General features: G+C 32.1%; 5 protein-coding genes, 1 long non-coding RNA gene and 2 pseudogenes across 6 annotated transcripts in view; 2 read left to right on the forward strand and 6 right to left on the reverse strand.

Annotated features, from left to right (window-relative positions):
• Positions 1-4052: 4052 nt before the first annotated feature.
• Positions 4053-12855, forward strand: LOC105761617 (protein FLUORESCENT IN BLUE LIGHT, chloroplastic-like; annotated as a pseudogene).
• Positions 12856-13298: 443 nt separating this feature from the next.
• Positions 13299-14626, reverse strand: LOC128042362 (uncharacterized). The gene is made up of 2 exons (XR_008197662.1): positions 14028-14626; positions 13299-13910 (listed from the first exon to the last, which is right to left on the reverse strand). It is a non-coding gene; the product is annotated as an uncharacterized LOC128042362 (long non-coding RNA).
• A 3777-nt stretch (positions 14627-18403) lies between these two features.
• On the forward strand, positions 18404-21238 carry LOC105789975 (tyrosine-protein phosphatase DSP1). Its single transcript, XM_012617339.2, has 5 exons — positions 18404-18950; positions 19064-19157; positions 20507-20564; positions 20643-20686; positions 20775-21238. Exons 1-5 carry the CDS (start codon positions 18691-18693, stop codon positions 20958-20960), a joined length of 642 nt encoding a protein of 213 aa, XP_012472793.1. The 5' UTR covers positions 18404-18690; the 3' UTR covers positions 20961-21238.
• Positions 21239-24200: 2962 nt separating this feature from the next.
• LOC105789967 (1-aminocyclopropane-1-carboxylate oxidase 3) lies at positions 24201-25458 on the reverse strand. The gene is made up of 2 exons (XM_012617329.2): positions 25255-25458; positions 24201-25169 (listed from the first exon to the last, which is right to left on the reverse strand). Exons 1-2 carry the CDS (start codon positions 25354-25356, stop codon positions 24330-24332), a joined length of 942 nt encoding a protein of 313 aa, XP_012472783.1. The 5' UTR covers positions 25357-25458; the 3' UTR covers positions 24201-24329.
• A 21022-nt stretch (positions 25459-46480) lies between these two features.
• Positions 46481-47824, reverse strand: LOC105789924 (1-aminocyclopropane-1-carboxylate oxidase 3). The gene is given in 5 exon segments (XM_012617248.2): positions 46481-46798; positions 46800-47013; positions 47015-47063; positions 47066-47525; positions 47611-47824. Coding segments are annotated over 5 exon segments (933 nt in total). The 5' UTR covers positions 47713-47824; the 3' UTR covers positions 46481-46690.
• Positions 47825-53877: 6053 nt separating this feature from the next.
• On the reverse strand, positions 53878-60047 carry LOC105789942 (1-aminocyclopropane-1-carboxylate oxidase 1-like; annotated as a pseudogene).
• Positions 60048-65431: 5384 nt separating this feature from the next.
• On the reverse strand, positions 65432-66889 carry LOC105789933 (40S ribosomal protein S27-2). Its single transcript, XM_012617272.2, has 4 exons — positions 66758-66889; positions 66521-66622; positions 66388-66416; positions 65432-65753 (listed from the first exon to the last, which is right to left on the reverse strand). The coding sequence occupies exons 1-4, from the start codon at positions 66758-66760 to the stop codon at positions 65627-65629; spliced, it is 261 nt and encodes an 86-aa protein (XP_012472726.1). The 5' UTR covers positions 66761-66889; the 3' UTR covers positions 65432-65626.
• A 2705-nt stretch (positions 66890-69594) lies between these two features.
• The window catches only part of LOC105789923 (lysM domain receptor-like kinase 3), a 4435-nt gene continuing 1940 nt past the window's right edge, over positions 69595-72089 (reverse strand). Inside the window, exons 4-12 of the mRNA XM_012617234.2 lie at positions 72051-72089; positions 71604-71794; positions 71200-71289; positions 70896-70989; positions 70664-70815; positions 70483-70574; positions 70271-70409; positions 70052-70150; positions 69595-69975 (exon numbers count right to left, since the gene is read on the reverse strand). The exon at positions 72051-72089 is cut by the window's right edge and continues 120 nt beyond it. Of these exons, the coding sequence (XP_012472688.1) occupies positions 69811-69975; positions 70052-70150; positions 70271-70409; positions 70483-70574; positions 70664-70815; positions 70896-70989; positions 71200-71289; positions 71604-71794; positions 72051-72089 (1061 nt within the window). The 3' untranslated portion in view covers positions 69595-69810. The remainder of the gene's footprint in view (positions 69976-70051; positions 70151-70270; positions 70410-70482; positions 70575-70663; positions 70816-70895; positions 70990-71199; positions 71290-71603; positions 71795-72050) is intronic.

The raw sequence follows: 72089 nt of genomic DNA on the forward strand, positions 1-72089 counted from the left end.
TCTGTTTTTCTTTTCCATTTCGCTATTTAAAGCCGTGAAAATTCTGTAAAGAAGGGATTTTCGGTAAAGGAATACACATAGAAACACAGAAAAATACAGAGAAAAAGAAAGAAAGATACAAACTTTTTTTGAATATAAAGGTGGTTTTTTTTTCTTCCGGCGTTCATTCTTTTTTTCATGTTTCTTGTTGATTTATAAAGAGAAGAGAGTGAAGAGGAGTTTACCTCTGTGTTCGGGCCGCCGTTTGCTACCATCTCTGCCGTAATCGGAGATCTGGTTCAAAAGGCCTACGACCGATGGCGCAGAAAGAAAATTTAAAAAAAAACCCTAGCAGAGCTTCAAAGTTTTCTCCTTTTAGCTTGTGTTTTCTGCAAATATTTTAAAAAACAACAAGGTAAAACTAATTTAAATAGTAAGGCTCAAACGGCACCGTTTTAGGGGGAATCCGCGCGTCGACCCGACCCGGTTCTAGGATCCGCGCGTTTTCCTTTAAATGGTCTATTTGCGCATTTGGTCCTTCAAATTTTAAATTGTTTTTAAATCAGTTTTTGTTTATTTTCTAATTTGGCCCGCATGTTTCTGCCTTTGTTCATTTCAGCCCATATCACTGCACATCGTTTTGGGGAGGCGGATTATTTCCGATTTGGCCCTCCATGTAATTTGCATGTCGCGATTTGGCACATTATTTTGCACAAATTTCATTTATTTCTAGTTATTTTAGTTTTTTAACTATTTGGTCTTTTTTTTTTGCAATTTGTTGTTTTTTTAAATTTATTTACTCCCATCATTTATTATTATTCTTATATTATTTATTACCATCATTATTATTATTATTATTATTTTATATTTGTACATACGCATAGTTTTTTATATAATATACATATGTTTTTTGTAGTATACGTATTTTATATATATATATATATATATATTATTCATATGTTTTTATTTCAATTTTATTCCTAATTTCTATATATATATATATATATGCTTCTATACTTTGGTTTCAATTTTTTTACTTTTATAAATATATATATACGTATGCTTTTATATCATTTTCATTTTCTTTACAAATATATGTACATATATATATGTATTTGAATATATACGTATGCAAATTTTCACGATTTACCTATGTATATATACTTATACATTTTATTTTTCTATTTTGTAAATATATATACATATGATTTAAATTAAAATAATGATTTCATGTTATGCATTAACATTTATCACACTTTCAAAAACACATATTTTGGTTTTGTCAAAATTTTTGTCTTAAACCACCATATTTTATAATTTTCAATATTTGGCATTCATAATTCTAGAAATATCGTATCCTAACTTATTGGATTGCGATTAATTTTTCGATGAATTTAGAAAGCCAAGTATCCATTCTGTAATAAATTCACAAATTTCAAATAAAAGCTTATTCTCGTGAATTCAAAATGTTGGGTCCTAACTTCTGGTCATGACATTTTATTATCTCGAAATAAGAATTTTCAAAATTAAAAGGCAATATTCTAGTATTTTGAAGATTTAAAAATATTGTGCCCTAACTCACTGGGTGTGGTGTTTTATTTCTTTGAAATAAGAATGTATTACTATTTTGATTCATTCATGAAATAAAAAGTTTTCTTTTAAAATCCTTTCAAATTTTTGACCTCAAGACATTAAATAATCAATTTGGTACCGATTTTGGGCGTTTCGAGGGTGCTAACCCTTCCTCGTGCGTAACTGACTCCTGAACCTGTTTTCTCAAATTTCGTAAACCAAAATTGTTTTTAAGGTGGGCCGATCACACCCCTATCAAGGATCGGTGGTGACTCCAATTTTTTATTTTTAAAAGTCGACAACTAAATTTTTGTTTTCAAAAAACGATTTTGACAGCTTGGCGACTCCACTGGGGACTTTGAGAGTCGAGCCATGAATTGATTATGCTTTGTCTTTTTTTCGAAATTCAGAAGTTTTTTAAAAAAATCATGAGTTCTCTTCGCATTCATTGATTTTTCATATTGGTATGTTGGCAACTTTGCATTTTGCATTGCATGGTCCGTTTTACCCCCCTAAGTGGGAGCGAGAAACTAGTCCTTCGTGAGGTTTTCACCTCCGTGCAGGGTAGTGGACCGCTTCTGGGATACATCCGTACCTATGTCTTCGTGAGATTTTCATCTCCGTACAGCCATAGGGAAATGTATCCCCCTGAACTAAACTCGATTCACATGAGCCTATAATGGGTGAGGATCGAGGAATCTGCTGGTTCGGGTACCCTTACTCTAGAAACTAAGCCTCATATAGTGAGCTTTAGGAACTTGCCCTAGGTAGAGCTATACCAAACCCTAGTGGATTCCTGAATAAATGTTCTTGCTATTTCATATTTGTGTTGGATTATATATTTTTGGTGTGATACTGACTTGGGTTTATTTTGTTTTGATTGCATGACATCATGATTGCATTGCATTTGCATTTTAGAAAAGAGATGTTGATTTGAGTTCGATTACTAGATTAGAAAGCTTGTTATAGAATACAGGTTTCTTGATAAGGTGGAAGATAATACGGTGGTCCGAAGAAAACATGGCACGAAAAGCCTAACAAGAGGAGTATACGACTTTGCTGCATGACCTGAGGATCCAAATTGTCAAATTTATTAAAAAGTCATCAAATGTTCCAATCTCATAAAGAAGCTAATGAACGTGAATGAGCAAGGATTTACGACCTAGATCGAACAAAAAGGAGCTCAAATTCGCAAGATGCATCTTAATATCCGAATGGTCGATGTCTTCACTTGGAGTACGAGGGTAAAGCCGTATATATATATCCGCTTTGTGTAAAGAGATTTGTTTTCTAGCGAAGTTTTTCTAGTAAAGAATTGAACCGGAATCAACGTCTCTTTTTTCATTCATTTCATGCATTTCCATTTCATTACATCATATGCATTAGACACCGTTTAATTGATCCTAATTAACTAAAATCATTGCTCAATTAACCTAGAAACCAACCAACCAACCCAACACCGATACGGCACTCGGGCAAAGACGAAAGATATGGATTAGAGATTGGAAAAACTCGAACAGTGTAAGAAGGAGATGCAAGACCGACTTCAGCTTCAGGTGCAGGAGCGGTTAGATAAGATGAAACAAGAGATGTCTGAGAAGATGCGAGAATCCCAAGAGGATATTATGGCAAAGTTAACCCAACTGATAACTAGGGGAAGTGATAAAGGAAAGGGCCCCATGGCAAATATCGATGAGGGAAATGATGATGAACATCTCTATCCTCCAGGTTTCACCCCTCCACATGTGCGAACTCAAGCTGAATACCCGCGCAAATCAACTGTCACCATCATGCCTCAGCAGTTTCGGGCTGGTATTTCAAACTTCCAAACTGGGCCGGGTTCTAATCCTAAAAATAATCCTGTTAACTCTGTCATTCCTGACTTTGATGAAGTGGTAGAGAAGGAAAGAATGAAGGAGGAGTTACCGAAACAGTTAAAGGAAAGGTGTAGGTGGCTCGAGGAGAAGTTCAAGGCGATGGAGGTCACTAAGGGTTATCAAGGTGTTGACGCAAAAGAGCTGAGTTTAGTTCCAGATTTGGTACTCCCTCACAAGTTCAAGATGCCAAAATTCGAGAAGTACAATGGGACGACTTGCCCAGAGGCTCATATCACCATGTTCTGCAGGTGAATGGCTGGATACGTTAACAATGACCAGCTATTAATACACTGTTTCCAAGATAGCCTACCAGGGGCAGCATCTAAGTGGTACAATCAGCTGAGCCGTACCACGATTGGTTCATGAAGGGACTTGGCACAAGCATTCATGAAACAGTATAGTCATGTAGAAGACATGGCTCCTGATAGAATCACCCTTCAAAACATGGAGAAGAAGCCGAACGAAAGCTTTAGGCAGTACGCGCAGAGATGGAGGGAAGTCGCAGTCCAAGTTCAGCCACCGCTCTTAGAAAAAGAAACGACCATGCTGTTTATTAACACACTGAAAGCCCCATTCATTACACATATGTTAGGAAATGCTACAAAAAGCTTTTCTGACATAATTATGAATGGTGAAATGATTGAAAATGCTATAAGAAGCGGGAAAATTGAGGCGAAAGAGAGTAACAAGCGGTCAGCCTCAAGGAGAAGAGAAAATAAGGTGAACAACACAGGTTTTTCTAAATCAGTTACTGTAAGTCATCCAGGAAAGGGGGTTGCTAGTCAACAAAGTTCAATGAGACAGGAATCTGGAGGTACTGAGAAGCTCCAGTTCACGCCAATTCCGATGTCGTACAAGGAGCTGTACAAAAGCTTATTTGATACGCACGTTGTTTCTCCTTCCTACTTAAAACCCCCACAACCTCCGTATCCCAAGTGGTATGATGCGAACGCACAATGTGACTACCATGAGGGAATTACAGGGCACTCAATCGAGAATTGCATTACCTTCAAAAAGCTAGTCGAAAACTCATCAACATGGGTGTTGTCAAGCTTGATGACTCATCTAGTTGAAAAAAATCCACTTCCTAATCAGGATTGACAATAGGGTGGATGCAGTATATGAGGAGGTGTTGGGAGGTGTTCACATCAGTGACCTATACAAGGAACAACTGAAGAAGGGACCTTGTCAGATATTCGCCCTTGTAAACCTGGGAGTGTTCTAAATAATTGGACTGCAGAAGAAACCCTGTAGTATTTAGAGTTTGTTAGAGTAATGTTCAGAACACACTTGTTGCTTTTAGCCTAGAAGCAATAAGAATTTCTTTGTGAAATAGGCTCAAGTCTGAATATTATTATTTTAATGAATACATTATTGTAATCATCTTTGAGCAAATGTTCTTTCAGTCTTTACGTTTTCGTCGTTCTTTTGGATTTTTCTGCCAAACCATTCATTCGTTCATTCATATTATTCATACATTCTTTTGTATATTCTTTGGTACCCATTATGGGTCCCCAAATATCAATGACATGAGTGACACTGTTACAGACCCAGAATCTCCTTTTGAGTGAGACATGTGCTTAGAGGGATCTCATAACTTTGAAGATGACATGGATTGTAGCTTATTTCTGGACTTATTAAGGATGGTAGAGCAGGAAGGAAATTTTACCTCATGAGACAATAGAGACTGTGACCTTGAGGGAACATGCATGACCAAAAAGTAAAGCAAGACGTTGTTGAGTTACTTCAAGCATTCAAAGATGCCTTCGCATGGTCATACCAGGATGTGCCCAGTTTAAGCGCTGTAATTGCAATCTGAACAACAGCACGATATCGGAAATTTGCAGTATGTTCAAGGTGAATATCATGAATGGAGCAATGAAAACTCTACAAGGTTAATGCCACTCTTTCCAGTTTATCACGTTTTTCATTGAAGTTAAAATTCTTTCTCTACGGGTATTGGTTGAACAAGTTGGATGAAGCAGAACAGATCCAATCGCAATGGATCAATTGAACTTGATAGAAGGAAAAAGACTAAAAGCTATTCATCTGGGTCAGATGTACCAAGAAATGAATGATACGAACCTACAGAAAAAAGTTTGTCCCAGAGAATTCCACGATGGCGACCTAATGCTGAAGAAGATCCTCAGTCTACAAAAAATATAACGGATGCCAAATTGGGAAGAACCCTATGTTATAGAGAAGGTCTTTTCCAAAGGAGCTTTGATTTTGAATGAGATGGGTGATAAACCTACAAAGTCCCATAAACTCAGATTCAGGCAGGAAATACTCCACTTAAAGAAAGAGAGGACCAAGGTAAAAACCCGCAAATGGCAGTTTGAGTCCAAAAAAAAAGTGATGTGAAAAATGAAAAGATAAAAATGAAAAATGAAAAAAGAAAATGGAGAGGCTAAGGTGAAAACCCGCAAATGGCGCCTTAGACCAAAGGGGATTTGAGTTGAAAACCCAAAAAGGGCGGCTCAAATGTTGACCAAAATGGCGTTTGAAATTTTCAGAGCAGCTCAAATACTGATCAGAGTGGGGCATGCAGTGGTCTTGCTATACCTGAATCAATAGGAAAGGGTAAGCGACATCTTGGGGCATCGACAAAGTATTGTAGATCTCCTAAACACATGTTAAACTCAAAATGGTCTTCAGAAAGTCTGTACAGAGAAGTTCAAGCTGCGATATCTGGGGCACCTAATCCTTATACCATTTTTGTTATTCTTGGAACACTTCATTCATTGCCAAGATATGCATTCCTAAATCATTTTCTTTGTTATCCATCTTTATTATCTTGGATAATCTATTCATCTTAGAGCCATGCTCTAAATCAATTCTATTCCTACCCATTATTATGATTTCTTGCAAGCATGTTGCATTAAAATAATAATTAATGGACTAATAAAACTTTCACAAGGGAAGTTTTGCATATTACTCTAGAAGTTTTTAAATAATACAGGAACCTGAAACAGAACTATTGTTTAGAACGCACCAGGTTGGAAATCTGACAAGGGAAAGTCTAAATTCAGACTATCCCTTTGAGTTTTTACTGTCTAAAACATCGATTGAACAATACGGCAAGATGTCATGTTTGTGACAAAGCTTCAATGAACAAGCAAGCAATGACCACCAAATAATAAGAAGAAGTTGTTCTTGGAGAAGATTTCTTCATTTGTGCTTGAGCATTTGGTATAACACCCTGGGAATGGTGTAAAAGACCAAAGAGTTTCACATCCTATATCCTTGAATTGTGATAGAAGAGGATTGAGAAATGGCCAAATCTTTTACATCTTGGTTTACAACGGGAGAAAGATGGTACAAATTTTTGCATCCCAGTGGATTAAACCTTAAAGGTTACAGTGGGGCAATCTGACTAAGTGTTTCTTTGGAGACGCCAACTGAGCAAGAAGGTGTTATAACACATTAGTGATGAAACCTTAATAAACTTGGAGTAATAATAACCCAAGCGTTAAAATATCATTTTCATGACATTCTGCATTCATTCAAATGTCATTCATACATGTCTAGTTAGGAGCATTTGATTCATTCTGATCATGACATCCTAATCACTAGGCATAATTAGGTTCATAAAGTTTATTATACAGGTCATGTTCCCCAGAGAACAGATCAGTGATGATAACAGATCTTGCCTTCCTGCATCGACAGTGAAGCAGATCGAAGACACCAACCTCGCCTCCCTCGGAGACAGTAGAGCAGGTTGAAGATAGCAGATCATGCCTTCCTGCATAGACAGCGGAGCAGATCAAAAATGGTGAATTTTACCTTCCTGTGGTTATAGTGGAGTACATTGAAGCCAGTAATTCTACTTCCCTGGGCAGCAGTAGAATAGATTAAAGATTGCAGATCTTGCCTTCCTGCATAGACAGCGAAGCAGATCGAAGAGGGCAGATTTTACCTCCTCGTGGTTACAGTGGAGTACATTGAAGCTAGTAATTCTATCTCCCTGGGCAACAGTGGAATAGATTGAATATTACAGATCTTATCTCCCTAAGCAGTAGTGGAGCATATCAAAGATGGCAGATTTTACCTCCCTGAGGTTGCAGTGGAGTATATTGAAGCCAGTAATTCTACTTCCCTAGGCAGCAGTGGAATAGATTGAAGATTGCAGATCTTGTCTCCCCAAGCAGTAGTGGAGCAGATCAAAGATGGTGAATTTTACCTCCATGTGGTTACAGTGGAGTACATTGAAGCCAGTAATTCTACTTCCCTGGGCAGCAGTGGAATAGATTGAAGATTGCAGATCTTGTCTCCCCAAGCAGTAGTGGAGCAGATCAAAGATGGTGAATTTTACCTCTTTGTGGTTACAGTGGAGTACATTGAAGCCAATAATTCTATTTCCCTCGGCAGCAATGGAATAGATTGAAGATTATAGATCTTATATCCCTAAGCAGTAGTGGAGCAAATCAAAGATGGCAGATTTTACCTCCCTGAAGTTACAGTGGAGTATATTGATGCAGTAATTCTATCTCCCTGGTCGGCAGTGGAATAAATCGAAGAAAGTAAATCTTGTCTTCATGTATTGGCGTGAAGTAGATCGAAGAAAATAGATCTTGTCTTCATGTATTGGCGTGAAGTAGATCGAAGAAAGCAGATATTGTCTTCATGTATTGGCGTGAAGTAGATCGAGGATAACAGATCTTGTCTTCCCATACTGGTGGCGAAGTAGATCGAAGAAAGCAGATCTTGTCTTCATGTATTGGCGTGAAGTAGATCGAAAAAACATATCTTGCCTTCATGTATTGGCGTGAAGTAGATCAAAAACAGCAGATCTCATCTCTCTGAAGTTGCAGTAGAGCAGATCGCATTAAGATTTATTTTTTAAGTTGTAGCAGAACAAGTTGAAGCTACAAGTCTTATCTCCCTGAAGTTGCAGTGAAGCAAATTAAGGATAGCAAATCTTGTTCTTTTGAGAAGCTACAATGTATGAATCCTATCTCCCCGACATTGCAGTGGAGTAGATTGAAACACTAGTTCCTATACCTCTGAAGATGCAGTAGGAAGGAACAAGGCTACTCGAAGAAGAGAAGTATTGAAAAAGTCGAGGCTTAGTAACACCGGGCACAATTGGGCATTTTAGTCTTTGCTCTGTTCCCATTACATGACAACGAGAAAAAAGGGGCAGCTGTAATACCCAATTTTTTCTGCCCGGGCCCATACAAAATAAAAAAACACAGCAGGCCCAATTACCCATTTACAAGCTTAGCCCAATAGTATTGACCCAAACTAAACGTAGCCCCAAAACAAAAAAACACAGAAACCCTAAAGAGCCTCCCTCTCCAGTCGCCGCAAGCTTCGGAGCCAGCCTCCTCCACGTGCGCCACTCCTCCACGAGCGCCATGCCTTGCGCGCCGCACCTGCACAACAAACACAAATAATACAACAAGGAAAAGGGAACAAAACAGGAGCAAAAATCGGAATAGATTTCTTTTGATTCTATTTTTCTTTTCCATTTCGGCTATTTAAAGCCGTGAAAATTCTGTAAAGAGGGGATTTTCGGTAAAGGAATACACATAGAAACACTAAAAAGTACAGAGAAAAAGAAAGAAAGATACAAACTTTTTTTGAATATAAAGGTGGTTTTTTTTCTTCCGGCGTTCATTCTTTTTTTCATGTTTATTGTTGATTTATAAAGAGAAGAGAGTGAAGAGGAGTTTACCTCTGTGTTCGGGCCGCCGTTTGCTACCATCTCCGCATCAATCGGAGATCCGGTTCAAAAGGCCTACGAACGACGACGCAGAAAGAAAATTTAAAAAAAAAACCCTAGCAGAGCTTCAAAGTTTTTTCCTTTTAGCTTGTGTTTTCTGCAAATTTTTTAAAAAACAACAAGGTAAAACTAATTTAAATAGTAAGGCTCAAACGGCGCCGTTTTAGGGGGAATCCGCGCGTCGACCCGACCCGGTTCTAGGATCCGCGCGTTTTCCTTTAAATGGTCTATTTGCGCATTTGGTCCTTCAAATTTTAAATTGTTTTTAAATCAATTTTTGTTTATTTTCTAATTTGGCCCGCATGTTTCTGCCTTTGTTCATTTCAGCCCATATCACTGCACACCGTTTTGGGGAGGCGGATTATTTCCGATTTGGCCCTCCATGTAATTCGCATGTCGCGATTTGGCACATTATTTTGCACAAATTTCATTTATTTCTAGTTATTTTAGTTTTTCTAACTATTTGGTCCTTTTTTTTTTTTGCAATTTGTTGTTTTTTTAAATTTATTTACTCCCATCATTTATTATTATTCTTATATTATTTATTACCATCATTATTATTATTATTATTATATTTGTACATACGCATAGTTTTTTATATAATATACATATGTTTTTTGTAGTATACGTATTTTATATTTATATATATATATTATTCATATGTTTTTATTTCAATTTTATTCCTAATTTCTATATATATATATGCTTCTATACTTTGGTTTCAATTTTTTTTTACTTTTATAAATATATATATACGTATGCTTTTATAGCATTTTTCATTTTCTTTACAAATATATGTACATATATATATGTATTTGAATATATACGTATGCTAATTTTCACGATTTACCTATGTATATATACTTATACATTTTATTTTTCTATTTTGTAAATATATATACATATGATTTAAATTAAAATAATGATTTCATGTTATGCATTAACATTTATCACACTTTCAAAAACACATATTTTGGTTTTGTCAAAATTTTTGTCTTAAACCACCATATTTTATAATTTTCAATATTTGGCATTCATAATTCTCGAGAAATATCGTATCCTAACTTACTGGATTGCGATTAATTTTTCGATGAATTTAGAAAGCCAAGTATTCATTCTGTAATAAATTCACAAATTTCAAATAAAAGTTTATTCTCGGGAATTCAAAATGTTGGGTCCTAACTTACTGGTCATGACATTTTATTATCTCGAAATAAGAATTTTCAAAATTAAAAGGCAATATTCGGGTATTTTGAAGATTTAAAAATATTGTGCCCTAACTCACTGGGTGTGGTGTTTTATTTCTTTGAAATAAAAATGTCTTACTATTTTGATTCATTCATGAAATAAAAAGTTTTCTTTTAAAATCCTTTCAAATTTTCGACCTCAAGACATTAAATAATCAATTTGGTACCGATTTTGGGCGTTTCGAGGGTGCTAACCCTTCCTCGTATGAATCGACTCCGGACTGTTTTCTCAAATTTCGTAGACCAAAATTGTTTTTAAGGTGGGCCGATCACACCCCAATCAAGGATCGGTGGCAACTCCAATTTTTTATTTTTAAAAGTCGACAACTAAATTTTTGTTTTCAAAAAACGGTTTCGACATATACTACAATGCTAGAATGGATTTTAGCAAAGATGGGTGATTTGTAGTCACCCTTAATTTTGTAAAATGGATGAAATCGCTAATTCTTTGTTTGGTAGGATTACTTATTTTTATCCTCTCATTTGCGTTTCTTGATTCATGATGAATAATGTTGTATGCGTTGCCTGATTGTATTTTGTTGATCTCCTATGTATGAAAAATAGACATGGAGGAGTTAATTCTTTATGTGCTCCTCTATGCAAAAAAAATAAGGAAGGGGAAACACTTATGGAATGCTTTTAAATCTGTTAGGACAAAAGAAAATTCAAGTAGGTTAAAAGGTTAAGATCATGGTTTGATTTTATAAGATAGATACTGATTTCACTTTGAGTTTGAGGTCTCCGTCTTTATCAGATTCCAACTCCAATATTTGGTCTTCAATTAGCAGAATCAAGAAATTGTGAAGCTGATAACTCCTTTTTCAACAGGCCTTTACTGCTATTTGTAGCCCTTATTGGTGCCATAGTTGGAGGTATCTTTTTACTTAGCCTCATCTTTAGTTCTGATCCATAATGGCATGCCACTTTGTGTGCTTTTCAAATGAACATACAGCAATTCAAATACAGCCAGCTATTGATATTTTTCGTTGTTCAAACTGTATTTGATGTGCTTGAAGAAATTGTTATCCTAAAATACCTATAACTAGATTTATCCCAACATATCCTGAAAAGAGATTCTAAATGGCCGATTTAAAATGTTAGAAAAATTGTCTCGTGCAGAAGCCTAGAAATAAGATAACTGTTTTCAGTTGGAATACCAATTTGAAATGGGTGACTGAAACGTCTAACTACACAATTTCCACTTTTAAACACATGAATCTATTTTGAGCAGTCTATATAACTAATGAAAATGAACTTTCAAAGCCTTATTTTACATTATGTTGGATTTTTTTTGTTTTTGATCATCCACAATTTGCACATTAGGATTGCTTGCACGGCAGAGGAAAGAGGAGCTGCAGCGAGTGAATGAGCAGCTGCGCCAAATCAATGTTACTCTAAGAAGGCAGGCTAAGATAGAGTCATATGCTCCCAGCCTGAGTTTGTTCCCATCGGTGGTAGAATATCAGAAAATGAAGTAATTGTCAATCCAAGAAAGGAAGAGTTGAGAACAGGAAGAACTTTTTAAGAAATCAAGAACTTGAGAAGGCTTTTCTAGAGTTTAAGACAGCACTGGAGCTTGCTAAGAGTCTAAAAGATCTTATCGAGGAGAAGAAAGCTGCCAGGGGTTTAGGTCTGTATCTTCTCCATTTATTTGCCTGTCTAGTCTCTATTCCTAATTTAGTATAGTAAAATGCTTATGGTTTAAGCCAATCCAAGTGGCCAAAGAGAGATAAGGATTATGATACCTTATGGAATTCCCTTGGATCTGTGTGTATCAATCTATTAGATACTCAGAGAAGTGACTTCATTATGAATCTTATATTTGGTTTCAAAGGAAATCCCATGTCGCTTTTTTGTACCAAGTGGCAGTGCTAAAGCATAAAACGATGAATCGTAAAGCCTTTAAAACTTGTACCAGCTAATTAATTTATGTGTTTCTTTCTGGGGAGTGATGCAAAAAACTTTTTTTCCTACAGCTGGGATCCCTTTCCATGAAGGGTAGCAGAAACTTTAACAGTTAAGTTTGATTGATTTCAGGTACCCCGTTGAAAAGGCAAGGCAAATATCAAGAAGCCATTGAATACCACTCAATGGTTTTAGTAATATCTGATCGAGAAGGAGAAGACTCTAGAAATACAGAAGCTTATGGAGCAATTGCTGACTACTACACCGAGCTAGGAGACCTTGAGAAAGCAAGGATTTTATATGACAAATATATTGCTAGGTTGGAAATAGACTAAGGAAGCTGCATAATCCACCAGTTCTACCACCTTTTAATGTATTTCTAAATAATTATAGAAACTATAGACAGCTTGCTGACATTCCCTTTTCTCCCATTTTAGCATTACTGTTGTTAGTTGCTAAGTGCAGTCTTTTAGACACTGAAATTGATTTTGTTGGATAATGCATTATAACTCATGTTTCTTCCAAAAAGAATACCCATTTCACTTTCCCCTTTTTGTTTCCTCCAATCTTCGGCATCCTTGTTTGCTCAGATTCTGAGATTCTGAATTTTTTAATGATTATTTAATTAAATCATGCATAAAGGGCATTACAACTGGAATGCTTCCTTTACTTAATGCAACAGAAAATGCCTGTCAATTTGTCAATCCCCGACCAGTTGGTGCCCCTTCAGCTCTAAAATGTTCGAGTGCAATTATGACATACAAGTCTCCTCACTCTGTGTGTATATCTTACATGGATTTTATCTTGTTCCTTGGAGATTTTAGTTCAACTTGTGTCTGGTTCTTCGTTCAATGTGTACTGTATTGATTAAATTTTGACTTTGGTTGTTTTCAATTTATGACAGTTAATATTCTAGCTTAATAATTGAGTATTATTATATATTTAATTTGATTTATTTATAAATAAATCATTGCAAAATTTATTAATATATGTAAAAACAGCTTTCCCGGAAAATATTTTCAGGAAATCTGCCAAATAAAAGAAAATATTTTACATAAATTCCCAGAAAATATTTTCAGTAAATCATTTTCCAGAAAAGTAAATCATTTTCTATAAATTATTTTCCGGAAAATATTTTACTGGCAAACAAACAGACCCTTAATCTCAATTAAAGCCCTTTAATAATCGGCCACTACCCTTTTAGTACATACCTCAATCGGTAACTTTTAAACTCACTAATGACCATTCGGCCATGTACCAATCAGCATGTATATTGGTTTAACATGCACAAAATATTATTTTTAATAATCAATTAAACACTCAATGGTAAGACCAACAGCTAATAAGCGTAGACCCGAAGTACTACTTAAATCCGCAGCTCTTAGGACTTAGATCCGACTAGAACTTGCTTAAATCTGAACACAACAGAAAATATTTATAAAAAATCATCCCCCCTAAAGCCCTTATAGGGTTCGACCAAGCCGCAAACCTTAAATTGAAACTTCAGATCCGAAGTGGAGATTCAACACTTACCTTAATTGACTTATAACGGCTTGCAAACAACTTCCCAACGCTATAGATCCATACGATTTGGATCTAGATCTTGAACATTTAAACACCAAGAAAATGATAATACATCAGATTCGGCCATATCAGAATATCGAATAAAATAAAAACTACTTAGACTTGATTAAATTAACCGAAAAATTCTGCACTTACTCAGATCCGCGATGACAGGAAAAACGAAGAGTAAAATAAAGTGACAATGGCAAAAATGTGGTGGTGTAATGGATGGCGGCAATGGAGGATAAAAAGGGCTGCTGATGTGCGGCAATAACAGTAAAACTAGCAAGGTTCGACTTTTAGGGGGAAGGAAAAATGAGCAGAAAAATAAAATCAAATGGGAGAGAAAAAATGAACAAAGGGGCGGCACAATGGAGGAGAAGAGAAAAAGAAAAGAGAACAGAGAGGGATGGCAAAAATGAAAAGAGAGAAAAGTGGAGAAATTTTTTCAATAAAATTAATTTAATCAATTTTTTTAAACTGATAACTTACCACATAATTCAGATAGTTTAGATTATCTCACCCTTTATGCTTATCAGATTTTATAGAATTTAAATCAGACTGAAATCTGACAAGTTGGGCTGCACAGGCTTAAAATAAAAAGAAGTTTTTTCTTTTCAAAGGGAATTCAACTTAGGATTTGAGGGTAAGCTAAAACTTTAGCACTAAATCAGCAAGTTATTCTTATTAAAAATTTACAATTTATCAATAGGAATTTCAGAACCTGACAAAGTATGAATATAATGTCGTGCGAAGTAATAATACTCACAAAAAAATAATAAGCTGAAAATTTTTTTTGAGAATCGGAGGTGCAACATTGAATTCCTTTCAGCGTTGGTTCTTCTATCCAGATCCTAGATTAGGCAAGTGGTTAGAAGACTTTTTATGGCCCTCGGATTGCAGGTTTGAAACCCTTGGCTCTTATTTCAAGCCCTTTTCTTTGCCTAGATCTTCTCAAGAAAATTTAAGAAGTCTCAAATCATTCAACATAAAAGAAACTTCTTAAAAATTTTGCACCTTGTTGCCTATGATTGTGAAAAATAAATTTAATCTTAGAGTAAATCTGATCAGATATAAATAAAATGTTTTTATAAATTTCATGGCACATATAATCTAAAAGTTGGAGTAGTTGAGTGGTTTGAAGCTAATGATTTCTCCATCTAGGTATAGGTTTGATTCTTACTACTGATAATTTTAACATTTTTCCTTCTCGGGCAGCTATTACTTGTATAAATTTCTTCACCAAATAGGAACAAAGAAATCGAGAGAGTAGAGAACATATGAGAAGTATACGTGACATAAAACTCTACTTCTAATAAATCTTAAAGTCTTAATGTATATCAAACTTATCTTGGTCTCGATGAACATCTACTCAATGATAAAATATTTTAGTATTTAAATTCCACTATGCATAATTATCACATGCAGATTCTCCCCATTTGCTTTGGATTTAAGTCCATCATATGTTATATTTCTTTAGATGTATGTATGATTTCAGTTCAATTGTACTTTGTATTGATTTAATTCTAGTCCTAGTTATTTGTGATTATACACGTACTTGTAAAAATTCCTTAAAACCAATTGTTTATTAACTCTTTTAAATTTTGACATATTTTAATTATGAATATGTTTCTGATTATAATTGATTAAAGCATTTCTTATGAATAAAAAGTTGAAGATGATGATTAGACTGAAATATTCCATTTAATGTTGAAGAATTTTAATTAAATGTCAAACATTTTGATACAAAGGGAAAAGAATCAACATTGCTATAAAATCCCCCCTTTTTCTTGGTTAAACTCCTCGTTCTTGAATTTGCACTTCTGACTAGTATTGGAAACGAATATAAAAGCTTATTGTAATGAAACCTAAACCACCCAAATTTATAGGTTCTTTGTAAAGTTTTACACGAAACCAAATTTTTGCCAACTCAAATTATACATTTTAAGTCAATTTAATCATAAAAATAATAATTTAGTGTAATAGTGAAGTTAGTATGTTGTTAGTTTCTGTATTTGTATATAATTTAGTATTTAGTCCACCTTTAACTTCTCTTATTTTTTTTCAATTTAAAATCTTAATTTATTTATAGTTTCATCAAAATTTGTCAACTATGTTATGTCATATGAGGACAGTCTAATCAAAATTATAAATTGACAATTTTGGCAGAAAATACTTACAATTTTAATGATTGGACTAAGATTTTAAATAAAAAGTAGCAAGACTTAATTTTTAACTTTTGAAGTTTTGGGACGAAATCTCAAATTTTGATAAAGTATAAGGACTAAGATAATATTTTAACCTAAAAAAAAAACTTGAAATGGCAATGCATTTAGGCAAGTTATAATTGAGTATGTTGGCATCTATGGACAACCTAGAACGAATGTTGTTGGCTTAAAAAAAAGAAGAAAAGAAAATGCATTAAATATGTGGTGTTTAGAGTGCATGAAGTTGATAAAAAAAATACATGTATAAATATATACTTAATTATGGATGTTAATTATTTTAATTAAAAAATTCACAAATAGATTTAAAAAATTTTAAGTTTTTTTTTTAATAATTTCATCATAGATTTTGATCATATCTATTTTTTTGTTTATACAATGCTTAGAACTACTCATAGCCCCTCGCCCCCTCCCTAACACATAAATAGGAGGATAATACGCTTCAGCGCACTTGAACCTATTTCCTCCTGTATTGGTAACAATATCTATACCAATCGAATTAAGACTCAATCGTTTAAAATATATTTTTAAATGTATAAATATATATATAAATCCATTGAAATTATAAAATTGTAAATTAGTGTAATGGTAAAATAGTCTTTTGCCTGCCTCATACTAATTTATAATTTTATTTCGTCCCTCAAATTTTTTCTACTTGCACCATTGGATCCCATGTATACTGAAGAGTTATTTGGCCCGCTCTCAGTGGAGTTAAAATATCCACAAATAAGGGTAAAACACTATCACTCGTTCGTAAGTAATATTTTAAAAATAACATGATAAAAAAAAAAAACCCATATTTGTAAAGTTGAAATTAGTGGACAAAATAATAATATATAGGGTAAACTGTATTAGTAGTCATCCAATTATTAGTAAAACTTTTTTATCATCAAATTATGAAAAGTTATAAAATAGTCACTTAATTATAAGTAAATTTCTTTTTGATAACCCCTATGAAAAGTTACAAAATAGTCGGACAATATTCAATTTTTATTTTGCACCAGTTAGCTAACAATGACGGCTTTTAAAATTAACATAATAGTAACTTTAACATTCAACATTTATAAATTATATCAATTAAGTCTTGATTAAAAAATTAACCCTCAATATTTACACATTCTATAATTTGGTCTTCTTTTCTCAATTTTACTTTTCTTTGTAACATTGAGGGTTAATTTTAAAAGAATGAGAAAATATTTAAAAAATTATCTTGGATTTTGACTATTTCCATTTGTTTTATATTTTCAACCAAATTGAGTGATAAATTTCTTTTTAGCTAAAATGGTTACAAAGAAAAACAAAACTGTAAAAAAATTAAATTACACAATGTATAAATGTTGAGGGTTAGATTTTTCAGAATTAAGATTAAAGTTGTTATTATGTCAATTTTAAAAGTTACAACTATTGATAAAAAGAAAAATAAATAATTGAGTGGTTATTTTATAAAATTTGTGAGAATTGAGGGGGTAGGGGATGAAAAAAAAGGGAGGAAAGTGAAGAGGCAAAACTTTGGGTGGAATATTCCTTTTTTGTCTCTCTCCCTCTCTTTCAACCCCAAATCCAAGGCAAAGGGCAAAGCATATTCTTTAGAATCTTCTCTTTATTTCCTTTACCCTCCACCCTTTTCTTTTCATAAATCCCCCTATTGTTTTAAAATTTATTCCATTTCATACTATCTTCACTTTTGCCCAATGTTAGCTATGACATATTTAGTAAATATTAACTTGAGAATTCTATAAATTAATTAAACAAAACTTCAAGTTTAACTTATAAAGATAACATAGACACAAGTTGAGGTATTCATGTTTGACCCCATTTTATTTTTATAAATAATAATATAATATAATATATTTGTTTCAAAAAATAATAATAATATAATATAATTTTTAATTAGTAAAATTAAGTTATTTTTGGGTGTCATAAAATTATTAAAATTGGTGATGAGGAGGATTATCCATCCAATTCGGTGGAGCTTTGAACCCAAACTTGACCATTATGCCAACTTTAAAAAATGTCTAATACTATTAAATATATTTAATATATTTATTATAATAATTTAATTACACCTCTTAAAAGACGAGTTCATTTTTAATCATTTTTATTTTTCAAATTTACTTTCAAGAAACCAAACATATATCTAAAAATATTGAAAATATCTTCAAAAAAGTCAATTTAAACACCAAAATATGATCATTTTAGACCATTAAGGACTAAAATCAATATCTTTTATATACTAGGGACTCAGTCCATAATTATAAACAATTACTGTTCTTTCTTTCTTGCCACCTCTGGTCCCTCATATTCTGTCTCCATTTTTGCACTAAAATTTCTCACTAAAAGAAAAACTCCGATTTGGATTTATATAAATAAACCATGTTCATCACCCCAATTTCCAATCACCCTTAACCTCCCCCATTTTAATCCTCATCTTGCCTTCAACATCCCCAAGGTTTTTTTTTTTTTTTTAACAGTTGCCTCCATCACCTTGTAACCCAAGTCAGAATCATCCCTTACCCAAAAAAGCACATTCCCCTTTGATCCCATACCCTCTTTCTCTTTCTTCATAACTTTATATACATATATTTATATATTTCATGAAAGACGACACTGCAACAACAACCGAGCTGATCCAAAACCAGCACCAAAAAGGGAACCAAGAGATGTGCAGAGCCACGGAAGTCGTTTCCACCGTTGACCGAGTAGTCGACATGTCGTCGCCGGTCATGTCACAGGATGAACTTAACTTGATCCCTCCTTTGAACTTTGCTATGGTTGACAATGGCATTTTCAGGTCAGGTTTCCCTGATTCTGCCAACTTCTCTTTTCTTCAAACACTTCGTCTTCGTTCCATTATGTAAGTCCCCTTCCTCTTCAAGTTTGTTCCTTTAATAATATGCTTTTTACATGCAAATTTTTGAACTTTTGAGTGAAAGGGTCTTTTTTTTTTTGTTTTGTTTAAATGTTTAGATATTTGTGTCCTGAACCATACTCAGAAGCCAACAATGAATTTTTAAAGTCTAATGGAATCAAGCTGTTCCAGTTTGGAATTGAAGGTTACAAGGTAAATTCTCTTTTTTTCCTCCTCAAAATTGCTTACTTTTTTATTCACACCAATTCAGCTTCTTAATTTGGTTTGGAATTTAAGATTTTTATTGGCAATTGAGATCAAATGTGTTTTTGATGAGGATCTTGGCCAAATAGTTGCTCGAGTTTGTAATTTTTACATTTTAATGGCTTAGAATAGTATATCATTAGCAGGATAAGTGTCTTAAACACTAATGAAGGGCTAATTTAACTATGGTGGACTACATGTCAATTATTATGTTGTGAATTAGCTTTTACTTGATTAAAGATTAGCTGCAAGATTGGGAAGAATGTATTCTTTTTAGTCCCTTTTTCCTGTAATTGAAACCGTCTTGGATTGTGTGGAAAACATTTGATTTCAGCTGTGCATTGTAGTCTTAAAGATTTGCTTATTGGTTTTAAATTCTAGTTTCAATCTATGAAGAACTTGAAGAACTGAGAATGCCTTATTTGTTTTGGTGTATGATCTAACATATATATATGTATATAGCGAGATTAGTGGCAAAAGGTCTTTGTATGTCGGGTTTTGATTCTTCTGAACTTATTAAGCCTCTTATCTTCTTTACAGTTATTTTATAGTTTATGGGCATATAATAGTGGGATGTCAATATATTATTGTCTTTATCGTCCATCAGCTCTTAATAGAACTTGCTGAGCTGCTTTATATATATATGTGTGTATATATATCACTTGCCTTCTATTATGTGTATGGGAAATTTTGCCTTACATCAATCAATAAGTCATTTGTGTTTTGCTTATGAAAAGAGCAAGAGGTGTTTTCGGATTGATTATGATGGTACTATTTTTCTTTTTGCGAAAGATATGGCGGTCCTATTTGGAGTTTCATGATAATGAGGCCAATAAATGTTGATTATAAAGGGTCAAATTTTACCAAAAGTCTGGATGACGCTTGACTCGTTGTCAAATGCGGTATAATTTCAGTATCGTGTTAACGGATCTTCGATCTGCAAGTGAGGAAACAAAAAAGAGTTAACTGGTTTTGGTCCTGAAATGATGTAAGATAATTAGTGCATGAGCTTGACATTATCATCATATGTATACTGGAGATCATGGCTACTACCTTGAATGTATGGTTGATTACGGTGTGATGATTTAAAGTGATTCGATGTCCTATGTTCATGTCTAATGTCTTGTAGGTTTAGTATATATACTTTCTTTCTTCAAGCTTTAGAATTAGTAGCAGTGATATATATGTGTATGTATGTAGCTGAGTTTAGGATCATTTTTATGTCTTGACAATCGGGATGTCCTACGTACTTTGAAACGATATCTTATGATAGAAACTAATATACACATTTCATCCAGGAGCCATTTGTAAATATTCCACAGGACACAATCCGCGAAGCTCTAAAAACTCTACTTGGTACTACAAGCTTTTTAACATTTCCGAACATGGTTGATTAGTTTTCGATAAATCTAATTTTATCTTTCTGCAATGCAGATGTAAGGAATCATCCAGTTTTAATTCACTGTAAACGAGGAAAGGTACTTGCATGTTAGTTTTTCAAGTTTCTTTATGAGAAAGTTAATACCTTCCGAGTTTGATAATGTTGTTTTGTTCTTGTATTTCCAGCACCGAACCGGTTGTCTCGTCGGATGCTTGAGGAAATTACAAAGATGGTGTTTGTCATCCATATTCGATGAGTACCAAAGATTTGCTGCGGCAAAAGCTAGAGTTTCCGATCAAAGGTTCATGGAATTGTTTGATGTTTCTAGCCTGAAGCATCTACCAATGTCGTTTTCTTGCTTGAAAAGGTAATGAGTTCCCTGAATTCGAATAAAGACATACATAAAAGCAAATGTCCGGTTGCCATGGCAGATGCAACGATTATCCGAGTAGTTATATATATATAAACCATGTTTCATTCTGGAAATCATTGTCAGGTTTGTTTTAAGGTTTTTCAGACATGTTTTTACAGCTATTCTTATTGTCATGATTATAGACAAGGCAGGTAGATTTAAAGCAATGTGAACACATTATTCTTGTTGGCTACTCAATAATTACCAAGATTTCATATACAAAACAGTTTCATATAAGATTCATCGGCAATATTGAAAAGAAAATGTAACATTTATTTACTGTATAGTGCATGCATTCATCTACCAATTTCAATGCTTTTAAGAACAATGGGTGTTGCATTGCTGTACGGTGCATGTGTGTCTTGCCAACCCTTTCAAAACCTTGGCCTTTCGTGGGTTCCAATGGGCATATTTGTTATGTTCCCCAGCTGGACCGAACCTTTTTTTTAATTGCATTTTCTCTTTTTGGAATTAAGGTATTTTTATCCGTTTAAAATTCGTAATTGTTGTTATTTACTAGTTGGTTTCAAATTTGTTAGAATATGCAAGTTTTTATATTTTTTTGTATTTTTGGAATTTACTTTTGTTTTTATTTTGAGAATTTTAGTCTTTTTTTTTTAAATTTTTGAATTTAAAAATAAAAATATAATTATTAATACCATTAAAATTCTTATGTTAAAATCAGATTTATTATTATAAAGTTATTAAAGGAGTATTTATTTTTCAAGTAAAATATATAAAAAAAAAATACGAAAGCTTCAAAACGTACATTAACCTTTCAAGTCTATTGGAGCCCAAACGTTTTGTACTTTTTTAAGTTCCCGGCAACATTTTGCAGACTGAGATGCTGTCGTTGTCTTTTGCCTATTACTGGACTTCTAAATTGGTTCTGACATTTGAAAAATATTATGATATCAATCGGATTCCTCCATCGGTTTAGTCATTAAATAACAGTTCATTTGGATGAGGTATGGAATATGGATAGGGTTTATGTTTAACACTGGTATATATATGTTTATTTATTTCAGATTATAGGTGATTGTAATGTTGGAGAATCTATGTCCCCCTCATTTTCATGATGTATCAAAAATAAAAGAAGTTGTCAGAATCAACATTTTTGTACAAGTCCAAGAAGCCCAGCCTAGCTAGGCTTAGATTATGTGATTTTTATTTAAATGTCAAGTACAATGATATTCCCAAAATTTATGATTCATTTTTTAGCTTGCCCTCCATCTCGAAAAAACTTATTTATTGTGGGCAATGAGTATAATAGAATCAAACTTTTACCATTGGGACAATATAGAGATTGCATTTGTTTTAGATGTATTGGATGTTTGATCCGGTTTGCTTATCTTCCTTTGTGGCTATCAAAGGAGAGTTGAGGATCCAACTCTAAATATGTGTAGATTTTATATAAAAGAAGATTATATTCTTTGTGGCTATCAAAGAAGACAAACAAACACATACATATCCCATTGGCAGCAAATTCAAGATTATATCTTCAAAAGTGAAACAGATCCTTTCTTTTACTCTCTCATTATAATTAACTACTCCACTTTTGATTTGCTTACTTTAAAGCTTAATTTTATAAATTTATAGTGTAATCTTTGACTAATCCATCTAAGATTGTTTCTTTTTTCACAACATTAGCCCTTAATCAAGGGCTGCTATAGACTTAAAATGGGTATTTACAAATAATGCCATTTGATCTAAAATTATCGGATTGCATCTTTTATATGGGGAAGCGATCCATTTATGTAAAACTCACTATTTTGTATATTTTATACGATTACCATTTTAGTGATCCAACTAATGAATTTATTATATAATTATACTTGCTATTAATATAAAGTTCGAGTCGATTCGATATCTCTATTGTATAGATATAAAATATTGTATATATTAATATTTATTGAACATTAATTGATTTTTTACATAAAATAAATAGTTAAAATTTTTAATTTACGTCAAATTCAACATATGTGATCTATATGAATAGAATATAAAATACGATGATTATATCGTTGAAATGTTAATTATATAAAATATACAATAAAAGGTCCAAATAATTTTACACTAGTCTAAATGAATCATTTTCTTTACTGAAATATTACTCTCTTTAAAATTTTAAAATTAGTCTACAATTTTGACCTTTAAAATAAATATGTATTTTTTTTGTAAGAATATGAGATTCATCATTCAAAATACATCATGGTTATAAGTTAAATGCTGCATTCACCATATTTTGGATGATATCTCATTTTAATTCATTAATGTAAATTACATGATCTTCAATTATGACTTTTCTTCCAAAGATTGATCCGCCAGCCATGAAAATAATTTATTTCATTAAAACATTAGGTTTATGTCATACACAAAGTCATCCAAGTTTTCTTTTTCCCACAAATAAGTAATTAACAATGAAAAAAGTCAACAAGGAGTTCCTCAAATTCAATGCTCTTTTATGTTGGATTTATTCTAACAATGGTAAGATATACTTTGTCAAAGTCTTGCAATGTCAAGAGGAGTGTTGTTAGAAAATTACATTGCATTTCAGCAAATTAACACTTCTCTTCCAATAGGGGTGTTGGTATTTCTCACTCACATCTTTTATAATTGCTTCCCATCAAATCACATCATTAACTTAACAACAGTACGTTCGGCACCTAAAATAGAAAAACTATCATATTCACCTCTTTGTATTTTATAAAGTTTTTAATTTATTTCTTTAAAAATAATAAAAATATAAATTAGTAGAATATTAAAAGTATTTTAACTGGAGAAAACACATTACTCAATTCTGCCTTAATTCAATTACAGCTCATAAATTAGAAAAGAAGATGTAACTCTAAAATAGGACCGACATTCGAACTGTGTTTTGAAGTTTCCAGCTGCCTTAATTACATCATAATAAGATTGGTGTGAATATGTTGTTTCCCTATAAAGATTCTTTATACGTGGATTCAAATAATTAAATAACAGCTTTTATGTCCATCAAAATTCTACTTGTATAGTTGTACCTGTTCCGCTAAGAAAGTTATGAATTTAAATTAAATAAATAGATTCAATTAAAGAAAAACAAGCACCCCGGATGATTCTTGCATATCTTCATGTTCCTTACTGGCAATCCATTATTTCCTTTGTAAGCAATTTTATTCTATCAAATCTTTTATGGTAGAAATTGACAGGGTCCTCACTGTTTAGAATAAAATAGATTATTCAATAGACTATAGTCAACATTGACTTCTTTTTTCTTTAATACACCATTACAAAGCTTAAAATAGACTAACAGATCAAACTCAAAGCTACGTCAGGTATTGAATTCTCTTTAAGCTGTTGCTTCCCTGGCTTTCATGGCTTCAAACCTCGGCTCCTTGGCCTGGAATTTAAGCACACCGTAAAGCTTCATGTAATCTTCGAACACAAATTTTGGGTACAATCCTTTCTTCTCTTCTTCTTCTTCTTCTTCTTTCTCCACCAGGGCTGGCGCCGGGTAGATAACGGCGTCGCTGCCGGGGTTGTAAAACGAAGCTATCGACATGCGAGCCCCGTCGGTTTGAGCAATCACCCTGTGCTCCACGCTCTTGTATTTGCCGTTGGTGATCACCTCCAGCTGGTCTCCCAGGTTGATCACGATGGAGTGGCGCAAGGGGGGAACATCCACCCATTCCCCGTCTTTAAGAAGCTGAAGGCCGCCCACTTGGGGGTCTTGGAACAGCAAGATGATGCCACCGGCGTCCGTGTGGGCTCTGAGTCCCTTGATTTTGTCTGGGGTGGGACATGGTGGGTAGTTGCTAACTTTGGTGCCAAAGGTGGGACCTTTTGCCCCATAGAAAGCCTTTTTCAGATATCCTTTTTCTAGACCAAGGTTCTCACAGAACAGGTCCAGCAGCTCCTCTGCTAGTTTCTCCAATTTCAATGCAAATTCTTTCATCACCTTCCTGTATTCATCGGTTAGATCTGGGATTTCAGCCATGTTGGATTCAGGGAGATGGCGCAAATAGAAGGTACTTTCCCAGTCCATATCAGTAACCTCAGCCTGGAGACCCTCAAGGGCCTTGCTTGCCACCAGTTCCTTAAACCTTTGCTCCATGCATTTCTTGTAATGCTCCTTCGTCAAGCTTTCCACTCTGTCCATAAATTCATAGGGAATCCCATGGTTCAACACCTGCACCAAAGGAACCACGCTAATAATTAGCAAAAATCTACCAAGGAGAATAGAGTATATATACATATAAAGTAGCAATCGGTACCTCAAAGAAGCCCCAATTCTCACAGGCATCTTTGATTAGATCCATGGTTGCTGCTCTCTCACCATTCAGTTTCTCCAAGTTGATCACTGGGAATTTTCCCATTTCTCTTACCACTTTATTTTTTTTCTAAAGAACTCTCAGAGTGAGGCTGTTTACGGTGGGGATGTTATTATGCAAAAGCTTAGATTTGTTTAATGCAGAATGGAGGAAAGGGGTATGGGGCTATTTATAGATAGTTACAAGTGAGGTTTAAAGGTATATAATTCAAGCAGATGTCGGCTTGTGGGTCAAAAATTAATGGTATCAACAAATTAACAAAGGAAGCGAGGAGGAAAATTGGAAAATAATACTATTACTAGTGTCATGGGCCGCAGTTCAAAACCTGTGACCATCGCATCAAATGCATTCGATGGAGATCTATTGTGTAGATGGGGATCATTTGACCCACAAGAACTAACCTGATTCGGTAAGTTGTTGGAGAAGCCTGTCGAATTAAAGCTTAGTTGGCCCAATAGTGAAGAGATGGCAACTTAGGCTATTTTGGTAACTAATTTTAAAAGATTGATAGAATCATATCTTGTAAAGTTTAGATTAGATTGGATTAGATTAGATATGACATATCTTGTAAATCCCATGGTTTAAGGGATAAAGATAAATCTCGTCTGTCGATGTATTGTAATCTTGATCGTCGGTTTTGGGGGAGCTCAACTATAAATAAAGAGTCTCCCCCTCATTTGTACTCACCCCATTCATTGTTTCATTATTCTTTGTGAATAAGAGAATATTGAGAGCATTTACTCAAACACTTGGGGTGTGTTCTTTCTGTTGTTTTTTTTATTGCTTCTTTTGGCATAAATTGCTTTCACTATACAAATTGGTGCCTTAGAGGACTTCTAAAGGAATCCTCACCTAAGTAAAGACTGACTTAGGCGAGTTTGGACGAACGGATCGCCTAAGGCCGCATGAATTGCGAGATGAAAGATCTACCCCGTAACACTAGTACATGCATAATTCCAATTTTAAAATCATTTCTTAAATGTGGTATTTAAAAAGTATAGACTTTTTTTTTTAAGTCATAACCTACTTTACAAAAAGGTATGATTGAAAGTAAAATAATAAAATAATATATTTAGAAGTGGATACAATATCTACTAATTAATATATTTATGGAAAATTTTTATATTTGAGTGTTTATAGTCGAATTTTATCATAAACAAATATTATGTATAATATTTCAAAAGTTATTTTAGATTTAATATCATCGTATATAAGCCATGCTCAAATTTATTCCATTTATATAAATTTAAATATAAAATATTTGTTAAAAGTATATTAGAAAAATCTAACAAAATCTAAGGCTAAAATTGATTTCCGATGTTGAAGTAGCTATCAACTCTTGGGAGCTTTGTGTGTTGGGGTTGGACACATTTTGATGGCTCTTTTTGAGCCATTTCTTTCTTAATATTTGACCAAAATTAAGTTTGGACCAATCCTTTGATTAAGTTAAGAATTTATTGGCAACCAAAGGAAGGTGCACAGCTCTTTCACACCATTCCACTCCTTGACCGTCAAATAAATTTATGGTCTATTTATTTCATAAAAATTAAAATTTAGGACAAATTATATAAATGGTCACGCAATTATGTCTGTGTTCCTGTTTTGGTCACTCAACTTTAAGAATTTTCAAAATAGCACTAATGTTTGAGTTTGTTTTTGTTTTGGTTATCCGTTGTTAAATTGATAGCAAAAAGCTTTTTTCTAACTAGTATAATAACACATTTAGTCCTCAATACTTACTTATTTTATCAATTTAATCCTAATTTTAAATAATTTAATTAGTTTAACCTTCACATTTTAATTGTTTTATTTATGGTTGAAATTGTTCAATTTGGTACATAAGTGTCGAAACCATTTTTTTTATTTTAAAAAAATAAAATAGGAATCGACTTTGAAAATTAAATGGGAGTCGTCACCGATCTTTTATTGAGGTGTGATCGGTTCACCATTTAAAAATGGTTTTGGTCTGCGAAATTTGAGAAAACAAGTTCGGGAGTCGGTTACGCACGAGGAAGGGTTAACACCCTCGTAACGCCCAAAATTGGTACCAAATTGATTGTTTAATGTCTTAGTGTCAAAAATTTGAAAAGATTTTAAAATACAATCCTTTGAAAAGAAAGTTTGAATAAAATGGATTGGATGATTAGACTCACTTATAAATTGTCACACTCAGTAAGTTAGAGTGCAACATTTTAAATCCTCAAAATTAAGTTTATCTTTTAACTTTTAAAACCTATGCATTTTAAGAAGGATATTTGATTATTTGGGGTCAAATGAGAAAATCAAAACCCAGTAAGTTAGGGTTTGATTTCACAAAATTCCTAAATATTGAATATTATCTTTATTTTTATTTGTTAGAAAAATCCTCGTCTCGAGAAAATAATATGTCATATCCAATGAGTTAGGACACAACATATCGAATTCCCGAGAATGAGCTTTTTATTTGTGTGTTAATTAAAAACGATATTTGGTTTCTTAGATCCCGAGGAAGATTGGAATCCAGTAAGTTAGGACACAATCTTTTCGAGGATCCCAAATTCCGAGTGTCGCGTTATTTTGAAAGACTTTTGTATAAAATGATTTTTGATACTTAACTGATATTAAACATAATCTTTTGAACAAGTAAAAACATACAACGCGAAATGGTGATTCGTAAATTAAAATGTATGCTAATGAACGTCAAAGAATCATTAGATACGAGCAAGCAATACAATACACGTAAGAGCAATTATCTCACATTATATACAAATAATAACTTTAATATTCGAAAGCTAATGAACTAAAAACTAATCTTAAACGAAGCTCCAAGCAAATTATACAACAAAACGCAACAAGTTTTAAAAAGTAAAAAATAATAATGTGAAGGAAATTATATAGGTATATATAATATAACATTGTAAAAATATATATATTATTATATAGGTCTTTTAAAACAAAGAAATACATAAAAGTAAATTTCAAAATACAGTATAAAATAAAACCCTAAAATATACAAATTATATTGAATTTACAAAAACATAAAAAGAATATGATATCTTAAAATAATACATAGTAATTTTAAAATAATAGCATATGATAACTTAAAAATATGAATACATAATGCATCTAAATAATAATCTATGATAAGTTTAAAACTATAGTATATGATAAATTTTAAACTATTATGCATGATAAATTTAAATAATATTAATGGTAATTTAAAATAATAGTATATTATATATTAAAACAATACTAATGAGAAATTTAAAACAATGTTAAGATTAAATACTAAAATAATACTATATTTAAAAATAAATATGTCAAAAATAATAACTAATTAGATTTAAAATTAAAGTAATAAAAAACTAAATTAGAATTGAAACAAAGTTAAAAGAAAAATAAAACAAAATAAAATAATGGAACAAAAATTAAATTGAAGTAAAACAAAATTAAATAGGCAGCAAACATAAATAAAAATAAAAGGATTAACTTTGTATTCGGTTAAAAACTGAGGGACTATATTACAATACGCGCAAAGAAGCAGGGATCTAAACAGTAAATAGCCCAGTCTTTCTATGCGCGTTTCGAAAAGGACTAAAATAAAACAATACAAAAATTTCAGGGTAAAATAAAAAAATAAAAAAGAGTTTAATCGCGAAATCATAAAAGGCAGAGGGACCGGGGTTGCAAATAACCCAATTAACAGGGGCGCACGGATCCCCCATGGAACAGGTCAGGTAATCGGGTCATAAGCCTTAAACGGCATCGTTTGGAATTTTTATTTAAACCAAATTTTCTTAAAAAAACATTTGACAACTCTTGAAAAAAAAAACTGAGGCTTCTCTGCTAGGGTTTCGGCCCTAGCTCTTTACACCGCTCCTCAGCCGCAGTTCCACCGTGAACAGTGGTCTCACCACAAAGGGCTTTTCGGCTCCTTTTCGCGCGGATCCGAGGGCGTCTCCAGGTAAAACCTCTAACTCCCTCTTTTTTTCTTTTATTTGCTCTCTATATATTTATATATGAGGTTAATAACAAACGGAAAAAGAAAGAAAAGCCATCGGAGAAGAAAACAGAACGGAAGAAAAAGAAAACCTTCTTTTTTTTGTATTGATTTCGTGCCCTCAAAAAAATAGAGTACATCCATGGGGGTTTTATAACCCGAAAATAAAAAGAAAAATCAAAATAAAAAAAAGAATACAAATTTCTTTTTTCTTTTTGTTTTTCCTTTTTTTCTCTGCTTTTCTCTTGCTGTTTGTTTGTGTGCTGCGCAGGTACGGTCATACGGAGGCCAGCTGGAGGCTCGTGGTGGCGCTACGTGCGTGAAGAGGCAGGCACGCGTGGGAGGAGCGGACGTGGCACGTACGAAGGTGTGCGGTGCTGGGGGTCACTGCTGCGGCGCTCGTGCCATTTCCGAAACCCTAGGGTTTCTATTTTGTTTCGGTTTTGGGCTAGGGATATTCGGGCTTGATTTTGGGTAGTGGGTTGTGTTTAGTTTGGGCCATATTGAGCCCAGTGTAAATAGACTATTTTTGGACTATTTTCATTTGGTCTTTATTTTTGTTTATTTATTTCTGGTTTGGGCCGGGCAAATTTGAGTTATTACAATAAGTACCCTTTTTGTTTATATTTTCAAGATGTTGCCGTTAGAAATTAACTAAACAACATTAAAAATAATAGAAAATACAAATTAAAAATATACTAAATAGTAAAATTATAGAAATAAATTAATATTTGTAAAAATTAAAATTTCACTCTAACTAGAATAATTTTAGTTTTAAATTTATTTGGTAAATTATTTTACACTAAATCAAATTATTAGTGATACGTAATACTTATTTTGGATTTAAAAATAAAAAAATAAGTAAAAATAAATGAAGCACATAATAATCTATTAATTAGTTTATAACTAAAATAATAATAATCAATGTAACAAAAGGAAATTCAATTAATTCTTTCACCTTTTTTTTCTTATGAAAATTAAATGTTATATTTTTCTTATACAATTATTGATTAAACAATTGAAATTTTCAAATCCATATTTTTAACTCGGATTTAATTTCCAATTTCAAGGACCAACTTCGAGGACTATTTCTATGTACCTTAAAGGAAATATCATACTGTTAACAACAAGAGTAAAGCCTTGTTTGATAGATTGTTGAAAAATTAAATCGATTAAAAATATTAATTTTCAATATATTTAATTTGTTATTGATCTTTGATAATCCAAAATAAAAACAACTCGATAGAATTTTTCTATAAGAAAGGTGTGGAAAATAATAAGTAGACGAGCTATTTATTAGGAAATATTTTAATTAATTCAATTATATTTTATTTATTTTAATATTACATTATCTTATAAAAACTTTGTGTTTAAATTTTATTTTTTAAAAATAAAGTGAAATGTTTAAAATTAAGGATAAAATATAGAATATAATTTCTTTATAATTTAAATTTTATATTTATCAAACAATTTAATTATATTGCATAATTAATTTTAAGTAATATATCAAACAATTTTATAACTTAAATTCAATACTTCAATTTTTAATACTTATTTTTTCAGCACTTAATTTTTGAGTTTATCAAACAACAACTAAATCTAAAGAGTTTTTTTAGGGTTAGGTCAAGAGTGCTCTCTCTTAGTATCCCAAAGAAACAAGACTGGCTATGGTTGGGGTGGAGTAGGGCGGTGACTTCTTTCCGAGATGGCGGGAGACGAGATCTCCCTCTTAGCAGAAAAACTAATACAGTTGACAGTAAAGAGCTCTTTGGTTGTACTGAAAAGTAACTTATCATTATTATGCTTTGTGTGGTCGAGGAAATCATACAACCCAGATAGTTTTCGTGCACAATTGAGAAGTATATGGAAAATGAGGAGAAAATTTGAAATCCAAGTGGTTGGGCAGAATCTATTTCAGACCTCATTCGAGGAAGAAAAAAATTTAGAGATGATTATGGAAGACAGACCGTGGCTATTTAGAAGACAATTGATAATTTTTGACAAATTGAAGGAGGCGATAGAAAAAAGCAATATCAAATTAATTTTCTCCCCGTTTTGGCTTAAAATTGGCCCTTGCCCACCAGAATGTGAAAAGAAAGATTTGATGCACGCAATAGGTTTGACTTTTGGAAGGATATTAAGGTTGGAGATAAAAAGTGATGTTTGTCAGTTGAAAGTTCAGCTAGATGCTCGAAAACCACTTCGGAGGGGAATTTTTATTACAACTGGCGATCAAGGAAAAGTTTGGCTCCCCTTTAAATATGAAGCCCTATCGAATTTTTGCTTTGGTTGTGGTTGTATGGGACATGTAGCGAAAGATTGTAAGGAGATCTCAAATTTGGAGGTGGAAAAAAGGGAAGATGACCTCCCTTACTCACTGGCGCTGAAAGCTGAATCTAATCTAGTTGGTAAAGAGAGTCTCCAATTGGGTGCTTCAGCAAAAAAATCCATGAAACAATGTTTATATACTAGGGAGAATGAAGGATTGGACACATCTGGAACTAATTCTCTAAAATATTTCATTACAAGCAGGAAGCAGGTAGCAACACAATAAAGGCAGGAATAACTACAAAAGGAAATATTTTTGACAGATCTGTGACCTGAGGAAATACCCATCAAGTTTGAGGAAAATAAAACAAATAATCAAAATCGTCTTGACTTAATTGAATCTGGAACTATCGATTTTAATGACTTAATTACAAAAATAGAACAGCCTTGGGATTTAGCAAAATTCAAGACAAATATTAATGCAACTGAGATAGGAAAACAGAAAACCCAAAAAAGTTAAGTTGGAAAAAAATAGGAAGGATAGGGCAGATTAATGATGTCCAGATGGAAAACGTAACATGTAAGAGGAAGGATTTTTCAGCTGAAGAAAACGATACCGAGATCTGTTCAGTCATTGAGAATAATCGTAAAAAAGCGTGATTTGATGATGATAGGGTAAACTACCACTCCCTGAAGAAATCGAAAGATTAAATGGCTCTGTCTTCCAAATTAGGATCGGCAACTGCCAATAGGCAAGCCGACCGGACCCTATGAAACAATAAGTTGGAACGTTCAAGGATTGGGGAGTCCTCGAGCAATAAGAAGGCTTCAGTTCACACTGAAGCAACATAATCCCCAAATGGTCTTCTTCATGGAGACAAAAGTGAATGGCACTCGTATAGATAGGATTAGGAGAAGATGTGAATTCATAAATGGTTTTGATGTTGAGCAGAAAGTTCACATGGTGGGCTCTCATTGGCTTAGAAACAAGGTATTCAAGTCACGATTATTAGCTATTCTAAAAATCATATAAATACTCTTATTAAAGAAAATCAAGGCAACAGGGACTGGCGGTTCACGGGATTTTATGGAACACCTTTTGCTAATGAAAGGTGTAGCACTTGGAACTTACTCAGACAATTGGGAAGGACTCAAACTCATCCCTGGCTTATTTATGGGAATTTTAATGAAATCTTATATTCATTCAAAAAGAAAGGAAGATGCCAAGAGATGAAAGAAGAATGGAGGCTTTTCGCACAATTCTAGATTAGTGTCAACTTATGGATGTTGGGTTTTCTGGATTGTGGTTTACATGAGAAAAGGGAAACTTACCAGAAATGAACATACGGGAAATGCTAGATAAAGGGGTGGGGAATTGTAACAACCCGATTTTGGGTCTAGTCGGAACAGTGGTTTCGGGACCACAAATCCGACGAGGAAAAAAAAATATAATGGCCTAAATTTTCAAAGGTGTCGGAATGGTGATTCGAGATCACTAAATTCGACAAATGAGTAGAAAATATTATTAATTTAGTGAGTATAAGTTAAATGTGAAGTTAGGAAAAATTTTGAAATAGTGAATAGTGCACTAGAAATAAATATTAAAATAATTAGAATCGAAAACGAGGTATTGAGACCTCAAAGATTTTAAACCGAGCCATAAATATTTTTATAAATATTTATGGAGTGTTAAAAAGTTAGTCTTAAAGTTTCGTCAAGAAATTTTAAAGTTCCGATAATTAATTGAACAAAAAGGACTAAATTGTAACAAATGCAAAATTATAGTAAATGATTAAATAGCTTAAATGATAAAAGGAAGAGGGCTTAAAAGGAAAATAGACCCGAGGTCTATTTGGCCTGGACGGCAAAGGCAGAAAATCAGGAGAATTAAGGGCAAAATTGGAATATTGCAAAATTTACTTAATAAAGTTAGGACCAAAGTGGAATTATCTAGATTTCTCTTCATTTTTTCTGGATTCTCATCAGCTAAAACACCATGGAAGGGTTTCTTCAAGCTGGTTCTTCATATTTTTACTGCAAGTAAGTTCAATTCTTGATCATTTCTTAAATTTTTTGTATTTTTATAACTTTTACAACTAGGCCCACTTGTTGAATTCATTAGCTTTTTATTTTATGAAAGAAGTTGAAAGTTGATATGAACATGTTCTGGAAGTATATGATGATTTAGCATGAAATTAGAGCTTTAAATTGTTCATATGCTGATTTTATTGAAAGAATTGAATAGAAAGTGAATGTTTGGGACCTAATAGTAAAAGAGTTTGAAGTTAGAGCTATATGTGGAAATTCTGAATTTCAATAGTTGTGAAATAACTTATAATGTCTACGTAAAATATTAATTGAGATAATTAGATCAATTGAGGGGTTAATTGCGAAAGGACTTAATTGTATAAATTGTGAAATTTGGGGCAAAATAGAAATCAACATTTTGCACTAAAACAGTTTTGGACAGCAACAGTAGTCTAACTTTGAAAAATCACCAAAAATTGTAGAGATTTAATTAGAGGATGAATAAAATATGAAATTAAATCTTATTGAGTTTAGTTTCTTATAAAAGAAACGGTGTAAGCAATGGAATTGTAAATCATGAGATATAATGGATTTTGTGAGACAAGGTCAGAATGAATTCGGGTTCCCCTGTTCTGACTTTGGAAAATCATTAAAAATTTTACAAAAATGATTATGAGTTATAATTTATATGGTTAGAATCCTTAATGAGTCTATTTTCAAAATAAATAAACGGAAACATTATCCAAATTCTGTACAGTGAGACAATTAATTTTTAGTGAAGAGTGGTCGGAACTGTTAGACAGCAAAACAGGGGAAACTTTAAAGAATAAACTGTACTATTTTGCTAAACCAAAAATTCTGAAAATTTTATGGTAAGAAGATATGTGAATCTAGTTTCGGAGAAAATTTACGGATCTTAATTTGGATCTCTGTAGCTCCAGATAAAAATAATTTAGTGACTCTGACTCGGATAAACAGTTTTGAATATACATGTGAGTGAATAGTGAAATTATAGTTAATGTTGTTTAAGTGTATTATACACATTAAGGATGTGGAATGGAGAGGACGAGGAGGAAAATTGGGAAATGTATGAATGATTTGTGTATAATTGGTCATATGCTTGATTATAATTGATAAACGATAAAATAGAAATGATGCTTATATTTGTGCATTATTGGATATGGTTTAAGCTCATGTGTGAAAATAAAGTTTCATAGTACGTGTGAATGGTATATTTGGTATATGATTGGGCATGAAGTAATGTCATGAATGGTTTATGAATTAACATCTGTTGGTAAATGTGGCACATTAATGAATGTTGTGCTCATCCATGCTTATAATGCTTATGTTATATGTGTATTTGGCTAACATATTTGGTATACATGCTTAGGCTTTGGCCAAGTAGTGGCTGAATTATGTCACGTTAAATTTATAAGTTATGCATTGAAATGTGATTATTGAATAGAAATTGAAATGGTTTGAATTGAATTATTGAATTAAACTGGAATATTGAAATTGGTGATTGATATGGATTTTATTGGAATTAAAAGCGAGAAAGTGGAAATTGATATGTGAGACCGTCATCGAATCAATTACGAATCTTGAATATTGTTATGTATCTTGCATTGAACGTGAAAATACTGAAATAATGAATTCTTGCAATCTTGTGAAACCTGATTGAAATAAGAAATTATAATTGATACTGAACTAAGATGGAAATTTATACTGGAAAGTGAATTAAATACCCTATTAACTAGTCGGGCTAGTCGGATATAGTTGGCATGCCATAGGATATGGAAGAGTACGGGGTATTTGCCGGCTTACTGATTAGGCACTTATGTGCCGACTACTGTTACTGTTACTGATTCGGCACTTTGTGTGTCGAATACTGTTACTGTTACTGTTACCGACTCGGCACTTTGTGTGTCGAATACTGTTACTGTTACTGTTACCGACTCGGCACTTTGTGTGTCGAATACTGTTACTGTTACTGTTATCGATTCGGCACTTTGTGTGTCGAATCATCATTATCATTATTATTCTGATTCAGCACTTTGTGTGTTGAATACTATTATCGCTACCGCATCGATTCATCGTATCTTGGTGTGTTTGGTTGGAATCCGTGTATCCGTCGAGTCCGAGTCAAGTTAATAGGGGCAAATGAAATAAAGTTACTGATAAAACTAAATCTGAATGATAAGACATATGTGAAAAGTGAAATTTGAAATAAAGAAATAAGAATGATAGTTATATATAATTAGTTGATAATATTAAAAGATTGAATTGTTTATTAGTAGTGATAATTGTAATGAAAAGTATGTGTGTGATTTAATGTCGATAATGATAAATTTTATGAAATAGATTTTGATAATATAAAATGATGTAAAAATGAGAAGTGAAAATGAAATAATTTGAAATAGTGAAATAATATTTAAATTTAATTGAATACAAGTTATTGAAAAATATTTATGGATTTAGTGTATGAAGTGAGTATTTAAAGACTCTAACGTAAATTGATTATAAAAAAACGAATTGACAATGGAAATTGATGATGGATAAATTATTAAAATGGAATGGGAAATTGAAATGAATGTGAAATAATTACTAAAAACTAATGTTGTAAGGTTTAGATATGAAATAGAATAAGTTATTGAATTGAGAATTTCATAAACGTGTTAATGAATGGTATAGTCAATAAACATTGAATTAAATGGTAATTACGTATTAGTGTTAAACTTAGTGGCATTGAATTGTACGTGAATTAAATGGAAAATTGCTAGTGATATGATTTAAATTGTGAGCATGAGAAATTGCAAATTGAATGAAATGGAAATGAAACATTGACTTGCATGAGTATGTATCGGGTCTCATAGGCCATATTTATTAAGATTATAATATTTTGAGGATATGTTGTGAAAAGTTATAAAAGCATGTTAATAATTTTGAAGTTTTTAATTTAGATGAAATTTTATAACTCGGTTAAATACATTTACAAGTGTATGTGTTCTAGTAATGCCTCGTACCCTATTCCGGTGTTGGATACGGGTAAGGGGTGTTACAGGAATACAGAGTGGTTTTCGACTTTCCTCCATTCTCGTATTTAATACTTACCCTACTCACATTCAGATCATTGTCCTTTACTCATTCATACAGAGCAGGAACGTAAGGAGATCCATAAGGCTTCATTTCTGTTTGAGGCATGGTAGTTACTAGAAAGTTCTTTTGAGAAGACAGTGTCAAACATTTGGGAAAAATCTGTAGGATCACTATCGGATAAACTTGAAAATTTAAAATAGGGAATTATTCAATGGGCAACTCAAATCTGAAAAGGAAAGGTAGGGATCAAACATAAGTTAAGTCGAAAATTAGAAATTTGTTAGAGGAGGACAGGAATGATGGGAATTTTATTGAAATTATAAACACAAAGATACATCTCAATCTAGAAATTGATAAAGATAAGGCATATTAGGAGCAAAGAGCACGTGCCAATTGGCTGAAATCGGGAGATAGAAACATGACATTCTTCCATAAGTGTGCCACTCAGTGAAATAGGACTAATACTATTAGAAGCTTACGCAATAAAAATGGAGAAAAAGTCAATGGTGTGGACGAGATGGAGATGGTAGCAAAAAACTTCTTTCAAGAGCTATTCACGTCAGGAGGAGGAAGCAACATCGAATTGTTCTTACAAGGAATTGAGAAATGCATTACTGAAGATGCAAATATACAGTTTACAACAAAGTACACTGCTAAAGAAATCTGGATAGCTTTGAAAGGAATGGGCCCTACAAAGGCTCCTAGAGACAACGACTTTCAAGCAATTTTCTTCCAAAAATGTTGGCACGTAATCAGTACAGAGGTAACCTCCTTTTGTTTGGAAATTTTAATTAAAGGCGGAGATTTGGAACTTCTAAATGTCACGAACATTGTATTGATACCCAAAATCTCTCAACCCACAAATAGGATAAATTTTAGACCTATTAATTTATGCAATGTTCTTTACAAAGTAATAGTTAAGGTGGTAGCTAATAGATTTCAACATGTTTTTGACACATCTATAGATAATGCACAAAGTACCTTCATTCCAGGATATTTAATTACTGATAACGTGCTTGTGGCCTATGAAATCATGCATACACTAAATAATAAAAGGGTTGGAAAAAAAGAGCACATGGAACTCAAGCTTGATATGAGTAAAGCTTATGACAGGGTAGAATGGGATTTTCTAAGGATTATGATTGAGCGAATACGTTTTGTGCAACCTTGGGTGGATTTTATAATGAAATGTATAACGACAGTCTCTTACTCAATCATTCTAAATAGAGGTAAATGAGAACGTTTTAGGCCAACGAGAGGACTTAATCAAAGGGACCCTCTTAGTCCCTTTCTTTTTCTAATTTGCTATGAAGGCCTCTCATCCCTCATGCATTCGGCATTGAGAATGGAAGCGCTTAAAGGGATAAAGGCTAGTAGGTATTTTTCACATCTTCTTTGCGGATAAATTATGTTCTGGCCAGTGTGTGGCCAGTAAGAGAGCTCAACAGGTTAGAAGAATTTTAAAAACATATGAATTATGTTCTAGCCAGTGTGTGAACTTTGAAAAGTCCACCATATTTTTAGCACTAATACCTTAGAAGCTGATAGACAGTTGGTAACAAGATTGCTAGAAGTGAGAAGATCGAATGATATTAAGAAGTATCTTGGTCTTCCCAATTTGGTAGGAAAGAAAAATAAGACATCCTTTCAAAGTTTAAAGGATCAAATTAAAAAGAAAATTGATGGATGGAGTTTGAGATTCTTATCACAATGGGGTAAGGAAGTTTTCATCAAATCAGTCCTGCAAGCAATTCCTACCTATTCCATGACGTGTTTTTTATTACCAAAAACTTTATGTGGAGAAATGGAAGCGATAATAGCTAAGTATTTATGGCAGAAAGGACATGGGCGCAAAGGAATCCATTGGTGTAGCTGGGAGAAAATGTGTGAACTAAAACAGAAAGGTGGTTTGGGTTTTAATAATCTGGCCAAATTTAATGTGGCCCTACTCACCAAGCAAGGATGACGTCTAATTGAAAAACTAGACTTGTTACTAGTACAGGTTCTAAAAGAAAAATATTATTTTTCTACTAATTTCCTATATGCTGAGCTAGGACGCACAACATCATACACATAGAAAAGTATTTGGGCAACAAAAAGTCTTTTCAATAAAGGTCTGAGTTGGAGAGTTGGTACAGGGGAAAGCATATTAATTAATGAGGATTCGTGGTTGCCCGGGGTAGACAATTATAGAATATATAATCAAATTAATAACACAGACTTATCTACTGTTGCATGTTTAATTGACAGTACCAATAGAGTATGGAAGGAAGAGCTTATTCGTAATACCTTTGAGACAAATGATACAGACAGAATCTTACAGGTCCCATTAGCGAGAGACAAGCATGATGATATGATCATATAGCGCGGTGAGCCCTCGGGTACATGCTCGGTTCAGAGTGCCTATAAACTATTACAGACCAAAAATACTACAACTAGATTTAATGTTCTACGGAACACAATAAAACAATTCTACAAACAACTATGGGAACTACAAATCCCTAACAAAATAAACATTATGCTCTGGAGAGTGTCTTGGAATTTCCTCCCCACGATGGTCAACTTATATGTTAGGAGATTGACCCATAGCAACAAGTGCCCCAGATGCAAGGTGGGTATTGGAACCCTTTGGAATGTCTTTGCCGGATGCCCTACAATAGTAGAAATATGGAAAAACTTAAACTTTGATTGTATAGTCCAAGGGGAATCAATAAATTGCTTAGAATGGCTTACATGGATTTTTAGCAAGTGTACTGAGCTCCAATGACGCTTGTTTGTCTGCGAAATATGGGTGCTTTGGCTTGACAGGAATAGAAATCTGCATGAAGGAAAATCTTACTCAGGAACAGAAGCAACAAATTTCACCAAACATTACATTTATGAACTGGATGGTTTGGCTGAAAGAAAGATTATCACCATTAGGGAAAAGGAGAAATGGAAATCACCTGATACCCTACCATTAAAATCAATTTCGATGCCTCGCTCGACTGTATGAGCCTTAAATCGACATCTGCGATTATGGCATGAAATGCCAACAGAGAAGTCATGATTTTTAAATCTCGCTTTCCTACGGCGGTTGGCACGGCCTTTGACGTAGAAGCTATTGCATGTTTTGAAGTCATGCTCACAGGGATCGAAATGGGTTTCATAGATGTAATAGTGGAAGGAGACTCCAAATCCATCATCAACAAATGTATGACAAGATCAATCAATAAATCACAAATCAGCGCGCATATCAGGGACATCCAAAAAGAAAAAGAAAGATTTCAATCACTAGTTTTTCACTTTGTTACTAGGTCGGCTAATTAGTTAGCCCATAACATAGCCACGACAAGCCTAAAGCAGAAAGAAATGGTTTACCTGATGGGAGAGGTCCCCAGCTACTTAGGGGTGTGCAAAATTCGGGTAAAATCGAAAAAATTCGGTTAACCGACCGAATTTGATTAATTGGTCAATTAACCTAATTTTTTCGATCAGGGATCGGTTAATTATTTTTTGATTTTTCGATTAACAGTTAATTCGGTTTGAAACCGGTCGGTTAACCGAATTTTTTCGGTTTAACCGAAAAAATTAATAAATAAAATTATAATATATAAATAGGCCCACTATTCACCTAAACCCAATCTAAACACAAGTATTCAACCCAACCCAACCCAATCATAGGAATTATAAATAATTTAATAATTAAAAATAAAATTCTAAAACTAAGACTAAAACTAAAGTCTAAAAATAATTTAATTATATAGTGATTCAATTTGGTTAATTCGGTTAATTCGGATAATTCGGTTAATTCGGGTAATTCAGTTAATTCGGTTAATTTTTAACTAAAAATAAAAAAACATATAATTTTCAGTTAATTCGGTTAACCGGCCGAATTAACCGAAAAAATTTCGGTTCGATTAATTTTTTTGAAAAAAAATTCTGTTTGGTTAACGGTTAAAGATTTTGAAAGGTCGGTTAATTCGGTTAATATTATTTCGGGTCGGTTAACTGAATGAACACCCCTACAGCTACTCTAAAGGGCAATTGGAAATGGAACGGCCAAGAGAACCAGATTGATGCGAATAGATGAAGAACTGATGAAAAGGGAGTTGAGAGGTCATCCCTCTAATCTCGTCACAAAACTCCCAGATTTCCGATTCCAACAAAATCCAAAAGACACTATTGAAAATGGGAAATTTGGAGACAGATCACTAATGGCAGACTGAGATTATCAATACTTTTTATCTTATTTTATTATTTCACTTGCTTTAGTTCTAGAGTGTTCTACTTTGGTTTTGACGTTTGGACTCCAATTAGTTTTTTTTAGGATGATTACCTTTGTCTATGATAGGCTTATGCACTTGTTTGGGTTTATTTTGTTTTAATAAAAAGTTCCCAGTTTGATTTCAAAAAAAAAAAAAAAAAATCTAAAGAGTTTTTTTAATGTTTTTCATTTTCTTTAACCAAAATTTTATCAATCAAAAGGTTATAGAAATATTATATTTAGAAGAAAACTAATGAAAAAAAGGAAGTTGGTTTGGAAAATGACTCGTTAGTGAAGAGAAGTTTTTTTTCTTTTTGGGTTTTACAAATTTATAAATGTGAAATGCCTTTATTTTAAAAAGCTGAAAGCTTTGATTTGAGGATCAAATTGATAGAATTTTTAAATGTGAAAGGTTAAATTTATTGAATTATTTAGAATTCGGATCAAATTGATATAACATGTAAGCAAAGGGGTTCATAGTTCGGTTAAAACTGAATTAACTGACAGAACCAATCTAATTCGGTTAATCGATCAGTGGCCGAATTTAGTTCGGCTGGAGGTCGATTAATGATTTTGTGAAATTTTGATTATCGGTTAATTTGATTTGAAATTGAGTAATTAACTGAATTAACCAATTAATAGAAATAAATAATATATATTATAAATAATTGTTAACTTTTTGTTTGGTTGTTAACTTTCAAGATTTATGTAGTGATTCTAATATTTTATTTGTTTTTTCCTTCATTTAAAGTTTTTGAACTATTTTAATCAAAATTAACGGAAATATTTCGATTCGATTAATGTATTTGAAGAAAATTTATGTTTACATTTTGGGTAATTCAATTAGGGTATTAACTGAACTAACCGCTTGAACACCCTATATGTAAGTATCAATTCAACAACAGGAGACTAAAATATGAATAAATTCAAACATGAAGACCTAAATTAAAAGTTTTTTAAAAATAAATAACACAAACATGATTGGGTTACCGTTTGCCTTAGTGTTAGATTTTTGGGAATTTGAAATAAAAATAAAAAAAATAAATGTGGCGATGGACTTAGTTTAAGGAGTTCATGTTTATTTATTTGAAAAATAAATAAACTACTACTCCAACAGAGAATACCCTGTAGTTTGCCGCCATGTCGTCCTTGTTAGGCTAAAACGTGACAAGTCAAAACATTTGTTTCAAGTAAAAATAAGAATGAACTCCAATGCCACTATTTTAATATAAATTAATACACCCTTAATAAATGTATGTTTCATTCTCTATTAATTTCTTACCTAATTTTATAGCAGCCACCTCTATTTTTGTTCCTTTGCATGTGGGCTAAACATTTGGTAATCCTTTTCTTTTAATTAAATATCATAATCATACCTCACCATGTTTTTAGTTCTTAAGATTTCTGAGATCTAATAATAAATGTATCATTTATTAATTAATCCGTATAAATGTATAATTTTTAATACTCGGTGATCATTATATATTTGGATTATTTTAAAAATACAATTTTAAGTACCAATAAAATTTCGTCACATTATCAAATTTTAAAATAACACTCATCTACATCTACTATCTTCTTCAACTTAATTTAACTTTAATTAAATTACTTAAATAATTGTTTTTTAATTATAAACAAACATATTTTTTATTTTATAATTTTAATTATTTTTTTCAGAAGTTGATATTTTTTATTTTTGTGAAACCAATTTTTTTAAAAAATAATTTCTAGATAGTGATTTTTTTTCTTTTTTTCATTTTAAATTGTTTTTATTTCACTTTTTAAAAGTAAATTGAATCTTCAATAATAAGAAATGTGTAAATTTTAAAGTTTCTATGTTATTTAGTTTTTTTCTTTATTTTAATTACTTATGTTTAAAAAACTAATAATTTTATATCTTTAAATATAACGAAATTTTATTGATGACTTTTAAAATTATCCTTATATAAATTATTTTCCAAAAGTTGTATTAGAAACGCATCACGTGTTGAAAAGTAAAAGGAAAAGAAAAAGAAAAATCAAATTCCAAAATGGTGTGGAATGTTTTGGGTAAAATTTGACATGTTTTAAATGTGGAGTCCATGCACTCCATATGATATGAGCAATGGAAAGTTGCCAATACCTCTGGAAGAATGATAAGTCATAAGAAATTTTATTAAATAAACACCAAAACTATTTTTTATTAAGGGAAATTTATTCATTTATTCTATTAATGACATTATATAAATCGAGGGAAAAAACAGTCGTCGTAAGTGGTAAAGGACAAACTCTAACAACATAAAAGAAACTTCAACCTCAACATCAACATCAAATAAACATTATGACATGTTGACAATTGGCTCTTTTACAACTTAAGCATGAAATATTTGGAGTGATTGCAAGCACTTAATGCGATAGGGAAATCAGCCCCGGATAGTCCAAAGCGGCAGACAAAAATCAACAAAAGAATTGAGCATCCACCACACTAGAGAGGATGACAACAAAACCATCCCTAAAATTACTTGAAAAAACAATACTAAAAATCATGATACAAGAGCAAACAACTTCTAAAAGTAAAGACTTTTTAAAATAATAGAAAACAAATAAAAAACAACAACATAAAACTTAAAGAAAACATGTGCCCAAAAGTGACTCGTGAAATTATTTATTATTTTGAAATACTCTCAAAATAGAAACAAATTAAGAAGCTAACAAAAAGCCACCCACTTTTAAGAGAAACTACTGGTGGCTGGTGAAATTTCAGCATCAACAGATACCATCATTTGTCCATTACAATTTGTTGTTGGAACATTTTCAAATATTTATAGTATCTCAATAACTATAAATGAATGGGTGTAATTAATCAAAAGATAAATCTTTTGGTCATTGGTCAAAAGTTATATCATTTGATTATTTAAATAAGAATTATAATTATTCAAAAAATATTATTTGAATAGTTGCAAAATTAAATGAATAATTATTATTATTTATTTATTCATAAAGACACCTATTGAAAGATGTCTCTATGAAGAGACAAGAAAATTCCTATAAATAGGAATGGGTTTTCATTTGGAAATATATCAACAAATTCTAATATTATTTCTTCTCTTCCTTCATTTTCTAATATTATTAGATTATTCTATAAAGTATTACTGCAGAAATACTTTGTAGAAATTGAGTTTTTGTTATACATTACTCAGTGCATAGTGGACTATTCTCGTCAGTGCAAAACGCAAATAGTCATTGGCTTCATTGTATCCTTGAGGTTAATTTGCTTGGAACTCATTTGCACACTGAAGATAAGTGGGGGTGAATATAACCTTAAAGATAGTGCCTTGATACACGCCTTGGAGCCTTGTCCTATTTCTTCTTTTCTTTTCGAGTTCTGATCGTGTGTTCGAGATTTTCCTTACCGGAGTTTTGTACTAACATTTGTGAAGGTAGCAAAGATATCCACAAAATATGTATGCAAATTGAAAAGAGAGAAGGCACGTGAAATAAATAAGGAGGAAAAAGAAAGAGAGAATTGATGGAAGGGAGAAAATAGAAAAGTTTTTAAAGTTTAATTTGCTTACTGACACCAAAATTTTTTTTAATTCTATAAGTAAAGTTTAAATATTATCACATTTTTCATTTTTATTTTTACTATGCCCTAAAAAAACATATCTCATCCTTAAAATCATGCTTGCATAATCTAAAACCTCCACTAACATACAGTGAAAAAACCAACCATAATAAATTCGCATAATGAATTATTTGACCTTTCAACTTTATATAAAAAATTCTTTTAGTTCTCAATTTAGTTTTTCACCTTTTTAGTTCCTAAACTTGCATTTTTTGTCAAATCACCTCAAAATGAATGGACATGTTAATACTTTTTAACTTTGTTGACGTTGCATAACATGATGACACGTCAACATTTAATTAATTTTTAAAAATTTTAAAAATTCAAGAAAATTTATAAAAACTATTTTTCAAAATTAAAACCATTAAAATTATTACAAATTTATAAAAATTATAAAAAATATACTTTTAAAATTTAATTAAATGCTACATGTTATATGCATGGCAATCCATGTGTATGCCACATCATTAAAGTTAACAAACATTAATTTTTCCATCCATTTTGGGGTGATTTGACAAAAAAAAATTCAAGTTAAAGGGTTAAAAGAGGCGAAAAATTAAATGGATGGCTAAAATGACATTTTTTTTTAAATTAGAGGGTCAAAAAAATCATTATGCTTAATAAATTTGCTACTAGAAAGCAGGGACAATGCTAGAGGGGGTTGGAAGAGACCTCAACCCCTCTAAAATTTATGAAAAATTTAAGTTAGTATATGGTCCTCGAAAATGATAAAATTTTAATTTAATCCTTAAAAAAATTAAAAAGATATAAATTATTAAAATAATAAATTTATATATTAGTCCTCATAAAAATATGTAATTTAATTTCTTCTAAAAAAACTATTCGCCTTCACAGTATTAGAAGGAAAATAAAGAGTGGCATTAGTTTGATTTGAATTGATCCTTACTTGCATTACATCCATAATAGTGAGGACTTGATCAAATAATAAGTTGATGTTTCATTCCTTTTATTCAAGTGGTCTTGAAAATTTCTGCTCTCTACTAATTTCTAACCTAATTTTGCTCCTTTTTTTAAAAAAAAAATGTTTAGCAGCCACCTTTGTTGTTTTTTTGTTTGTGTTTGTGTGGTTATCCTTTTCTGTGTTTTTTTTTAAAGCTAAAACAACTACTTTATTTGTTTTATATATATATGTAACTTTGTCAAAATTAAAAATTATAATGTGGATCTTAATCATAAAATAACAATACATATCAAGTTTGGTTATCTGTTTCTGGGTCTTATATGTTCGGTTAAAATTATATTGATTGATTTTTAAAAGAGTAGTAAATCAAAATTTGAAGGATCCCAAACTATAATTGTATCATACGAGGGAGTTGTTTCAATTTTTAATATGATCGCCCTTGTTTCCATTTTTAATATGCTTAATGTAATTACAGTCTATAAAGTACAATAGATGGAAAAATTATATTCAACTAAAATCCTAAAATCCAAACAATGTGAAGGCCTGGATGGCAATGATGTACCAATTATTAATCAATCCTAAAAGATGTTTAAATCATATCAATCAGCTAAATTTAATGTTGTATGTTTTTTTATGTATCATGATTTCTGATCTTTGTTGTTTAATACAATGTCTAGAACTACAAATAGCCCCTTCTCCTCCTACATTGACAACAATACCAATTTTAATTGAATTAAGACTTAATTAGTAAGAATAATTACATCAAATAATAGCTTTCTCAAAGGCAATGTTTCCTTTTATAGAACACGTAGTGGAAGACAGTTTATGATAAAAGCTAATGTTTAATTAAATAATGCAATCAAATTTATAACTAATTATTTTATAGTGAAGTGCAAGTGCATGAAGGTCGGCAGCTAGGATCGTCACTGTTTAGAGTATTAAATCAAAACACTCACCTAGGGTAAACATTGACTTCTTTTTTCTTTAATATTTTTTTCTCACACACTTAAAATAGATTATTGCATATCTTGGCAACCCACCATTCCCTTTGTAAGCAATTTTATTCTATCAAATCTTTTATGGTAGAAATTGACAGGGTCCTCACTGTTTAGAATAAAATAGATTATTCAATAGACTATAGTCAACATTGACTTCTTTTTTCTTTAATACACCATTACAAAGCTTAAAATAGACTAACAGATCAAACTCAAAGCTACGTCAGGTATTGAATTCTCTTTAAGCTGTTGCTTCCCTGGCTTTCATGGCTTCAAACCTCGGCTCCTTGGCCTGGAATTTAAGCACACCGTAAAGCTTCATGTAATCTTCGAACACAAATTTTGGGTACAATCCTTTCTTCTTCTTCTTCTTCTTCTTCTTTCTCCACCAGGGCTGGCGCCGGGTAGATAACGGCGTCGCTGCCGGGGTTGTAAAACGAAGCTATCGACATGCGAGCCCCGTCGGTTTGGGCAATCACCCTGTGCTCCACGCTCTTGTATTTGCCGTTGGTGATCACCTCCAGCTGGTCTCCCAGGTTGATCACGATGGAGTGGCGCAAGGGGAACATCCACCCATTCCCCGTCTTTAAGAAGCTGAAGGCCGCCCACTTGGGGTCTTGGAACAGCAAGATGATGCCACCGGCGTCCGTGTGGGCTCTGAGTCCCTTGATTTTGTCTGGGGTGGGACATGGTGGGTAGTTGCTAACTTTGGTGCCAAAGGTGGGACCTTTTGCCCCATAGAAAGCCTTTTTCAGATATCCTTTTTCTAGACCAAGGTTCTCACAGAACAGGTCCAGCAGCTCCTCTGCTAGTTTCTCCAATTTCAATGCAAATTCTTTCATCACCTTCCTGTATTCATCGGTTAGATCTGGGATTTCAGCCATGTTGGATTCAGGGAGATGGCGCAAATAGAAGGTACTTTCCCAGTCCATATCAGTAACCTCAGCCTGGAGACCCTCAAGGGCCTTGCTTGCCACCAGTTCCTTAAACCTTTGCTCCATGCATTTCTTGTAATGCTCCTTCGTCAAGCTTTCCACTCTGTCCATAAATTCATAGGGAATCCCATGGTTCAACACCTGCACCAAAGGAACCACGCTAATAATTAGCAAAAATCTACCAAGGAGAATAGAGTATATATACATATAAAGTAGCAATCGGTACCTCAAAGAAGCCCCAATTCTCACAGGCATCTTTGATTAGATCCATGGTTGCTGCTCTCTCACCATTCAGTTTCTCCAAGTTGATCACTGGGAATTTTCCCATTTCTCTTACCACTTTATTTTTTTTCTAAAGAACTCTCAGAGTGAGGCTGTCTACGGTGGGGATGTTATTATGCAAAAGCTTAGATTTGTTTAATGCAGAAGGGAGGAAAGGGGTATGGGGCTATTTATAGATAGTTACAAGTGAGGTTTAAAGGTATATAATTCAAGCGGATGTCGGCTTGTGGGTCAAAAATTAATAGTATCAACAAATTAACAAAGGAAGCGAGGAGGAAAATTGGAAAATAATACTACTATTAGTACATGCATAACTCCAATTTTAAAATCATTTCTTAATTAGATGTGATATTTAAAAAGTTTACAATTTAAATTCAATTTTTTTTAAATCATAACCTACTTTACAAAGAGGTATGATTGAAAGCAAAATAATAAGATAAAATATTTAGATGGGTATACAATGAATATATTTATGAAAATTGCATTTTAATCTATTTTGTCACAAATTAATTACGACTTTTCGAGTGATTATATTTAAATTTGTCACAATTTCAAATTTTTTTATCTATTTTTTATGTTGAATTGATTAAAGTTTTAATTAATCAATGATTTCTAATTATTTTAAATAAAAGAAATTCAAACAAATGTTGGGGGGTTAAATCTATGCTAAAATTGAATTCCCTTGTTGAAGTAACGATCAACCCTTTGGTCCTTTGGGTCCATTGTTGGCATTTGGACACACATTTTGATGACTCTAAAAGAGTCATTTCTTTCTTGTTAATTTTGACCAAAATTTAAGTATCAGCAATTTCATTCCGTTCCACCGTCAAATAAATTTATGTTATATTTATTTGGTTAAAAAATATATTTTGTTAATAATTTTGTTATACATTCTGATTATATATTTTTTGTTTTACACAATGACTAAAATTACTATAGCCGCTCCCAACCTATAAATAAGAAGATAATGCGCTTCAGCGTACTCGAACCCACGTCCTTATGTATTGACAACAATACCAATGTCAATCGAGTTAAGACTCAATCAGTAAAATATAAAATTTTTCTTAAATTGTTGATTCAAAAATGATTTTCCTAAACAAATATGATTTATTTTAAAAAATTTTAATATCAAACCTTTAGTCCCTCCTATCCAATTATAATTCCGATTTTGGAAAAAATTCTTTAATTAAATTCCATTTTGTTCATTTAATGACGTAATTAGTAATTGAAGGGTTTGTGAATAATTAAAAAAAAAAAGAAAATTGAAAGAGATTGAGACATCATGAAACTCATTCCATAACTATTTCATATTTGAAAAGAACAAGAAATGAAAATTTCATTTAAAACATTAAAAAGCAAAAGTAAATGTCAAATTGTAATACAATTTTATAATAAGAAAAATAAGGAAGAAAGCTTGACTCTTAAATTTATTTAAGAAAGCCATTGTTAGCCGCCATGTCGTCGTTGTTAGGCAAAAACGCGGAGTGTTTGACCCAAGTCAAATTATTATTCAAGAAAATAGAAAAATCAAATTCGAAAATGGTGTGGAATATTTGGGGTCAAAATTCACATGTTTTAAATGTCTCCCAAGAATATTAGGATATTTTACAAGCAGACGTTAAATACTATCCTTTCTTTTTATTTTAAATACAACATATTTCACCTTATACTCTAAAAACTCTACTCATTTAATAAATTTGTTGCCAAAATACAAATCTCATTTTTAACCCGTTCAAATTTATAACATTTAAATTTGTTTTTATTTATTTATTTATTCAAGGAGCCTTGAAAATTCCTCCCTCTCAATTAATTTCTTGCCTAATTTTAAAAAAATTAGCAGCCACCTTTTCTTTTCTTTTTCTGTGGTTATCTTCTTTTTGTTTTGAAAGCTAAAATAACAAGTTTATTTCTTTTATATATGTACTTTTGTTAAATTAAAAATTATATTGTGGACACTATGTGCATGATCTATCTTAATCATAAAATAACAATACCTCACCACATGTTTGTACAGTTCACTTAGTTATCAAATTCGGTTTTCTATGTTCTCAGCTTACTGTTTAGGGGTCTTATGTTCGGTTGCCTTCGACTCTTTTGAGGGTAAGGGTGAGCATTCGATCAAATCGAATGAAAATATTTCAAGTTAATCGAGTTGATGAATCATATTTTATCATCCTAATTTGATTTGAAATTTTCTAGAATCGAGTCGAGTGAAATGAAATTTGAATCGAATCGAATATATTTGTTCAAGTTAAATTTTAAAAAATAATTTTAGGTCCTTGTAATCGCTGTCACTCATCATAATAAAATTTGTCCACCATAATTATTTTTTTTATTAACTTTCATCACCTCATAATTTATTTATTAATCTTTTATATCTGGGTTAGCTTCTTTACTTGCTTAGTTGTTTCAATTATCTTGATTCTTGTCACTATGTCTTTTGGAATTAAAATATATATTAAATGTAAAATGTGATTTTTAATAAAAGTTATTCTAAAGATGAAATGTGAAATTGATACCAATATAAAATTTTTACACAAATATTTTATGGCATCATTAATAATTCAATTTTAATATAAATATTCAATATGACTAAACAATTCAATAATATAAATAATATAAAATGTGAAATTTAATTTAATAATATAAATAGTAGATATAAATAAAAGTATTACTATTTATGTTTAAAGATGTTTTGGATAATTTTGATTTTTTATTTGGGAGTAAAGGGTGAGAAGTAAAAGTTTAGGGGGAAAATAAAAAGTTTTGGGGAGTAAAAGTTTAAAATTTTGGAGGGAAAATATTTAAAAAAATTGGGGGGTGTTTGGGGTAGATGGGGGGTGGGATGGGAAGGGAATAAAAATTTTGGGGGAAAATAAAAAATTTTGAGGGTTTTTGAGAGTAAAATTTTGGTGGGAAATGAATTTTGGGTAGATGGAGGGTTGGGATGGGAGGGGAGTAAAAGTTTTGGGGGGAAAGTGGGAAGAAGTAAAAGTTTTTGAGGGAAAAGTAAAAAGGTTTGGGAGTTTGGGGTAAAAATATAAAATATTATAGTTTGATATTTGAATTACTCAAATTATTCGAGTTATTCGAATTCGAAAACTCAACTCGATTCGAACTCGAAACTCAAAAAAATAATTCGATTAACTCAAATAACTCGATTCGTTTAACTCGAAATTCGAATTCTTTTTTCTATTTTTTCGAGTCGAATCGAGTTTTGCTCACCCTATTTGAGAGTGCTTCATTTATTGTGTTGGCCTTCAATGGATAATCAAATTCATGGATAATATATATTTTTGAGTAATTATCGTGTAAAATTAATTTTTTGTAAAGTAAATTAGATGAAAAATTGAAAAAAAAAATAGACAAAATTCATATATGAAATACACACGATAAGATTGGAGATTTGTATCTTGCAATTACACACATTAAAATTTGAACCTAAATTTGTCAATTGAGTATTAGCTTAATTGGCATGGGCATTGTTGTTAATATAAAAAGATGCTGCCCTTTTATTTATGGGTTGAGGAGAGACTATGAGTAATTTTAAGTATGATGTTAAAAAGAACAAATATGAGAGAAATTTGTAAGGATTCAAAGCACTCACCTTAACCAATAAAACAAAGAGAGATGGGTTGGCAACTTGGCAATGATGTATCAATTATTAAATAATGGTAAAAGATGTATAGATGAAATCAAAGGCAATGTTTCCTTTTATATATCAGGTTGTGGGAGACAGTTAAAAAGGTATCAAAATGTAGTTAGTTTTGTATGCATTCAATTTATAACTAATTATTTTATATAAAACAATTGAAGTGCATGTGCACGTGCATGGAGGTCGGCAAGGTGAGTTCCAAAGGTGGTGGGGACTTCTTTTTTTCTCAAAGCCCTTTAATGAAATTGAAAGTTTCATGAATTATTATTTATACAAATACACATTTTAATAACCAAAATAAAACAAATACATTTATTGAATGATAATTAATTCGAATTAAAATAAAATTATTTTAAGCCCCAAATGAGACATGTCCATCATTCCCGTCGATCGGTTCATTTAATCAGCAAATTCTATAGTTCTTGGTCATCCACACTCTTTATTAATTGTTTGTTTAATTATTTATTTTGTTACGTGAACACCATAAAGTAATTGAATCGAAATATAATTATAAGAAAATATTCATTCTTTATACATGTTTAATTGATAGAGTGTGATTACACCGTAATTATCTTTTTCATATTTGGTAATGGTAATATAAAATGTAATTATACAATTTTATAATTTGAAATTCTAAAAATAATACTAATTCTTATAAAATATTATCAATAATACTTGAGGAAAAATTCTACTTAAAATTGAAGTCTTTAAATGTAATATGTTAGTCCAAAAAGTATTTTTTTACAATTTTAATAAAATTAACATGAAAAATAAATATTTTATATTTTTTTGTCTAAACAATTTAGCATTCCATATTTGTTGGGTTATTATTCCTCTCTAATATTAAACATATACTCATTGTCATCCTCAATTAGTCTTTGACCACATATAAATAAATAATAGATATATACTATGTAATTTATTTAAACATTTACTACATCAAAATGTCTAAAAATGATCTTCGGTTAATAAAACTTTTAGACTATTTAAATGAGATTAGTATATTTATTATATTATAAAAATAAAATATATCCCCACGTAATTACTCCAATTTGAATGTAATTGTTTGTAATTACATGCATAATTACTTCAAATATTCTCACCATCCTCCAACAATTGGAGAGTGTAATCATAATTCAAGTATGATCCACTAATTACTATGGTTATCCAAATATGCTTCACATATATAATTATAAATAATTACACCTAAATTCAACACAATTTAACATTTTTTAGTGATTTAGATCATTCATAATTCCTTATATCCTTTATGAATATTATGGTTCTCATTTAAATACTTTTTTTTTCAAAATTCGCATTTTATAATTTTGATAGTTTATTAATATATAGGTTAAATAAAATCATATTAAATCTTACCGAACTAATATTTTTAAGTTATTAATATGCTCATAACTTTCAACCCATAACTAATTAATTCATTTGAGAAAAACATTATGCACCCAAACCATCTTGAATCAATCACCTCTAAAAATTTGTTAGTAACATGCTTACGATTTAAATTAATTATCAATTATACTTAGGGTGTTTGTTATTCAATTTTTTTTTTTGTTGTAATTAAAATACCTACGCGCTGATCATGAAATGTGTTCCGTTTTCATAAATGGATATTGAACGGACAATTTTAGTATTATATTGAGAGACAAAATTCTCATCTTCATATATACTTATTTGGGGTGAACTTAAGTTTTTCTCTTTTTGGTGAATTATAAGCGTTTAACACGACTCGAACCCAGCTTACATTTGAGACGGTAAACACCCTAACCATCATACCAACGTACGAGGTTAGATCAACTTAAGTATTTGATGTCCGGGGAATTAGACCAAACACTCTCCATATGACCGGTAGCTTTGTTTGTCAGCTTTCCAATGCATCAAGAATTACATCTATTGGATATTTGTAGCCCATATCATCATGTTAGTAAAGCATGTCGGATAAAAATTTTATTACAACTCCAAAACAATAATTACTAATTGTGGGGCTTCTTTTAATTAAATTTGGTTTGAATTTGTGTTTTTCTACCTATGTTTTTCATTAAACTGGAAATTAATTTCTATGTTTAGTTTAGGCTTGAGTTGATCACCCATTACGTAGGTTAGAGAAAATCCCAATTATTTTATTTAGACTTGTAGCCATCTTTAGCAATACACAACGTGTAGGGTTAGTTTTCATGTAAGTAACATTTGGTAACTTGAATTTTGAAATTAATCAGAGTTGTGGGTTTTATTCAATGAATTTTGGTAATTTGAGGAGTGGTTTTGTGAAATTTGATTGGCTAGAAATGTTGGTTCAAAAAACATATATGTTTGTGGATGTACAAAATTGAAGCATGAAATAATAAAAGAAAAAGGAGGAGACAGTGGGGGTTTATAATCCTACATCTGTGAGTTATGCTTAAAAACAAAAATTGCAACAATTGTTTCGCCAACTATTCAATCAATTTCATGGCATTAAGTTTTGCAGATCCAAGTAAATGAAATCAACACCAATCATCAAAAGAATAATTAGGTATTTTAGAGTTTAACGTAGAAACTGTATGAAGGATGGAATTATTGAAGTAGCAATATATATTACCCCCAACAATTAATGAAGTGGTCCAAAATTACAACGATAAGATTTCCAGGTTGGTACATATATGGTTAAGGACTTTTAGGGTGTAGATTAACTTCCATTTTTTAAGCTGTTGCAATGGCTTTCATGCCTTCAAACCTCCGTTCCTTGGCCTGGAATTTAAGCAAAGCGTAAAGCTTCATGTAATCTTCGAACACAAATTTTGGGTACAATCCTTTCTTCTCTTCTTCTTCTTTCTCCAGCAAGGCCGGCGCCGGGTATATAACGGCGTCGCTGCCGGGATTGTAGAACGAAGCTATCGACATCCGTGTAGAAAATTGAACAATATTTGGAGAAATAAAACAAAGAAAATGATAAAGAATATAATGAAAAGAGAAATAATTTTTGTATATGGAAGAAATAAAATTCCTTCTAATGAACTTTTTATTTCAATCACTCTACTACATTCTTCATCACATACAACTCTTTATATAGGAGTTGTAAGTAACTATTCATCTATATCACTAAATGCTAGGAGTTGTGACTATTCATTTACATAACTTAAATACTATAAAAGTTATGACTATCCATGCATGTGTGTAACTTTTCATCTTCAAGTCTCTTCACTCTTCATAATGTGTGTAACTTTTCATCTTCAAGTCTCTTCACTCTTCATATTCAAGTCTCTTCACTCTTCTAACTTTTCATAATTTATTTGTACAAGATTAATTTAATTATGTGCCAACAATGCCTCCCTTAAATTAAACTTGCTTGAACTCCCAACCTTTCAACATTTTTCTTGAAGACTTGTCCACTAAGCGGCTTTGTGAAGATATCACCATCGATCTTACGTCTTGCAATATTCAACTTGAATATCACCATTATTCACTAGTTCCCTCAAGAAGTGAGACCGAATGCGAATGTGTTTTGTCCTTCTATGAAGAACTGGATCTTTTGTGACCGAAATAGTAGAACTATTGTCACAAAACAAAATCGTTAACTTGCTCTGCTTCTGCTTAAGACTCTCAAAAATTCCACGTAACCAAATCAATTGACATCCTGCATAAGATGCAGCGATATATTCAGCTTCTGTAGTCGAAAGCGCCACAACTGATTGTTTCTTTGAACTCCATGAAATTGCACCACTACAAAGGTGAAAAACATAACCAGAAGTGCTTCTGCTATCATCAATGCTTCCTGCTAAATCACTATCCGTATAACCAATGAGATCAACTAATGTATTAGCTTTATAGAAAATTCCATAATCAATGGTTCCCTTCACATAACTCAATATTCTCTTGGCAGCCCCCAGTGATTGGAGTAAGGTTTCTCCATGAATCTACTCACCAAGCTAACAGCATACACGATGTCAGGCCTTGTCGAAGTCAGATACATCAACTTCCCAACCAATCTTCTGAAAATGGTAGAATTGACAAGCTTTCCTTTACCCTCTTTAGATAACTTCAGACCTGTAATGCATGGAGTAGAGACTGGATTCGCATTTTCCATCATGAACTTTTTTAGAACATCCTTTGCGTAGCTCTCTTGTGAAATAAAAATTCCTTTCTCCGATTGATGAACTTAAATGCCTATAAAATGATGAAGTTCTCCCAAATCTGTCATCTTAAATTCTGCAATCATTGAGTGCCGAAATTCTTTCAACATCTTCACATCATTTACTGTGAAAATAATATCATCAACATAGAGACTTACAACCATGAATCTTCCTTGAGAATTTCCTTTGATGTAGAGAGTATGCTCATATGGAGATTTCTGGAATCCACACTTCTGAAAATAAGAATCGATACGGCTGTACCAAGCTCGGGGTGATTGCTTCAACCCGTACAAAGCTTTCTTCAACTTGTAAACTTTTTCTTATTCTCCTTTTTTGACAAACCCTGGTGGTTGATCAACATAGACTTCTTCTTTGAGAACACCATTCAAAAACGCAGATTTTACGTCCATTTGAAACATTTTCCAATTGTTTTAGGCAGCAAGAGAAATAAGTAACCGAACTGTCTCAAGTCTTGAAACTGGAGCAAATACCTCTGTAAAATCTTCTCCTTCCTTTTGCTTGTATCCTTTTGCAACCAGTCTTGCCTTGTGCTTGTTGATAGAGCCATTCGGATTCATCTTTCTCTTGTACACCCATTTGACTCCAATTGAATTCTTGTACGGCGGTAAATCTGTGAGTTCCCATGTATCATTGTTTTCAATTGAGCAAATCTCTTCTTTCATGGCTTTCCTCCATATTTCTTCTTGATATGCATCATCAAAAGAAATAGGATCTTCTCCTGCAAAGAAAGCAAAGAATACAGCATCATTTTGCACAACTTCATCCGTTACATCATATAACTCTTGGATGCTTCTCATTTTTCGGATCGGGCTAGATGAAGAAGAATTTGATGAAGAACTTGGGGAAGCAAGAGGATTTCCTACTTGAGCATCATCTTCAGCATTCTCAATTACTTCCTCTTCTTCTTCTTCAAGTTCAAAAGGAAAAATTGGCAAATTTTCCTTTTCAACTTCCATATCTTCAAACATGGAATTTTTATCAAACCAAACATCTCAGCTTATCACAATCTTCTTTGTCACCGGATTGTACAACTTGTATGCCTTACTTCTTTCACTATAGCCAATGAAAATGCATTTCTCTGACTTGTCATCCAACTTGCTTCTCATTGCATCTGGAATATGAGAGTAAGCAACACTCCCAAATACTCTAAAATGACGAACACTAGGCTTTATACCATACCACGCCTCATGTGGTGTGTAATTCTCCAAGCTTCTTGTTGGTGATCTGTTTATAAGATAAACTACACAGGAAACAGCTTCAACCCAAAATCTTCTTGATAACCTCTTCTTCTTAAGAAGACATCTAGCCATTTCCATAATTGTTCTGTTCTTTCTTTCACACACACCATTTTGCTGAGGTGTATGGCGGACTGTCATTTCATGCCAGATGCCACTATCTCGGTAATATTTCTCAAATTCTTTTGAAAAATATTCACCTCCACGATCTGTCCGTAAGGTGTTAATTTTCAGCCCAGTAAAGTTCTCTACTTTTGCCTTGAAATCTTTGAATCTCTGAAAAGCCTCTGATTTTTATTTGACACAATACACCCATAACTTTCTTGAGTAATCATCAATGAAAGAGATAAAGTAACGATTACCTCCCAAAGATGAAACTGTCATTGGACCACAAAGATCCGAGTGAATAAGTTGTAATGGTCTTCTTGCTTTCCACGAGGATTGAGAAGGAAAAGCAATTTTGTGATGCTTTCCAAGTTGACATGCTTCACAAACATTATCAAGCCGATCGATTTTTGGTAAACCTCTGACCATCATCGTCCTTGAAAGCATCTCCAAATTTCCATAGTTCAAATGTCCATATCTATCATGCCATAACTTTGAAATTCCTTTATGAGCACCAATAAAGCAAGACATATTCTGATTTTGAAGGGTGAGAGAGAAAAGATTATTTGATGCCACTCCAACTCTAGCCATGTCACGGAAATGAATATCATACCCCTTCAAGAGATGCCCAACGCTAAGTAGATTATTTTTAAGACCAGGAACAAAATAAACTTCAGACATTTTCTCTACCCTTCCTTGCTTTGTTTTGAACTCCAACTCACCAACACCGCTAACTTTGTAAGCTTTGCCATCTCCTACTTTTACTTCTCCACAATCAGATTCAAATAACTTCGAAAATAAATTTTTGTCACCTGTCATATGCTTGCTAGCACCACTGTCTATGTACCCGACATCATCAATCTCTCCACCATGAGATACGAGCAACAAAGTTTCTTGCTTTTGCTATTGATTATTTTGTACTATATTAGCTTCATTTTTTTCTTCTTTTTTGTACCAGCATTCACTTGCCAAATGACCAGGTTTGCGACAATGATAACATTCAAAATAGCCACGACCTCTTCCTCTTTGATTTCCACATTCACGTCCTCTTTGTGATCCTCTAAAATTTTGACTTTGGTTGGCTTCTTTCCATCCATTCTCCGTGCTTGCATCTTCACCTCTTTCACGAGCATTTGAGCCTTTTCCTCTAAAATTTCTTCCTCTTCCACGACCACGCTCCCTTCCTCTTTGATTTTTAAAATCTCCCTTCTTCTCATTCAGAGACAACTTTGACTGGAGTGCTTGATCTAGATCTACTTCCTTTTTCTTCTTGTTTAATCTTTCTTCATGGGCTTGCAACGAACCTGTGAGTTCATCAATAGTCATGGTACTCAAGTCCTTTGATTCTTCAATGGCTACCACAATGTAGTCAAATCTGGAATCTAAAGAACGGGGGATTTTTCAACACCACGAATATCATTCATAGTTTCACCATTTTTTTAATTGGTTGAATATGGACAAAACCCGTGAACAGTAATCAGAAACTGATTCTGACTCTATTTTTTGCAATCTTTCAAACTCCCCTCGAAGAGTTTACAACCGAACTCTTTTCACCTTTTCATCTCCTTTGAATGAATTTTGTAAAAATTCCCATGCTTATTTTGCCGTGGTGGCACAAGCTATTTTTTCCCAAGCCGCTTCATATGATTGAACTCCTTGATATATCCAAAATAAGGCTTGCTAATTTTTCTTCCTTGATTTTCTTAGACTCTCTTTTTGAACTTGTGTTAATCCTTCCTCCACTTCAGCCTCAACTTCATTATAACATTTTTCAACAATCTCCCAAACTTCTAGAGATCCAAGAAGAGCCTTCATTTGGATACTCCATTTGCCATAATTTTCTTTAGTTAATTGGGGAACGGAAGAAAGAGGAATAGAATTGTTCATTTCGATCAAACAAGGCTCTGATACCAATTTGTAGAAAATTGAACAATATTTGGAGAAATACAACAAAGAAAATGATAAAGAATATAATGAAAAGAGAAATAATTTTTGTATATGGAAGAAATAAAATTCCTTCTAATGAACTTTTTATTTCAATCACTCTACTACATTCTTCATCACATACAACTCTTTATATAGGAGTTGTAAGTAACTATTCATCTATATCACTAAATGCTAGGAGTTGTGACTATCCATTTACATAACTTAAATACTATAAGAGTTATGACTATCCATGCATGTGTGTAACTTTTCATCTTCAAGTCTTTTCACTCTTCATAATGTGTGTAACTTTTCATCTTCAAGTCTCTTCACTCTTCATATTCAAGTCTCTTCACTCTTCTAACTTTTCATAATTTATTTGTACAAGATTAATTTAATTATGTACCAACAATCCGAGCACCGTCGGTTTGGGCAATCACCCTATGCTCCACGCTCTTATATTGACCGTTGGTGATGACCTCCAGCTGGTCCCCGAGGTTGATGACAATGGAGTGGTGCAAAGGAGGAACATTCACCCATTCTCCGTCTTTAAGAAGCTGAAGGCCGCCCACTTGGGGGTCTTGGAACAACAATATGATGCCACCGGCGTCCGTGTGGGCTCTGAGTCCCTTGATTTTATTTGGGGTGGGGCATGGTGGGTAGTTGCTAACTTTGGTGCCAAAAGTCGGACCTTTTTCCCCATAGAAAGCCTTTTTGAGGTACCCTTTCTCGAGCCCAAGGTTCTTACAGAACAAGTCCAGCAGCTCCTCTGCTAGTTCTCCAATTTCAATACAAATTCTTTCATCACCTTCCTGTATTCAGGGAGATGGCGCAAATAGAAGGTACTTTCCCAGTCCATATCAGTAACCTCAGCCTAGAGACCCTCAAGGGCCTTGCTTGCCACCAATTCCCTAAACCTTTGCTCCATGCATTTCTTGTAATGCTCTTTCGTCAAGCTTTCAATTTTGTCCATGAAATCATAGGGAATCTCATGGTTTAGCACCTGCACCAAATGAACCACAATGATTAGCATAATAATAAAAAGAAAATATGTAGTAGAGAATATAAAATATATAACTAGCTTTTAGTACCTCAAAGAAGCCGCAATTCTCGCATGCATCTTTGATTAACTCCATGGTTGCTGCTCTCTCCTCGCCATTGAGTTTCTCCATGTTGATCACTGGGAATTTTGCCATTTCTCTTAAAATCTTTCAAAGTGAGGCTGTTTTACAATGGGGTTTTTCTTTTTTTGCTAAGCACAATAGGGATGTTATTATGCGCTTAGAGTTGTTTAATGCAGAGTGGAGGAAAGGGGTGTGGTGTGGGGCTATTTATAGATAGTTTCAAGTGTGGCTGAAGCGTCTATAATTCAAGTGGATGTAGGTATGAAAATAATAATTTAATAAAGAAAAAAATTGGATATAAATAATGTTTTTGTGGTAATTAAGATATCCATATTGGATGGTAAGGATTAATTTTTTTTACTGTAAGTGTTCTCCAAAGAAGTAAACGGATGGCTCCCATAAATAAAGATTGAACCCCAACCACATAATTAAGAGATGAGATAAGCAACCATTATACCACATGTTATGATTAATAATATGCTTAGTTTTTGATATAATGTTAATAAAAAAAAGTTAGAAAATTGAAAGAGAAAATGAGGGGCTACATCTATGGCTAAAATTGATCTGCCACAACCGGTAAGCTCTATGGATCCAACTTTTGGATATGGACCCACACTTTGATGGCTCTAATTGAGTCATTTCTTTCTTAGTAAATTTGACCATAACTAAGTTTGGACCACTCCCATCCCATTTCGTAGAAGTTATTAGCACCAAATGGAAGTTGCTCAGCTCTTTCACAAATTTTTTTTTTTAATAATCAAGCTCCTTTTTTTATTATTTAATGAACTAATTAGTAAATATTGTTTAAAAAAAACAAAAATTTCAGATTGAAGATTGAAAGAAGTAAAAGATGTGATAAGAAGTAAAGTTTAGGGTTTAGAGGGTAGAATATAAGAAAAGAAGTAATAAGAGTTATTTGAATTACTAGTACAAATTTATGGTTGAGTAAGGAAGTGTTGATGATACGTTAAATCAATTTCTTTTTCATGAACCCGCAAAGGAATAGATTTTTGTTGAGAGAAACAAAAGATTCAGCCGCGTATAAACAGTGTAGCCTCTTCGTCTCACATTCCCAGTTTTATTTTTATTTTTTATTTTTTATTTTTTTAGAATATTTTAAAATCTTAATTTTAAATTGTGGGAAAATATTTTCTATCACTTTCTAACATTAAATTAATTTTCCTTACTATTATTTTAATCCTAATTAATGTAAACAAATTAAATAAGATTAACAAATAATAATAGTGAGTAGTAACTATAAGGTTGTTTATGGTATGGTGGGTTAGAATTGTTAGATTAGGTTTAGATATCAAGAGATTTAGGGCTTAGAAATTTAGAATTTTATAAAATAATTTATTAATTTTAGAGTTAAATTCGTAATTATGATGTGACATGTTATTAATTAATACCTAAAACTAATTGTTTTAGTATCATTCTAATCTAATTTAAACTCTTTTAAAATATAAGTTTATATATATATATATATAATAAGTAAATGATTAAATAAATGTGTTTAATGTATTAATCAAGATAAATATTTGATCTAACAAGTACAATAATAATTACAACAAATTAATGATCAAAATATCTTTAAACTTAAGCTAAAATAAATTTGATGATAATTAAAACCTGACGACTTCGACATTATCAAGACTGTCATAACGGGAGGTGTTTTTATTATTATTTCTTTACACAGTTCAATTTATCTATGTTTGTAGAGTTTGTACAAGAGTGATAATTAATTATGTTTAACTTGGTATAAACAATTATTTAAGTTTTTTCACACCTGGTATTGTAACTTTATTTTTGCACTGAAAATTTATATTTCTCTCCTCCAAAGTTTTTTCCCCTTACTTTTGCGCTATGTAAGATCAAGATCTCTCTCAACTAAGTTTTCTCTCCTTACTTATGCACTAATTAAAATCTAGATCTCTTTCTAGTAAGCTTTTCCCTTTGAAAATGTAGTTTGTAAACCAATTTACAAAATGAATTCCTAAAGAAAAAGTTTAAGTACTAAACTCAGCACCTTTTTTTCTAATTTGTGTAAACATTTCCCTAACATAGCATAATAAAAAAAGCTTTACAAATATCCTCATAAAAATATATACAAGATATGGCTGCAAGTCAATCTCCACAAATCAAGAGATACAATTTGCTTGATTTGGATCAATTCAAATATTTAAAGATTTGTTAGTCCATGGGATCAGATCAACGTTCAAATATAAGTCAACACATGTCTATAATATCATCTAAGTCATGGCCCAATTGTTTTAGTTTAAAAGATTGCAAATAAGATAAGTTATAAATTCTAACCATTCTTGTCACTTTCTCATAAGAGTTTCAACACAATTACCTCTTTTAAAATTGAAATAAATTTACGAATTCAACTTCACAAAGTAGATAAAACACTTAATATGTAATTTGGAGCAGGTAAATGGCATTATATAATTATTAATTATTAATTTTTTGTGAAAAGCAATATTTCCTAATTATACCATGCATATGAAGTTGAGAAGTAAAAGTGGAAACCTGGGCTTCATTTATAATTAATTACTTCAAATAAAAATTAAAAACAAAAACTATTTAGGTTTTGACAACTTCAATGAATCAATATGTCTTGGTTTGGTTAAGTTTCATTATGTTGATTTGATTTTAATTATAACTATTTGACATTTTACCTTTTTCATAAAAATATCATATTAAATCTTCGTTTAATTTGTTGATAAACCCTCAATTTCTAAAGTAAAATGTTGACTTATATTGGAATTAAATTATTTTGTAAAGTCATTAGTTTGCTCTAAAGCCTCAACTCAAAATCTTACCTAACTCTCAAATTTATAACAGCAATTTTTTTAAAGTAAAATGTTGGCGTTTTTTATCTAAACGCCGCTAAAAGCCTGTTTTGGTGTAGTGTTAACAACAATGTTTATACCTATTGAACTAATATACGTTTGATTTCAGCTTTACATCATCACTATTCTGTTTTCTCATTAATCAAATACATGTGCAAAACATGATTTGAGTTGAATATAAATTCATGAATATTGATGAAATAGTCTTTTACTTAACTTTAATTGGAATGTACAACCTTTTTAAAGAAAAACTAAATTATTGATGATGGCTAATAAATATAAACACCAAAGCAATGCCCACTTGCCCACCATGCTCCTGCTACCTACCAAATTCCTATATTACACTTTAATGTATTTTTCAAATTATTATTATTATTATTATTATTATTATTATTATAAAATGAATCTTGATCTATTGTTCAAATTAAAGTATTATTCTTGTATTAATTATTTTATATAATTACATTAATTTTTATTAATCAAATAGATGCAAAACAATCTATCTCAAACTCAAGAGTTCATAATGAGGATGTGTTAATCAAAATTAAAGGTAGTAAAATATTTTAAATGCAATTTATAGTGACTTATATTTCAAGTCTTTCAAGATTATCACACATTTAAGTAAAGGTTATAATCAGAATGAAGTGAGAAAAACTTTTAAAGGTCGAGATTAAGTTATATATTTTCATGATAGTTGAAATACAATTTTATTCTTGCATTGGCTTATATTGTTATGGTTCTGAAAATGATTAAATCGAAATTCTAACCTTTTTTTTAGTCGGACTATAAATTTACCATATATCCACTTTAATTTTAAAAGTAGAGGGTAATAATTTTTTATTTTAAGAAGGCGGAGAGATCTCATTACGATCCTTATTATAACAATAATGATCAAAGTAAATAAAGAGCATTCATTGAAGTAAGCATGTTGCAGAGAAAATAATGATGAAAGTAGGGGACCAGGACTTTCCTTTAACCCAACTTTGCTATTCTGTCTTATTGATATTGGTAGGTCCATTGATTTTGACATATTGAAGCTTTATTTTCTCTTCTACTCATTTTTCATTTCTGAAAACTCATTGAAATATCGTCTATTTTTTCATTTCAAGTTGGGATTGTTTAATTGAATATTAATTTAATTTCGTCATTTATAAAATTATTATTATTAAGAGTATTTTTGCCTTTTGTAATTATATTTATATGAACACAAGCATCATGATTTTCAAAACTTGAATCAAATTTTAATTTGTTTTAATATACTCTTTTGTAAATATACAGTAATAATTAAGTGTTTTTTAAGAAGTCTTGACGGTGATTAAAATTCTTATTAGACATCTCAAATTATGTTGCCTCCTATTCGACTTTACTAATATACAATTTTAAAATAAGTATGGATTACAAAATGATAAATAATTTGTGTCTTTTCACATACTTGTATATTTATGTTATGTCATATCATACAAGTATTAGTTAGTTAATTGTTGCAAATGGAATTATAAGGTAATGTTTGGTTACAAGTCTATTCTATAGGTCCACACAAACAGCTGTTTGGTTCAATAAAATGCGGATGTATTCTGATTTCTATTCCCTCCCTCCTCCACCAATTACTGATTTGGTACTTGAAGAACTCCATTTTACCCTCACCAAATTCTCACCTTAAAAATACTCAAATCACAACCATCCATTGCATCCTTCGAGCACTCCTTCGGGTAAAAGATTTCTTTTAAAGTTTAATTTTAGATCGCATCCTTTTATTTTAATTCACAAATTAAAGGATACCTATCAATTAGCGTGTATATATACAGTATTTTATAAATGAAATCTCATTCATTTAGTATTTATAAATATATTATATTAATTATTTTTCAAATATTATTTATAAATACATACACACATTTTATCACATAATTAGAACAAATTCGAGCAAATTCTAGAAAGTTTAATATAGCATTTCGTAATGAAGTTTAACACTCTTTTAGTGTAATTCACTCTTTCGTCCAATATGGACATATCCATATTTCACAAAAAATTATATATTTTGACTCCCAAAAATAATAACATTAACCTCAATTTAAATTTTAGAGTAGATTGATAAAAATTAATGGTTAATATTATTATGTTTAAATTTTTATTATTTAATTAAATAAATATAATATTAATTATGAATTTGTTTAACTTCGCATTTAATTTGTTAAATACAAACAGTTCAATGAAAGTTAACAGTTAAAATTATTAGCTAATTGTAGATTTTTATTAAATCAACTTTAAAACTCAAATTACACATTAAAAGTTATCATCATTCCTTTTGGGCACCAAAATATACAACTTCTATCACATACAAGTATCATATTAGACCAAAAAATTACATAGAAAAGTCAAACTCAAGTACTAAACCATGTAATAAGCCATTTTAAAAACTCAAATTTTGATTCTCTTACTTCACAAAAATTAAAGATTAGTCAAATAGGGTAACATTTGTTAAACATTGTCATTAAATCACCTGAAATTAGCAACTCAGCCATTTATATATACCAAAAAAAAAAATCAACTAAAATCAGCTGTTCAAGTTTTTACTAACAACCCAACTAATTTCTCAATTTTTGTAGGGTCCAAGGTTCAAATCAGTCAGAACAATTGGACTACTTAAAGTAGGGAGACTATGTATATGGATGGAATATATAATTAGACCATAAATATTTTATATCAAACACAGAAAACCGATCAAATGCAACTCAAAACAAAATTCATTAAACCCAAAAACCATCCACACTAAATCAAGAACAATAGCACATAATAGTCATTCTAAAATCCTTAATTCTACTTCCAAGATTTGAGACAAATTTTACCACATCAAAAAGATAACCAGAGTGGGAACATACAAAAAAACAACTCTTCCTCGAATCGTCGCCGCTGGATCGGATTTAGTCACCCTTTTTCCTGAAAGAGCAGCCCTCAGTGAGTCTAGCTCTACCGCCGGTCGGCTGGCATAGAACCGTCTGGCAGTTCCCACACACCACCACAGTTTGAGAGTGGCTAAATACGGTTGTTCTGCCAAAAATAAAACAAAAACCCAGAAATTAAGATTATATATTCATCAATTAAATACTAATTAAAACCAAAAACCAACATCAAACGGTAAAAGTACTAGGAGCCAAATTGCATTTTGTTCCCTCTACTCAAAAAATGATCAAATTGGTCTATCTACGTTAGACTAAAGAAAAAACTGATCTGTTTACATCAGCACAAGGTGCACGTGGCACACCACGTGTCACTACTTGATTATTCTGTCAAACACGTCAGCTTTAGCAAAAAAGATTAATTTCCTCCTCATCTAATGTACAAGGACTAATTTAACCTTTTGTAGTAAAGGAGGCCAAATACAATTTGGCTCTCAGTACAATGGCTGCTATGGTACTTTTACCACAAAAACTTACATGTCGAAGCACATCTAACATATAAACCCAGTAATTATGATTTATCCCTAATCTTCAATTTGGTGCAGATAAAATTTTTATTTTTTTTTAATTTTCACATCAGTAACATCATTATAAATATTGAATCAATTAATTGCATACACAAATAATTATAGATGTATTTTGAATAAATACCAAAATTTCATGTGTATAATTTTGAGATTTATCACTCAATTAAACACTAATTAAAACCAAAAAAAAAAACTTACATGTTGAAGCAGCCTTGACATTTGACATCCTTTAGAGAGAGCAAAAAATAAAAAAGAAAAATGTTAATCCACCATATATAACGAATCACTATATGAAAAAATTTTATGTAAGAAAAGGCTAAATATATATAACCATGAAGAAGGAATTGGGAGATTGAACAAGACGCTTGAGCTTGTGCTTCTTCTTCTCGAGCTCGGCCGGAGGGTTCAACAAATCGATGTCGTTTTGGAGAACCTGAAAAATCACATCAGTAAGAAAAACAAAAAAAAAATTACAAAGCGAATTCGAGTATTAGCAGCTGGAAACTTAAAATAACGGGAAATGGATAACTGGAGATGGCCAAAGCAAAGAGTATGAAGGGAGATTTACCATTGTTTGCGGTATGAAAGGTTGAAGATCGACGCGGCGCTATGAGAGGGTTTTAGGTTTAGGGTTTGGAACAGGGATTTTTGGGCCTTTCAATATATATTAGATTACCATACTATATAGAGTAAGTCTTAGTCCATTACTGAAAATTGCTGCTTCGTCCTTACAATTAAAATTTTATTCAAATCAAGACTATTAAATTTTACCCTTAAGTTACTGATAACTTGGGCAAAATATATTATATTTAACTGATTTATTATGGTGGATGACAGTGACTACAAGGACTCAAAATTATTTTTTTAATTTAACTTAAACAAATATATTTGATTCGATCTACTCGATTTGAGAAATTTTCAAATTAAGTTAGGATGATAAAATAAGATTCATCAACTTGATTAACTCAAACTTTTTTTCATTCGATTCGATTCAATTCGACCGAACGCTCACCCCTAATGTCAAGTCTATATTATATGTAAATATTATTTGCTATCGCATTAGTAATAGGGGTATGACTGCTCTTCAATATATCTTTAAATTTTTCTACTTTATATATTGCTTTTAATATATTACAAGAAGTGTATATATATAGGGTTAGTATTTAGTATACTAACAATGTACTTTTTTTTTATTTCACAAATAATCTAAATTTATCATGTGTATTTTTTAAAAACATTTTACTATACATCTCTATAGGACATTTGTCAACCCCTAACCTTACTTATGAAATCTAAACTCATAGTCAACATCTACCCCTTAATAGACCTACAAAATGCAGAAGATTAGTTACTAGGCTCGCCCCAATAAATATTTTGAGAAATAAAAAAAAGCCTAAAAGTATAGGGGAAAAAAGAATGCAAGAAATAGAAACTTTTGGTTTAAAACCAAAAGTCTACAATTTTAATATGTATGATATATATAGGCAATTCCTATATTATAATCAAAAGTGAAATTTAGTCCTTAAATTATAAATTTGAATACTTCAGCTTTTGTAAGAAACGGCAAGGCAATTTATTTGGGGTGCCTCTTAGGGGAAACGGAAAATAGATTTAGTTAGGCAGGACACTATTTGTCAGCCTAGATTGTGTGGAGGCCTTGAGATTTATTGCTTGAGTGATCAAAATAAAGTTTTCATGATGAAACTTGGTTACAATATTGTCACTAAGACGAATGGCTTATGGGTTAGGGTTCTCAAAGCGAAATATGGAATGAACGAGAGTTTATTGAAGTGTATCATCCGGATGTATTGTTTGTTGTTGGGATGATGCTTGGATTCCTAATGTGGAACCTTTAATTAAACATGTCCCAGGCCATGCGAATATTAACTTAGATTGCAAGGTGAGCGAGATGGTAACAGAAAATAGTACTTGGAATCCCAAATTTTTTCGAGTATGGTTGCTAGAAGATGTCATCCAACGAATCAATATTAGTGTTCCACCACTTATGGCTTCTACGGGATCAGATTTTTTATCATGGACTCGAACTTCGTATGGTGTCTTTTTAGTTAAAAGCGTATGCTGGATGCTAAAGGAGAAGTCTTGGAATACAAGGGATGGTATTTGGAACATTGTATGGAAATTCTCGAGCCCTTAAAGAGTGCGACGGTTTATTGGTTAGCCTTAAAATAGAGACTTCTAACTAACTCTAAAAAGATTCAGAGGGAGATTGGACAAGACGAGTCGCGTCACCTTTGTGCCATGGAATCTAGGATGTATTACATGTTCTTAGAGACTGCCAAAGATATCTGGAACTGTGTTCTCCCACCAAACCAAAAAAAGCATTTTTCTATGGTAATTTACACGATTGAATGCTTTCAAATTTGTAGGTTGAATCCAATCTCAACTTGAGAGAATCAAAATGGGCATGCTTCTTTGGGTTATTATTTTGGAGCATCTAGAAAAATAGAACTTTAATTATTTTCCATGGTAAATTAATGAATCCGGATGAAATTATCATGGTAAATTAATGAATCCGGATGAAATTATTAAGGTATCATACAACTGGGCAAATCAATATTATTCAGTTCACAGCAACACCATTCTAAACAAATGACTTTAGGTATGCGTTTTTTCCTTAACACTGATGAAGTTGTTCAGATTGTATCCGGTTTCTCTAGCGTAGGTGAAATAATACGAGATGAAAAGGGGAAGTGGATTTTGGGCTACAATATTTTCTTAGGGAAGTGTTCGGTTTTTGTTGCGGAACTTTGGAGCATTTTAGATGGTTTACTTCTGCTTTAAAAACAAGGTTATGATAAGGTCGTCATCCAATCTGATAATCTTGAGGTGGTTATAATTATTGGTGATAGTAAACTTGAAGGATCAAATTCCATTCTAGTTAGGTGAATTCAACAAATTTTATCAAATGAAGAGAAGTGGTTCTTGAAATACATTCTACAGAACTTAATAAGGTAGTGAATGCAATAGTAAAAATGACTCTCAAATGACGACGACTTGCATATGTTTGAAGATGCTCCTGTGGCAGTTAAAGAAGTTTTACAAGAATATAATACTAGAGGCACTTTATTTATGAATAAGTCCATATAATTGTTTGTTTTTTTTATATTACACCCAAAAAGAACAAGTAAAACTGAAAACGATGTCAATGAAAAACCATCTAAATACTGAACTAAACAATGTTAATCAAAACATACATTTGTTTTTCATAGAATCATATTTCAAAAGTTCACAAAAGCATTTAAACTGTTTTTCCATCAAGATTGTTAATATAATTTTACTTGTTTGCACTAAATATTAAACTTAAAATGATTAAATTATCCAGTTCTATACAATATATGAACTAAAATTTCACTTTTGACTATAATGTTGAGAGTGCCTATATACTTTTTAACCTAGCTCTAATGAACATGTACATTGATCTTATTCTCACATGACAAATCAAGAACATATAGCAAAAAAATGGGTCTTAAATGAGTTGTTGTTTTTGTTTTTTGTTTTTTTTTTCTTTAAGAGAAAAAAAGAAAGAAAAAGAAATTCATTTGACATAGGTACAAAATAATGGTGGTGTGGAAGGAAAAGGCCTTTCCAACGCCTTGTTCCTTATCTTCCGGACATAAGGTTGACGACAGCTTGATTTTCATAGAAAGAACCAACATCCCAATCCTCTGTTGACGATGAAAGGGTCATTAAAGCAACTACTATGGATCTCATACTCGGTCGTAGCTGAGGATTTTCTTTTGTGCATGCTTTCGCAAGCTGAGCCATCTGCAATCGAAACAATCACTTCATCAGATTCAAACCATGAAAGATAGCAAGTTATTTCCTAGGAATTCAATCTCACCTTGAATACAGCGTCTAGTGGGTAATTATCTCCGAGCCTTGCATCAATAAGTCTGCAAAGGCCTTCTTTAGGATCAGGCTCATCAAGAGCATCGTCAAACTGCAGAAGGGGAAAAAAAAAAAGGTTCCGATTTCAACAAAAATAATATCTTTGAATTCAGAATTCGGCCTAGTTCCTACCGCTTTGTATGAATTGTAGAGGTATTGAAAGAATACTAACCAGGGCAACAAGACCTTTTGATTCAGCGAGAGAACCATTTGCCTTGACAATAGCTTCTTTAGCGGAAATAAGCTCATAGAGCACGACCCCAAAGGCATATACATCTATTTTAGGAGAAACATCACCATATTGCGCATATCTGTAAACAAATAGGAATGAACTTAGTCCATTTTTACAAGAACACCAACTTCTGCAAACAAAAATTATCTTACTCTGGTGGCATGTATCCAAATGTCCCAACAAGACGTGTGGGTAGTGATGCACTTCCGACTTCTGTCAGTTTCGTTAATCCAAAATCGGCAACCTTCATGATAATTTTAAAAAGTGATTCAGTACAACAATGACAAGAAGTGTTCAAACAGTTCACCTGATAATAGATTAGGAAAAAATAACCTTCGCACGGAACTTTTTGTCTATCAATATATTAGCTGATTTAATGTCACGGTGAATGTAAACAGGGACCGTATGCTCATGGATATATTCAAGACCTCTGGCTGAGTCAAGGGCAATTTGCACGCGAGTAGACCAAGGAAGTGGCTCCCTGCCTGGAAATAAACAACAGAAATCTGTTAGTGCTGCTTTGAGTCAATAGCAGTAGCACTAATTTCCATGTAAGAAGCCTCACTTGATCCTCGCAAATGCTGGCTTAGATTGCCATTCTCGATGTATTCGTAAACTAGGAAAAGAGAGCCTTCAACACAGTATCCAATTAAACGCACCTGCATTGGATGTCCACATTAATATTCAATTTGAAGATAAATATCAAAATAAGAAATTTAGAAGGTCATAACTGCAAAAGGATGTTCACAGAGGAAGAAAAAAGGTGACCACCCTTTTAAAAGTTTCGGTTTGCTGTTAACTCGCAGAATCCAAACACGATTGCACTTAATACACCTTGCCAAGCATGAGAAAAAAGAAAGTATTATTACCAGGTTCAGGTGATGAACACGTGTCAAAACCTTCAATTCAGCCAGAAATTCTTTGGATGCCTGCATATCCATCTTCTTGATTGCAGCTTCCTGGACAACAAGTAATAAACACGTAAATGACTTATGGAACCAACATGAGAAGGCAATGGTTCATTGATGTAGATGCAGGTATATTTAGCCTTAAAAAGCATTAAACAGGAAGCTACAATGAAAATGCCAGAAACAGCAAAGTTCTGTTTACTCTGTATATAAGAGACATTATGAAAACACAACACTGACATGACAAGTTTAATAAACATGAAAACAGTGTACTAAATGTGACAGGACACATCTAAAGAGTATTAACATTATTAACAGCTAACAATGACTTGACTAAATGTAATCATAGACAATTACGAACTAACCTCGCCTCTCAAATTTGCATAGTAAACAGCCCCGAAGCCACCTTCACCAATCTTGTTAGCCATACTGAAATAATCAGTCGCTTGGGCAAGTTCTTCATATGAGAACTCAACTGATTTGTCTACAGTAATGCCGGTAAGGCCGGGAGAAGCAGCAACAGTTCCAGTTGATTCTGCTGCTTTGCTTCCAAAAACTAAACAGATCCCACAAAGAAAAGAAAGAGCAGCGAACAATTAGCAATTAAGATAATGTAATCAAGATTAAAAGCATGTTGTTTTGCTCCACATTTTGGAGCAAAGGCCAGCATTGCTATTTAATCGCCTATATGAACTGTGTTTTCAGAGATTCAACTGGCGGAACGGTCTAAAAATACTTTAAAAAGCATTAAATTTGTGAATAAGTCCGCCGTTCATTAAAAACCAAAAGGGGAGACAGGAGCTGCGGGGTACCATTCCCAGCTTCAGCCGATACGTCATGGGAAACCGTCG

Source organism: Gossypium raimondii, chromosome 7 (genome assembly GCF_025698545.1).
Source record: "Gossypium raimondii isolate GPD5lz chromosome 7, ASM2569854v1, whole genome shotgun sequence".
Classification (NCBI taxonomy): domain Eukaryota; kingdom Viridiplantae; phylum Streptophyta; class Magnoliopsida; order Malvales; family Malvaceae; genus Gossypium; species Gossypium raimondii.

Bases quoted from the DNA above. Each gene is read 5' to 3' on its own strand.
- LOC105789933 (XM_012617272.2), bottom strand. The intron at 66,417-66,520 runs GTTATATATATT...CTCTCTCTAAAG, and splicing joins CTCCCAATTCCTTCTTCATG to GATGTCAAATGTCAAGGCTG. The intron at 65,754-66,387 runs GTAAGTTTTTTT...TATTTTTGGCAG, and splicing joins TGTCAAGGCTGCTTCAACAT to AACAACCGTATTTAGCCACT.
- LOC105789967 (XM_012617329.2), bottom strand. From the start codon at position 25,356: ATGGGAAAATTCCCAGTGATCAACTTGGAGAAACTGAATGGTGAGAGA. The intron at 25,170-25,254 runs GTACCGATTGCT...CCTTTGGTGCAG, and splicing joins AGAATTGGGGCTTCTTTGAG to GTGTTGAACCATGGGATTCC.
- LOC105789975 (XM_012617339.2), top strand. From the start codon at position 18,691: ATGAAAGACGACACTGCAACAACAACCGAGCTGATCCAAAACCAGCAC. The intron at 18,951-19,063 runs GTAAGTCCCCTT...TTAAATGTTTAG, and splicing joins CTTCGTCTTCGTTCCATTAT to ATATTTGTGTCCTGAACCAT. The intron at 20,565-20,642 runs GTACTACAAGCT...TCTGCAATGCAG, and splicing joins AGCTCTAAAAACTCTACTTG to ATGTAAGGAATCATCCAGTT.